Here is a 72089-nt window from a genome sequence, read left to right on the forward strand (position 1 = left end):
AGAAGGATACCTTTTCGATGACAGGAAAGCAGAAACCCATTTTTCTTGTGTATGTTGGGAATGGAAAGAGCGAGCGAAAGCTCTAGTACTTAAGAAGAACGTGTTGAAGTATTGATCTTCAGATTGCCAGTGAGTTGTGTCTGTGCTGTTTATGAAGGCAAGAGAAATGATTGTTGAAGGGGGTTAAAAGATGAGGTCATGCATATGAAATCACGTGATGCTGTTTTAGAGTGCTAAGTGCATACCCCACCTTCTCAAACAATGGCCAATAATAGATCATAATCATATCCTCCTACATGTTAGTTCACGCAACTCAATGGTAAGGTGTAATAGCCAACTAGTATATATCTGTTAGATAAATTTGAAATAACATAAACACATCTATGCAAACTATGTCTAATGTTGCATCATGTTTCCCATAGTTTGAGAGTTCTACATTATGTTGCCCTTGAAAGGTGAAGTTCATATTATTGGCTCCGTATCATGTACCTAATTTTGGCTCACTCTTGTACTTTACAATACTTTGTTTGAGAAATCGATAGATAAGATTCTGAATCTTGATCATCATTTATTAATTTCATTATCGGCACCTAAGACATGTGAGATGTTTACAGTGTGTGTACCAACTAACGGAAGAGATATACAGTACATTGCAAGAGCAAGAACTAGGTTTCCCTTGGGCATTAATAAAGATTTCTGTCAATAACATGTGATTTCTTGTGATCCCTTGTACTTGGTACGGTTGACCCATCTTATCAAATATTTTTTCTCAAGGAAATTGCTTAAAGGAAGCCCTTAGTAACTATATGCAATATGTGTTCTCAAACAACACAAATCATTTTGCATCTCCTCTTACAAATATATTGTGTTTTGTGTGGAGCAACAAGGAAGAATTCAGTTATGATCATCCAAATAGAGGTCTCACAATTCCATGCAGTGAGGATGCATTTCTAAACTTGAGTTCTCAATTAAGTGGTGAATAAATTGTGCTAATAGAGACATAAATTAGTTGAGGCAAATTTTGTACCGGAGACACTTTCTTTTGTTATTAAGATTCTCTATTATGTTTCTTCCTTGTATTATTTTTAGAGAGGAGGAAAGGAGTTAGTAGAATGAGAAAACTATGACAAGTTTTTGAAACACTTTTAGCTTATGTTAAACCCAATAAGAATTCAAGTATATGCAGTAGATCTTATTCAAATTTCAGTTATTCTATAGCACTAGCAGGCTACCAGCTTTCGATGGGAACCAATTAAACTAATTGTGTTGGAGATCTTAATGAAACTTGTATAGTTGGTATTGCTAGCTTATTTTTGTTCATGGAAATTATAATTAGAATCCGGGTCTCTAATCTTATTTTGTGAGTCAAATTTTCTCCCATTGCTTCTAGTGTAAACTGTATTATTTTAGATGTGAAAGATGACATTTATCTTCTTATACGAATTCTCAATATCTACACCATAGATTTAGAACAAGTCATAAATTTGGAAAAGTCTGAATCTTTTGGAATCCAAATTTCTATCTAAACTAGAGTGACTATTAGGGATATCCTAGAGTTTTTCACCTAAGAAAATTTGAGAAAGGAACACTCTACTATAGAAATTGAAGTTGAATATAGAGAGTATAAATTCTTTTTATAGCTATTTTTGATTATTTTATTGATATTTAAAATATAGGTCCTAGTTTTTTCAATCCTTTTTTTTCCATATAAAAAAAATCTTTACCATATAATTCACCTTTAGAAAAATACCTTGGCCTCCTAGTTAGATGGGGGATATTAAAGTGCAAATTTTATAGATTGGATTCAATATCCGTAGATTCGATCCGCAAGATTATCGGATCAGATCTGATTTTTACACTAATAGAATCGAGTTTTGAATTTTTGGTAAATATCCATAGATCTAAAAATACAAATAAAAATGTAAATAATTATAACCTAATCAGTTATAACCCTATTTTCGTTTCCCCTCCTAATCGGCGCTCCCCCTCACTGCCTTACTCCTTCTCTTCACGGTCATCGACCATTACTGCCCATCATCTGTGTTGTGTTGTTGGCGTCGTTGGAATCGTCGGTTACCTCACTGCCTCTCCTCAGTTGCCAGAATCGAAGCCCACTTCACTTCCTTTGCTCACTTCCGTGATTCATCATCGCGTGTGTTCCTCGTTGGCACCATGTCGATTCTTATCTTCTTCGTTTCCTGTGTTCCTTGATGGCACAACCTTGGTTCCCTGCTTTCCGATCTCGTCTCTGATTGCGTTCTACTTCCAATCGGGTTCTGCTTCGCTTTCTTTTCTTCAATCAAAACTTTTTTTTATTTTTTCCCTTCCCAAGCTATCTATACTACTTCAAAACCCTAAATATGTACTGCTTGTTTTTGTTAGAACCATATTTTTGGAGTCCATGTTGTGAGAATCGTGCAGAACCTTATCTTTTTTGGCACCTAAGCTCTTCCCCTACTCCCGAACTCCCTGTTTTTTTAGACCTCATCAGTGATTTTTACGGCATCGGGATTAAGGTTTCAAACACACAGCCTCCCTCTTCACTCTCGTCTCTCGCATTCCCTCTCTCTCGCATTCCCTCTCTCTCGCAGCAGTGCACCGCAGACGCAGCGGCGGCTTCTCCCTCTCACCGGCGAAGACAGCGGCGTCTCCCTCACGTCTCTCTCCCTCAAAACCGGGATCGAAGTCCAACCAAGAGCCCAGAAAGCACCGGAATCACCGGTGGTGATGACGACTCGGCTCTCCCTCTCATAGCTTTCGCTCTCGTAGTGCAACCGAGAGTCCAGAAAGCACCGGCGGCGACAAGGCAGCAAGGCGAAGGCGTCTCCCTCTTTCACAGCCCTCCCTCGCGTCCCTGGCTCTCTCTCCCTCACGTCTTTCTCTCCCTTATAGCTGTGAAGGTGGCAAGGCACGCTCGTGTCTCCTCTCTTAGGTCTGCGGCGGACGGCGGTGAGGTGCTCCTGTTCTATGCCGGAAAGGTCCTTGTCTGGTAAGCTATTTATTTATTTTTCTTAATTTTTCTTTTATTTTTCTATTTGTGAGGGATGATTGATGCTTTAATGATTCTGTTCTCTGTTTGGGGGAGAGACATTTGATAATTCTCTTTATTGATTTACTGATTGATATTATTGATTATTGATTTAAGTGATTATTGATTTAGATATTATGTTATTAATTCTAGGGATAGGTAATGAATGTTAAATAAGGAAGCTTGGGCTGTTTGAGTTGATTTTTTATTGTCTTAGCAAGCTGTACATCACTAAAGAAATTGGTCTCAAATCATGTTTTGGCAGGTAATTAATTTTGTTAATTTTTAAATGCAAGACAAACAACAAGCTACAATAGCATAGACCAGGTTATGATGTGCCAAAACCAAAATGCTATGAAAAATAAAGGATTGCAACAAAAGTACAATAATACGTAGGAGTTCTAATTAGAAAAGTGAGGAGAAAAAATAAATATGAATTTAACATCACATTTTTTAAGTTAATTTCAAATTTAAACTAACAAGTTTCACAAAAGGCATCATGAGCTAAACTCCGTTCCCTTAGTCATCCTTCTTAAAAACATTCTTTTCTAGTGGACTCACAAAAGGTATAGAACTATCAGATAAAGCCGCTGACTTAATAGATATACAGAAACGTAACTTCATCTGTGATGATCCTAAGCCTTTTTAGATCCTCATTTATTAAAAACTAGAGTGCTTCCTCGTTCAACTTTGTTTGCTACGCTGGTTGTGATTTCTCAATAAGCGGTTATTGTTCCTCTTAAATTTGGTATCTGTGGTACCGCTGCTCTTTATTTTTCCTTTTTCTTTCCAGTTGCTTGGTTCTTTCTTTCTCTGCTATAACTTCGAATAATGGGAATGGAGTAATGGGATTGAGGCTCTACTGTGGGTGAATTTTGGAGGCTTGGTTCAACAAAATTTCGACGGTGAATGCGAGGGTAATTATTGGTGCTTTTGCAAAATCTGCTTGATTAGGGTTTTAAAGAATATATGAATCAACAATGGTGGGAGAAGAAACTTCATTAAAGATTTAGTTGGTTCGGTAATGCAGATGATTCTCCCTTTTTTAGTTGGTTCTCTTTAAAAAGATTCCCCATTACCCCTCCCCCCCAAAACCCAAAAAATCTTTTGCATTTTGGTGCTTAACGTCGGAGTTCATTATAAAGATGGCTTTTTTTGTGCAAGAAAAGAAGGGTTTTCTTTTTTATTATTTTGTTACTTTTTGATTATCTTGGGAATGAATTGGTTTTGGAAAAGTTGGTTTTTTTATTTCCCCAACTATTTTTCTGTGATTGAATTACGGACAATTGAGATTTGCAATTTGATAGTTCTGGGATGCACAGTTTTCTCTCCTATTTTTATGGTTTGGACGTGAGTCTGGACTTTGAATTTATTTCAATTTTACGTTGCACAATGTATGTTTGAGCCTTTTGGGAAAAGAATTTGTCACAGAATGATATATGATTGACTTTTACAGCGTAGCAAAGTTAGTTGCATAATTGTTTCAGTTCTTTTGCGTTGAATTTCTTTACTATGTGGATCAAATAACATGTTGTCCCTTGAAAAAGTTGTGTAATGATTTATTGATGGTAAAATTGTGTGATAATGTCCATGGTGCTTATGATCCTAGAAAACTGAAACGTATGGAAGGGTAATATAGTTGGTTTTTTCTGTCCAATGTTATTGAAATGTAACGATATATGCAGCCTTATGAATTGTGATGAAGGATTTTAGTCCTTATGACCCGTTAAAATCATTATGATGAAGGATTTTAGTCCTTATGATGCGATTGGATATGATGATATATGTGGCCCTACAAAATTGAATTGTGGCAAAGTATCTTAGTCCCTGTGACTCGAGAAAATCGGATACAATGATGTGTGGTCCTATGAAATTGAATTGTGATGAAGGATCATAGTCCCTATGACCCAGAAAAATCGGATACAATGATGCGTGATCTTATGAAATTGAATTGTGGCGAAGGATCTTAGTCGCTATGACCCGACCCAAAATTATCGGATACAATGATGTGTGGCACTATGAAATTGAATTGTGGCGAAGTATCTTAGTCCCTATGACCCGAAGATATTGGATATGATGATATGCTTGACCCTTATGCTGCAAAATGATGTTATTTGGCATTTTTTAACACATGAATATTGAAGTTTGATGGTAAAGTTGACCCTTTTTTGGCTCCAGATGTGGTGAAGGATCTTTTGGCTTCAAAATAGTGTTTTCTTTCTCTGATGTTTTTTGTTCATGCTTTGAAAATTTAGCATAAAGTGAACAGTACCATCTGGTTTTTCTTACTGCAAGTAACTTTGCATAAGCTGCCCACGCGTTGAAAGATGTTTTAGATAATTTTTTTTCTCGGAAATGTTATAGATAAACAGAAAATAATTGAGTGACTGAATTCATTGTTAATTAGTGTTTTACAAAATTTTGTGTGCAAATCATTGCTCTTATGGAATATATTCATGTCCAAAAAAAGAAAAAGGTTTGCTTTCGATTATTGGTGTTATTTTTTTTATTATCTTGTGGAGGAGTTGGTTTTTCTTTATTTTCACAAATATTTTTGTTATTAAGGACAATTGAGTTTTGCCATTTGATAGTTTTGGGGATGGACTATTTTCTCTGTTATTTTTATGATTTGGATGTGACTTTAGAGTTTGAATTTATTTCAATTCTACCTTGCACAACGTATGTTTGAGCCTTTTGGGAAAAGAATTTGTAGCAAAATGATATATGACTGACTTTTACAGCATGACAAACTTAGTTGCAGAATTGTTTCAATAGTTTTGTGATGATTTTTTTACTATGTGGATCAAATAACATGTCCCTTGAAAAAGTTATGTAATGATTTGTTGATGGTAAAAGTGTGCAATAATGTTGATGATGCTTGTGATCCTAGAAAACTGAAATGTGTGGAAGAGTAGTGTAGTTGGATTTTTCTCTCCAATCATATTAAAATGTAATAACATATGTGGCCCTATGGATTGTGATGAAGGATCTTAGTCCCTATGACCCGATAAAGTTGGAATGATGATATATGTGGCCCTGTGAGATCTGATTGTGAAGAAGGATCGTAGTACATATATGGTGATATGTGTGGCCTTATGAAGTTGAATTGTGATGAAGGATTTTAGTCCCTATGATCCGATTAAATCGGACACAATGATGTGTGACCCTACGAAATGAAATTGTGATGAAGGGTCCCTATGACCCAAAAAAATCGGATATGATGATAAGCTTGACCCTTGTGCTGTTGCGAAATGATGTTATTCAGCTTTTTGGCCCATTAACATTGAATTTTGATGGTATAATTGACCTTATGATATTGAAATATTTTTTAGGATCTTTTGGCCCCAATGTGGTTGAAATGCAGTGAGGGATCTCTTGGCTCCAAAATAGAGTATTCTTTCTCTGATGTGTCCTTGTTCATGTTTTGAAATTTATATTTATTAGAACATGGAACAGTGAAATCTGGCTTTTCTCACTACAAGTAACTTTGCATATATAAGCTGCTCAAGAATTGAAAGATGTTATATATATAAACAGAAAATAATTGAGTGATTGAATTCATTATCAATTTGTGATGGACTTTTACAACATGACAACTTAGTTGTAGAGTCATTTCAATTCTTTTGTGATGATTTTTTTATTCACTTACTAGTGGATCAAATTGAAATTTTGTCCTTTGAAAAAAGTTGTGCAATGATTTGTTTTGATAGTAAAATTGTGGGATCATGTTCATTATTCTTGTGAGCCTAGAAAAATGAAATATGTGGCAGAGTAATATGTTTGAGCTACATGATTTTGCAAAATCAAATTGTGGTGATGTATGATATAGCTGGAATTTTCTATCCAACAATATTGAGATGTAATAATATATGTGGCCCTAAGAAATTGAAATTTGATGAAGGATATTAGTCCCAATGAGTGGATAAAATCGGATATGATGGTATGCCTGACACTTACGTTGTGGAATGATGTCATCTGGTATTGTTTACTCTAAAATATTGAAGTTTGATGGTATAGTTGACGATATAAAGTTGAAATGGTGAAGGATCTCCTGGTTCCACAGTAGAGTTTTCTTTCTCTGATGTGCTATGTTCATGCTTGAAATTTATTAGCACGGTCAAATATAGTTTTTCTCATGCAAGTAAATTTGCATGTATAGGCTGCTACTTTCTTCGAGAATTGAAAGATGTTATAGATATGAGTGAATTCATTGTCAATTTGTGTTGCACAAAAGAAAAAAAAAGAACACATACTCTTTGAATTTGTCATTCTAATTCTCTATACTAATCTATTTCAACATGTATGCTAATCTATGTTAATCAATCTCATTTTGAGATTCTTCATCAATCTCAACTCAAGGGGAATTGTAAGACCTCCCGTGGGATGATCATATCCAAACTCTTCCTCAACTTCACTCAACTCTTGGAATGGAGGTTGGTTCAAATATGAAACGGGGATCACATAATGCTTTTGATTATCTCTGGCATACAATGCAAGATAACCCATTGGGCTCCTGCGGATTCTGAAATTGCTTGCTTAGAAAAGGAACGCTTTTGATTATCTCTGGCATACAATGTAAGATAACTCATTGGGCTCTTGTGGATTCTGAAATTGCTTGCTTAGAAGGATGCCTTTTCGATGACAGGAAAATGGAAACCCGTTTTTCTTGTGTATGATGCGAATGGAAAGAGCAATCGAAAGCTCTAGTGCTTAAGAAGAACGTGTTCAAGTATTGATCTTCAGATTGCCAGTGAGTTGTGTTGTGTTGTTTATGAAGGCAAGAGAAATGATCGTTGAAGGGGGTTAAAAGATGGGGTCATGCATATGAAATCACGTGATGCTGTTTTAGAGTGCTAAGTGCATACCCACCTTCCCAAACAATGGCCAATAATAGATCATAATCATAGCCTCCTACATGTTAGTTCACGCAACTCAATGGTAAGGTGTAACAGCCAACTAGTATATATCTATGAGATAAATTTGAAATAACGTAAACACATCTATGCAAACTAAGTCTAATGTTGCACATGTTTCCCATTGTTTGAGAAGTTCCACATTATGTTGCCCCTGAAAAGTGAAGATCATATTATTGGCTCTGTATCATGTACCTTATTTTGGCTCACTCTTGTACTTTAAAATACTTTGTTTAAGACACCTGAGATGTTTACAGTGTGTCTACCAGCTAATGGAAGAGATATACAGTACATTGCAAGAGCAAGAACTAGGTTTCACTTGGGGATTAATAAAGATTTCTGTCATAACACGTGATTTCTTGTGATCCCTTGTACTTGGTACGGTTGACCCCATTTATCAAATATTATTTCTCAAGGAAATTGCTGAAAGGTAGCCCTTAGTAACTATATGCAATATATGTTCTCAAACAACACAAATCATTTTGCATCTCCTCATACAAATATATTGTGTTTTGTGTTGATATTATAGTCAAACTCAGATGCTGTAGTTCCAAAGAGTAAAGGGAAATACACTTAGGGCCTTAGGCTTTTCCATTTTGGTTGGGTGGAAGCAGGTTTAATTGTGAATTGAAAATAAACCCGTGGTGTACCGAACAAATACAAATGTCTTTTCCAATTCAAGCCTAGTACACTATACGAGGATAATCGAGACCTGCATATATATCTATCTTTATTATTATGGCAACGATCCTCACGAGGTGCTAAATGCATGTGTTATTACTTATTAGTACACACATACAGTTTGTGTAACAAGAAAGAATTCAGTTATGATAATCCAAATGGAGGTCTCACAATTCTATGTAGTGAGGATGCATTTCTAAACTTAAGCTCTCAATTAAGTGGTGAATAAATTTAATATGAAGATGCAAATTTTGCACTGGAGACACTTTCTTTTGTTATTAGGATTCTCTATTATGCTTCTTCCTTGTATTATTTTTAGAGAGGAGGAAAAGAGTTAGTAGAATGAGAAAACTATGATAAGTTTTTGAAACACTTTCAATATGAATTCAAGTATATGCGGTAGATCCTATTCAAATTTCAGTTATTCTATATCACTAGCAGGCTACCAGCTTTCGATGGGAACCAATTAAACTAATTGTGTTGGAGATGTTAATCAAACTTGTATAGTTGTTATTGCTAGCTTATTTTTGTTCATGAAAATTATAATTAGAGCCCGGGTCTCTAATCTTATTTCGGGAGTCAAATTAGCTCCCATTGCTTCTAGTGTAATACATTCTTTATTTGTTGATAACTATTATTTTTTTAGACGTGAAAGATAAGATTTACCTTCTTATATGAATTCTCAATATCTACATCATAGATTTAGAACAAGTCATAAACTTAGAAAACTTTGATATTTCTTTTGGAATCCAAATTTCTATCCGAACAAGGACGGCTGGAGTAGTTAGAACAAGAACTAGAGGAACAGTGAGAAGCGGAGAGAAACTTGAGGAGAGAGGTCGAGCAACAAAAAGAGCTTGAAGAAAAGCTCTTGAAATTAGAGTCCAATCTTCGAGGTTAGAGCTCTCGAAGTGACCGAGAAGATTCTCCCTTGGGGGGAGAAGATCCGTTCAGTGAAGACATAATGAGGGAAAAAGTTCCAAGGAATTTCAAAAGCCCTGATATGGACCTATACGACGGGAGCATCGATCCAAAGCATCATCTGAGTAATTTTAAAAGTCGGATGTACCTAGCCGACATCTCTGATGCTATTCGCTGCAAAGCCTTTCCAACAACTCTGACAAAAGCAGCGATGAAGTGGTTCAATAGCCTCCCACCAAGGTCGGTCACCAATTTCGACGACCTATCGCGTAAGTTTCTTATGCGATTCTCAATCCAAAAAAGATAAAGTGAAGCACGCGTCGAGTCTCTTGGGAATAAAACAGGAGGTCGGAGAACCTTTGAGGGACTACATGGAAAAGTTCAACAAGGCGTGCCTAGAAATTCAAGACCTGCCTATAGTGGCAGTGATCATGAGCCTAGTAAATGGACTTCGAGAAGGCCCTTTTTCCCAGTCCATCTCGAAAAGGCACCCGACTTCTTTGAGTGATGTACAACAAAGAGCTGAAAAATACATCAACATGGAAGAAAACGCCAGGCTACGAGAGTCAAGCTGGCGACGTGGGCATTCTCACTCATCAAAGAAAAAGGAGAGAGAGCCCAAGAAAAAAGAAGAAGTCGGGCCTAAAAGGCCCATGAGATATCACTCTTATACTTCTCTACAAATTTTCCTAGTCGATGTCTACAGAAAAATTTGTCACACTGAAAGGCTACCTCCCCCTAGGCCCATCAAGAACAAGAAGGGGGAAAGTCGTAGCGAATACTGTGAGTACCATAAGCTATATGGGCACTCAACAAATGATTGTTACGACCTGAAAAATATGATAGAAAAGTTGTCCAGGGAGGGTCGGCTTGACAGATATCTCATGGAAAGGTCAGACCATCATGGCAAGAGGAAGCGAGATGAGGAGGATCGAAGAAATCTACCACCACAGGCCCCGGAAAGGCACATACATATGATCTCAGGGGGGTTTGCTGGAGGAGGTCTCACAAAGTTATCTCGCAAGAGGCACTTGAAGGAAGTCTACCAGGTCGGGGGCAAATTGCCCGATCTCCCAACCATCTCTTTTACCAAAGAAGATGAGCAGGGCATTGTTCCCGGACATGATGATCCGGTAGTGACTACCATGATTCTCGCTAATGTCCATCTACACAGAACTGTGGTGGATCAGGAGAGCTCGACTGACATCCTCTTCAAACCCGCATTTGACAAGCTGGGATTGGATGAAAATGAGTTAAGAGCATACGCTGATACCCTATATGGGCTAGGGGATACACCCATAAAACCACTGGGATTCATACCCTTACATACAACTTTTGGAAAGGGGATGAAATCCAAGACTCTAAGCATCGACTTCATAGTCATTGATGTGGGCTCAACCTATAACACTTTAATAGGCAGAACAACCCTAAATCAGCTTGGAGCAATGGTATCTATCCCCTATCTTTGCATGAAGTTCCCAACATCAGAGGAAATTGCAACCATCAAGGGAGATCAAAAACTGGCAAAAAAGTGCTACAACAAAAGCCTAAACCTGAGAGGAAAAGGCAAGGAGGTTCACACCATTGAGCTCGGTGGAATTTGAGCTAAAGAAGAGTTATGACCACAGCCAGGGAGAAAGACTGAAGAAGTACAAGTTGGGAAGGAGGAAGGAAAGAGTACCAACATAGGAGCCAACTTGAAAGAAGACTCGAAGTAGAAGCTTATAAGGCTCCTACAAAAAAATTCCGACTTCTTCGCTTGAAAAGCCTCCGACATGCCTGGAATAGATTCTGAGCTTATGTCGCACAAACTGTCGGTATACCCTGGATCATGACCTATTCAGCAGAGAAGACGGAAACTCGGACCTGAACGGGCTCAAGTAGTGGAAGAACAAATACAAGCCCTCTTAGAAGCCGGTTTCATCAGAGAGGTCAAATTTTTGGCTTGGCTGGCAAATGTGGTGCTAGTCAAGAAACAGAATGGTAAGTGAAGAATGTGCATCGACTACACCGACCTGAACAAAGCGTGTCCAAAAGACCCATATCCACTTCCAAATATTGATACCTATTCCGAGGGTTACCTGAAACTATAGGGTGATCTCGGACGAGATCTTCTGTCCTGGTCGGAGCTGTTGTGCCCGACTTATTGAACTTGATAGTGGTGCTGATCCTTCATCCCCAGAGGGTGGGGGGTACCTGCAAGGAACTCCGATGCTTAAGTTAGCAAGGGTATTCAGCAGGTATTGAGTAGAATTAGAGTATAAGTTATACCTGAGTGCTCCAGTGTATTTATAATGGCGTAGAGTGACCTTCTTAGATAAGATAAGTTAGTTATCTTATCTTATCTTTATCTTATCTTCAAGTGGGGTCATCTTATCTTCAAGGGAACCGCCATTCTCTCTGTAGGCTTGGGCTGCCTTAGGATTTGGGGCGTGGTCCTCCATTTGGGCCCTTTTTGGGCTTTTCTGGTGATTTGGTCGAGCTCCTTGAGAAGAGGTCGGATTGTCCTGACCTGAAGAGGTCGGTCGCTTTGTCTGTAGAACATCTCAGGTCGGATAACTCGACGCGGGGTATGAACAGTGCCCCTGCTTGAGCTCGGTCTTTATTGGGAGGTCGAGTCTTAGTTTTTTAGGTCTTCGAACCTTCTCGAGTGAAACCGAACTCGAGCATTTTGTCGACTTTATCCTTGTGGAGTTCCTTTTTGAATGCGGAACGTTTTATTTCCTCTGAGAGCACGCACTTTTGTATTAGCGTCCTAGCCTCGGGAATGCACAAGGGTTTAAATGCCCTCATTAATTGGTTTTCAATGCCCCGTTTCTTTTCTTTTATTTTGAACTTTACACACAGAAACGGTTTTTCCTCTTCTCTGTAACTTCTCCTTTTCTTTCTCACTTTTCTGTTTTAGCCTTTGTTCCGCCTTTTTGCGTCTTCTCCTTGCGACGTCGCTTGGTGATCGTAGGTGCCCTCTTTGTTTTCGACGACAGCTTTGTCTTCAACCTTGCCTCCGTACGCTTCTCCTTTTTTCAGGTTGGTTCATCTTCTCTTTTGCTTATGTTGTTTTGTTTTCCTGGTACAGTAGGGTTTTTACTTGAATAATTTTTTTTGGAAAGTTTTGAACCTTTTTGCATTTCTATGCTTTTGGTCACTGTGATTTCTGGTTTCTTCTTTTTCAGCGTTTCCTGAATGGTTGAAGCTTCTAGGGTTTCGCATGTTTGTTGCCCGTTTCTATATAGGTAGCTTGTTTGATTTTGAAGAAAGATTGTGCCTTTGATAGTTTTTTCATTTGGCATGTTCTTGCTGTTGGGTAGACTGAAATCGTAATTTTGAGATGCGGCTTATTTTGATGACTTTATTTAGTTTGTGGCCTTTCCGAGTGTCGTTTTTGTTGAAATAGAGACTTTATCCTCTTGTTGGGACATGTAGAGATGTAGGTTTGTAGGTTTTCATGAGTCCTTATTCTGCCTCCAAAGGATGCCCCTAGAACTATTTTGGACTAGGTCCTGGGGTTTTCTTTTGTTGCTTTGCCTGGCTTCTTGACACCTATATGCTTTAGTTTTTGAGTTGTCTCCATTTATGCCCGAGTTATTTGATTGGTGTTCCGAGATGTTTTTGAGTAATCCAATCTTCTTTTCTTCTTGTAGGACTAGTTAATCATGTCTTCTCGCAAAAATATTGTTGAAACATCTTCCCAGGTCCCTGAGGGTATGGCCGATTGGGTGGATTCTATGGTCCTCTTGTGCGTCTCGTTGGTTGACTCAGAGTTTTGTCAGCAACTTAGGCAGTTTCATAGGATTTGTGGCAACGGTAGTGATGAGAAGAATTATGAGCTCGTATCTCCAACTTCTGACCAAAGGGTTTGCTTTTCTACCCGGATTGCTGGAGAGCGCCCATTTTTCTATGCCTATGACTTCTTTTTTAGTCAAATGAATATTAATCTTCCTTTTACCCCTTTGAGACCAACCTATTATGGTCCTATAATGTAGCTCCTTCCCAACTTCACCCCAATTCCTGGGGTTTTATGAAAATCTTTCAGCTGCTGTGTCGTGAGTTTGGTATCCCTACTTCACAATCTCTCTTCTTTTACCTTTTCGTTTTAACAAAGTCTGGTGTAGTGAAGAAGAAAGCTGCTTGGGTTTCTTTCCGAGCTTTCCAGGGAAAAAAGGTTTTTTCCGTGTTTGATGAGTCTTTTTGCGATTTCAAAAATTACTTTTTTAGGGTCCGAGCTATTGAAGGAGCTCGGCCCTTTTTTCTGGATGAGAATGATGAGCCCACCTTTCCTTTAGAATGGCAAAAGAATGTAGTGGTATTGAAATATTCATGGGAGATGTTAGATGAGGCTAAACAAGCTTTTGTGACTGTGCTGAAAGAAAACTGGGGGCAGCCTCCTCATCTCGACACAAAAAATTTTTTAGCTAACCCCTATCTCCTCCGAGCTCAGCTGGGTAGTGGTCAATTTTTCTATTGATTTTGCTTATCGTTTTGTCGAGTTTGTCTCTTGTGAGATTTCTGTCTGACTCGTAATTTGGTTTCCTGCAGTGACTTTTGTTTGCAGAGATGATTAAGAACAACGAATCCATGAAGGCTTTTAAAAGGGCAAGGAAGGCTATTGCAGCTCAGAATGCCTCAGCCAAGGCGGCCGGGGAGGGATCTTCTCAGGTTTCCTCTAAGCCTTTGGTTACAAGTTCTCTTGGGCCGAGGAAAGTTATCTCCACTCCTCGATTTCGTTTAATTGATCCTTTACAAGCTTCTGCTGGTACCTCCTCTCCTTCTGCCGCTCCTCCTCCCAAGAGACCTCGAACTGTCGAGCCTTTTAATCTTGGTGCTCCTGACTTTGATGTTGTTGGGTTTGTAGATCAACAGATTACTCCCTATGGTGTCATGCCTACTGAGGATGTATCCATTCTTCGTCATTTAGACTTCATTACTCGGAGTGGTGTTACACTGGCACACATGGGAGCGACTTTATGCCGGACTGCTCAAGATCTTCCTATCCATGCTACCAAGGCCTTTATGGAGGAGGCGAAATTGGAGTTTGACCGAATTAAGGGTTTGAAGGAGGAACTCGAGGTGAAAGTGGCGAAGCTGGAAAAGGAGTTGAAGGGGGAAAAGGCTTGGGCTATTGGTCTGGCGGCTGCTGTGCAACTGGCCGAGGATACGGCGTTAAAACATAAGGATAGCTATGTTACTACTTATAGAGAGATGATGGAGCTCAATGGTAGCTTGGAATATGTTCGGGCCGATTATACCGAACTTCAAAGTCATCTTGTAGGCAGTGTTACTGCTGCTTATGAGAATCTGAAGGAGCAAGTTCGAGTTCTTGCGCCAGATCTCGACTTTTTCCTTTTTAGTCTGGACAACATTGTTAGGGTTGGTAAGATTGTCCCTGACGATCCTAATGATGATGATGATGATCGTCCTTTATTGCCCGCTACCAAGACCTCTGTTGCGCCGACTTCTCCGACTTTCACTGCTGAGATCCATCACCCAGAGGGGGAATCGGATTGCCAAATCTTGAACCGGGATAATGGGACGGTGGACGCGGTGCTTCTTCAGACTCGCTCTCCTTCACCCCGAGTTGATGCTGCTGAGAAGCCTTCGGATGTTAACTGAATTTTCTTCTTGCTCGTTGTAGATAGCCCGGCTTGTGGGCCTTTAAAACTCTTTATTTTGTAAATGATATTTTGATGACTGTTGATACCCTTTTAGTTGCTTTGTTTAGCAACTTAAAAAAAAGAGTAGTTTCCAAATTTTTTGGGGTTGCTTCTGGTGGCCTCTGAAGTTTGCCTTTTATCTTAACTAGCAGTTTTTATATCGGGCCTGCTTGCACTCGGCTTAGTACCTTTTCTAGGTCTTGGGAGCGGTTTAGAACTTTTTCTTTTGGCTGATCTCTCTGGATTGGCTTGTTTTCTTTGATGCTATTTTCAGCAATTTGTTTTGTCCTTTGGTTCGCTGTGGTTGCTGATTTTGTTATGTTGATTTGTCCAAAGAGTTGTTAGCGACCCTCTTTTAGGGGTTACTTTTGCAAAGTTATGTTTCGGGCTGGCTTCGTCTAGTCGGGCCACGTCGAGTTACTTTGTAATCCTCTTTTTGGACTTTTGTTCAGGTCTCTTTCAGGGATTACCTTTGTAGCTTTATCTTTCGGGCCAACTTTGTTATGTCGGGCCCTGTCGAGTTACTTTGTAATCCTCTTTCTTGGACCCTGTTCGGGTCTCTTTCAGGGATTATCTTTGTAATTTTATCTTTTTGGACTGACTTTGTCATGTCGGACCCTGTCGAGTTACTTGGTAATCCTCTTTCTTGGACCTTGTTCAGGTCTCTTTCAGGGATTACCTTTGTAGCTTTATGTTTTGGGCCGACTTTATTATGTCGGGCTCTGTCGAGTTACTTGTTAATCCTCTTTCTTGGACCTTGTTCAGGTCTCTTTCTTGGACCTTGTTCATGTCTCTTTCAGGGATTATCTTTGTAACTTTATCTTTTGGGCCGACTTTGTCATGTCGGGCCACATCGAGTTACTTGGTAATCCTCTTTTTTGGACCTTGTTCAGGTCTCTTTCAGGGATTACCTTTGTAACTTATTTGTAGGAGTCCGACTTTCATCATGTCAGACTCTTCTAAGTTATAGTAATCCTCTTTTATAGGGCTGGCCAGGCCTCTTTCTAGGGCTTTACTTATAACTTTGGTTATTGTAGCCGGTCTGACTTCTTTATGTTGGCCAGTCTTTAAGTTATTTTATAGCAATCCATTTTATTAGGACCTCGTCAGGTCCTTTCTATGGATCACTTTCTATAACTTCTTGCATTATTCTATTTTCATCTTTGCCGATTTTGTAGAGTTTGGTTTTTAACCCTTATTTGGTCGACCTTTTAATGAATTTGGTTTTCATCTTTGGTCTTTATCGTGATCGCGCAGTGAATTTGATTTTCACTTTCTGACGATCTGTAGCTTTATAATCGGACGATGAATGTTTCAGAATAATGCGGCTTGAGCGTTTGTAGAAAATCTAAACAACTTTTATTAAAAGAAAATGCAAATATATACATGCGGGGGGTTAATTTTCTAAGTCGGATGATTCGTAGGTCTTGGCTTGACGCTTCGTTAAAAAACCTTTTCAGGAAAAAGAGTGCGCCTTGTCCAAGGTCCTTTATCATCCTTAACTATAGTACCTTCTTAGGTTGCAGGCGTGCATGACCTAGGAAGCTCTCGCCCGTCGAGTTCGAAAAGCCTGTAGTAGCCCTTTCCCAACACTTCTATGACTCGGTAGGGTCCTTTCCAATTTGCTGCTAGCTTTTCTTCTCCAGGTCGAGTTGTTCCAATATCATTTCGGATTAGGATAAGGTCGTTCTCGGTGAAAACTCATTGTACTACCTTTTGATTGTATCTTGCAGCCATTCGTCGTTTTAATGCTTCCTCCCTGATCCATGCTCTTTTCCGGACATCCGGGAGTAGGTCGAGTTCTTCCTTTTGAATTTGGGAGTTGGCTTCTTCACTATAGTGGACCACTCTTGGCGACCTTTTTTCGATCTCCACTGGGATCATTGCCTCCATTCCGTATGCTAATCAAAAGGGTGATTCCTTTGTGGTGGAGTGTGGCGTTGTTCGATATGCCCATAGGACTTGTGGGAGCTCCTCAGCCCAGGCTCCCTTTGCGTTTTGTAACCTCCGTTTCAGCCCGGCCAGTATGACTTTTTTGGCAGCTTCTACTTGTCCATTGGCTTGTGGATGTTCTACGGAAGTGAATTGCTGTTTTATGTTCAAGTCGGCCGCTAGCTTTCTGAAGCCTGCATCTGTGAACTGGGTACCATTGTCTGTGGTGATGGAGTATGGAACCCCGAACCTCATGACGATGTTCCTATATAGGAATTTTCGACTTCTTTGAGCAGTAGCATTAGCTAGGGGTTCTGCCTCGATCCATTTTGTGAAATAGTCTATCCCCACTATGAGGAATTTGACTTGTCCTGATCCCTACGGGAAGGGTCCGAGAAGGTCGAGTCCCCATTTTGCGAATGGCCAAGGTGAAGTTATGCTGATGAGCTCCTCTGGTGGGGCAATGTGAAAGTTGGCATGTTTCTGACATGATGGACATGTCTTTACGAACTCTGTGGCTTCCTTTTGTAGAGTTGGCCAGTAAAACCCTGCGCGAAGTACTTTTTTGGTGAGTGCATGTGCTCCTAGGTGATTGCCACAAATGTCACTGTGTACTTCTTCTAAGACTTCCTTTGTGTTAGAAGTCGGTATGCATTTTAACAATGGTGTTGAAATCCCTCTTTTGTATAGAGTATTGTTTATGATAGTGTAGTATTGTGCCTCCCGTTTCAACCTTTTTGCTTCCTTTTCTTCTGTGGGAAGTGCTTCTATTTTGAGGTAGTTAATTATGGGAGTCATCCATCCTTGATCTTGACCTGTTATGGCCAGGACTTTTTCTTCTTCCGAGATTGATGGATTTTGTAGAATTTCTTGGATGAGGCTTCTATTGTTGCCTCCTGGTTTGGTGCTGGCTAGTTTTAAGAGTGCGTCAGCTTAGGCGTTCTGTCCTCGGGGTATATGACGGATCTCATATTTTCTGAGTTGTCCGAGCTATTCCCTGGTTCTGTCCAAGTACTTTTCATAGCGGGGTCTTTGGTTTGATAGCTTTCTGCTATTTGCGAAGTGACTACCTGTGAGTCACTGAAGATGATAAGCTTTTGAGCTCCAACCTCCTTAGCCAGCTTCAAACCAGCTAGCAGTGCCTCGTATTCCGCTTGGTTGTTTGAGGCATGGAACCCAAATTTGAGGGAGAGTTTGATTTGGGTTCCTTGGTCGCTTTCAATTATCACACCTGCGCCGCTTCCAGCTTTGTTTGAGGACCCGTCCACGTAGAGATTCCATTCTGTGGGGGGTTTTTGGTGTATCTGTAAATTCTGCAATGAAGTCGGCCAGGTATTGTGATTTGATGGCTGTTCGAGCTTCGTATTGAAGATCGAATTCGGACAACTCAACTGTCCATTGCAAGATTCTGCTTGCCAGGTCTATTTTCTGTAAGATCTCTTTTATGGGCTGGTTGGTCTGGACCCTGATAGTGTTGGCTTGGAAGTATGGGCGAAGTCGCTGAGATGTTAGTATGAGAGCGTAGCCAAACTTCTCTGGTAGTTTAGCTCGGCTCCCTGTAGCGCTTTATTGATGAAGTATACGGGTTGCTGCCCGTTGTCGTCTTCTCAGACCAGTGCGGAGACTACTGCCCGACTTCCTACTGCGAGGTACAATATGAGTGGTTCTCCTTCCCGTGGCCGAGTTAGGATAGGTGGCTGTCCCAGGAACCTTTTGAAATCTTGGAAGGCTTGCTCCCACTCCGTTGTCCATTCAAACTTCTTTCCATTCCTTAGAGTGGCATAGAAGGGGAGAGATCTTATTGCCGATCCGGCTAGAAATCTGGACAAGGCTGCCAACCTTCCGTTGAGTTGTTGTACCTCTTTAACACAAGTTGGACTCTTCATGTCGAGTATGGCCCAGCATTTATCCGGGTTTGCCTTGACTCCTCTCTACGTGAGCATAAAACCCAGGAATTTGCCAGCTTCTACTGCGAAGGTGCATTTTGCGGGATTGAGTCGCATGCCATGCCGTCTTATAGTGTCGAACACTTGGGTTAGGTTAGACAATAGCGTCTCTTCCTTTTGTGTCTTTATTAGCATGTCGTCTACGTAGACTTCCATGATTTTTTCGATGTGATCTGAAAAGACCTTATTCATTAATCTCTGATAAGTAGATCCCGCATTTTTAAGACCAAAAGACATGACGATGTAGCAGTAGTTTACTTTTGGGGTTAAGAAGGAAGTTTTTTCTTGGTCGGGTGGATACATTGGGATTTGATTGTATCCTGAATATGCGTCCATAAACGAGAGGTATTTATATCCGGAGGAGGCATCGACCAGTGCGTTGATACTTGGGAGTGGATAAGGATCTTTTGGGTAGGCTTTGTGGAGGTCGGTGTAGTTAGTGCACATTCGCCACTTTTCGTTTGATTTTTTCACCAAGACGACGTTAGCAAGCCATAGTGGGTATTTGACTTCTCTTATGAATCCTGCCTCCAATAGAGCTTGTACCTGCTCTTCCACAGCTTGAGAGCGTTCTGGTGCGAGCTTTCTACGCCTCTACTGTACTGGCCGAGATCCTGGGTAGACTGCTAGCTTGTGGCACATTAACTTAGGATCTCTGCCTGGCATGTCTGCGGCCTTCCACGCAAAGAGGTCGACGTTATCTCGTAAGAACTGTATGAGTGACTCTTTTATGTCTCCTTTTAGGATTGTACCGATATTGGTCGTTTGGTCCGAGGTGTCCTCGATCTGAACTTTCTCTATTTCACCTTCAGGTTGTGGGCGGAGTTCTTCCCGCCTCTGAACTCCACCGAGTTTGATTGTGTAGAATTCTTCTCCTTTGCCTTTGAGGTTTAGACTTTCATGGTAACATCGGCGTGCCGTCTTCTGGTCTGCCTTTATTGTGGCTATCCTTTCTGTAGTTGGGAATTTCATGCATAGATGCGGGGTCGAGACTATCGCGCCGAGCTGATTCAATGTTGTCTGACCTATTAAGGTGTTGTAGGTTGAAGTTACGTCGACCACGATGTAATCTATCTTGAGTGTTCCTGACTGGTTTCCTTTTCTGAAGGTCGTGTGTAGCGAGATGTATCTAAGCGGTTAAACCGGGGTGTCTCCTAGTCCGAACAGACTGTTTGGATATGCTCTCAGTTCTTTTTCTTTCAAGCCGAGTTTGTCAAAGGCAGTTTTGAACAGATTGTCGGCGGAGCTCCCTTGGTCTATGAGTGTGCGTTGGAGATTTGCGTTTGCCAGTATAATAGTGATGACTATGGGATCGTCGTGTCCTGAGATGATACCAGATGCGTCTTCTTTGGTGAAAGTAATCACTGGGATGTCGGGTGCTTCCTCTTTTCCTCCAACATGGTATACGTCTTTAAGATGTCTTTTGCGAGATGATTTAGAGATTTCTCCCCCTGCAAATCCGCCGTGTATCATGTGAACATGTCTTTCTGGTGTTCGAGATGATCGCTCATTTTTTCCGACATCTTCTGCTCTTCTTCTTTTCCTTTGTTCATCGTCCCGAGTGGCTATATACCGATCTAGCTTTCCCTCTCTTACTAGTTTTTCTATGACATTTTTTAAATCGAAACACTCATTGGTGGAATATCCGCGGATTTGATGATATTCACAATATTCAGCTCGATTTCCTCCCCCTTTTTTGCCCTTGAGCGGTCGAGCTGGAGGTATTTTTTCATTGTTGCAAACCTCTTTGTAGACATCCACAAGAGACACCCGAAGGGGGGTATAATTGTGTTATTTTTTATTTTTTCTTCATGTCGATCTTCCTTCTTTTTGGACTCTTTGTCCTTATCCCGAGAGGTGAATCCAGATTTCGAGGTCTCTCCTAGTCGAGAGTTTTCCTCCATGTTGATGTACTTCTCCGCTCGTTCTTGTACTTCATCTAGAGATATGGGATGTTTTTTCGATATAGATTGACTAAAAGGTCCCTCTCGCAAGCCATTGATGAGGCCCATAATGGCAGCCTCTGTTGGTAGGTTCTGTATGTTGAGACATGTTTTATTGAACCTTTCCATGTAGTTGCAGAGAGTTTCTCATTCTCCTTGCCTGATTCCTAGTAGACTTGGAGCGTGCTTAGCTTTGTCTTTTTGGAAGGAGAATCTGGCCAAAAAATTTTTGGCCAAGTTGTCGAAACTCGAGATGGATTTAGGAGGTAGATTGTCGAACCACTTAATTGCTGTCTTCGTCAAAGTAGTTGGAAAGGCTTTACAACGAACTGCATCTGAGGCATCGGTAAGGTACATTCTACTTCTGAAATTGCTGAGATGATGGCCGAGATCTGTAGTGCCGTCATATAAGGTCATATCTGGGAGTTTAAACTCTTTTGCGATTTTGGTCTTCATGATCTCCTTGGTGAATGGATCTTGTTCCTTGCGGGAGCTATCCTCAGGAGAGGATCAGTTGGCTTTGGTCTTGATATCGGCTTCAAGTTTTAAGAGCTTCAAGTTTTAAGAGTTTGTAGGTCTTTTTCGGCCTCTCGTTGAGGTAGGTCTTCTTCTTCAAGTTGTTTTAAATGGTCTTGAAGTGCATCCATGGCTCCCGCGTTTGGAGAGTCCTTTTTGTTATTAAGTTGGGAAGTATCCTTTGGCGTGGTGTCCGTGTTTTTGTGCGGTGTTCTATCCTCTATATCCGAAGTGTGGTCATTGTCATGGTCGTCCGCCATGATGATGGGATGACTTCCAGGATCCCCGACAACGGCGCCAATGTTCCGAGGGTTACCTGAAACCGTAGGTCAATCTCGGACGAGATCTTCTGTATTGGTCGGAGCTGTTGTGTCCGACTTGTTGAACTTGGTGGTGGTGCTAATCCTTCATCCCCGGAGGGTGGGGTGTACCTGCAAGGGACTCCGATGCTTAAGTTAGCAAGGGTATTAAGCAGATATTGAGTAGAATCAGAGTATGAGTTATACCTGGGTGCTCCAGTGTATTTATAATGGCGTAGAGTGACCTTATAAGTTAGTTATCTTATCTTATCGTTATCTTATCTTCAAGTGAGGTCATCTTATCTTCAAGGAAACCGCCCTTCTCTCTTTAGGCTTGGGCTGCCTTGGTAATTGGGGCGTGGTCCTCCATTTGGGCCCTTTTTGGGCTTTCCTGGTGATTTGGCCGAGCTCCTTAAGAAGAGGTCAGATTGTCCTGACCTGAAGAGGTCGGTCGCTTTGTCTATAGAACATTTTGGATCGGATAACTCGACCCAGGGTATGAACAATACCCTAGTAGATTCTAGCTCGGGATATCAATACTTGTCGTTTATGGATGCATACTCGGGATATAACCAAATTTCGATGTACAAGCCGGATCAAGAAAAAACATCTTTCCCCACTCCTTGAGCGAATTATTGCTATGTGGTTATGCCTTTTGGGTTAAAAAATACAGGAGCCACATATCAAAAGCTGATGAATAAGGTGTTTGCACCTCACCTTGGAAATCTAATGGAAGTATATGTAAACGACATGTTAGTAAAAACCAAAGATGAGGCCGACCTTTTGACTGACCTCTCGCAAGTCTTCAACACCATTAGGACGCACGGGATGATATTAAATCCCGCAAAGTGCACCTTCGCGGTGGAGGCTGAAAAATTTTTAGGGTTTATGCTAACACAAAGGGGGATTGAAGTCAACCCCGACAAGTGTAGATCAGTCCTAGAAATGAAAAGCCCGACTTGCTTAAGGGAGGTCCAGCAGCTAAATGGCTGACTTGCAGCCCTTTCCAGGTTCTTGGCAGGATCAGTATTAAGATCCCTACCACTTTTCTCCCTACTAAGAAAAGGATGCCAATTCGAGTGGACTCTTGAATGCAAAGAAGCCTTCCAGGAGTTCAAAAGGTTTTTGAGCCAACCTCCCATTCTGACCGACCTAAAGTCAGGGAAGAACTCATCCTGTATTTGTCCGTAGCTGACAAAGCTGTAGCATCAGCTCTAATACGGGAAGACTAGGTCAGGCAACATCTAGTATATTTCACCAGCAAGGTTCTACAAGGCCCCGAGTTAAGGTATCAAAAACTTAAAAAGTTTGCGTACGCCTTAATAGTAGCGTCTCGAAGGCTATGACCTTATTTTCAAACTCACACAATAAGAGTTCGAACGAACCAGCCCATGAAGCATATTCTTCAAAAAATAGACATTGTGGGCAGAATGTTTCAATGGGCTATATAGCTATCCGAGTTCGATCTCAAGTATGAAACTTAGACAGCAATTAAACCCCAATGCCTCACTGATTTTGTAGCAGAATATGGAGGAGATCAAGAAGAAGCCTCCACAGCTTCAAAACTATATGTGGATGGCTTTTTCAACAAAATCAAAAGTGGTACGGGCATAATATTGGCAAATCAAGAGGGAACCGAAATAGAGATCTCCCTCAAATTTGAATTTCCGGCTTCCAATAATCAGGCAAAATATGAAGCCTTGATCGTCGGGTTGAAGCTAGCAGAGGAAGTCGGTGCGACCAAAGTAGACGTGTTCAGCGACTCTCAGGTGGTGACCTCTCAAATCAATGAGGAGTATCAGGCTAAAGACCCCAATATAAAGAGGTACTTGGACAAAATCTTGGAACATCTTAAGCGGTTCTCAAATACCGAGGTCAAACACATAACTCGGGACCTCAACAGCAGAGCAAACGCCCTCTCTAAGTTAGCAAGTACCAAGCTAAGAGGAAATAATAGGAGCCTGATTCAAGAAATTCTCCAGGAATCCGCTGTCATGAAAATAGAGGCTAAACAAGATGTCCTTGAAGTATCCGAATTAGACCTCGAATGGATGAACTCACTAATCGAATACATAAAATTTGGCATTCTATCCAAGGAGGAAAAAGAGGCCGAGAAAATCCGGAGGGAAGCACAGAGCTACACCTTGGTAAAGAATATCCTCTACAAAAGAGAAATATCCATACCATTGTTGAAGTGTGTCCCGACCTCAAGGACGACGGAGGTCTTAGAGGAAATACACAATGGTATCTGTGGAAATCACCTCGAAGCAAGGTCTTTGGCTAGGAAAGTTGTCCGAGCCGGGTTCTATTGACCGACCTTGCAGAAAGATGCCACCGAGTTTGTAAAAAAGTGTCAGCCATGCCAAATGCATGCAAACTTTCACCTTGCTCCCCCCGAGGAAATCATCAGCATAACTTCTCCATGACCTTTTGCAAAATGGAGATTGGACCTACTCGGACCATTCCCCCAAGCACCTGAACAAGTGAAGTACTTAATAGTGGGAGTGGACTACTTGATGAAGTGGATCAGAGCCATTGGCCACTATCATAGACTAGAGGAGTCGAAAGTTTCTCTACAAGAATATCATTACAAGGTTTGGAGTTTCCCACTCCATCACCACTGATAATGGTACCTAGTTCACCGACTCCACGTTTAGAAACCTGGTAGCCAGCATGAAGATCAAACATTAGTTCACCTCGGTTGAACACCCACAAGCAAATGGGCAAGCTAAGGCAGCCAACAAAGTTATACTGGCCGGGTTAAAGAAAAGGTTGCAAGATGCAAAGGGAGCCTGGGTTGAAGAACTCGCTCAAGTGTTATGTGTCTATCGGACTACGCCTCAGTCTGCAACAGGAGAAACACCCTTCCGACTTGCTTATGGCATAGAAACCATGATACCAGTTGAAATCAACGAGTAAAGTCCAAGGGTGGGGTTCTATGATGAAGTCGACAACATTCAGGCACATAAAGAAGAACTAGAATTACTCCCTGAAGTCCGAGAACAAGCCCATATAAGGGAAGCAGCGCTGAAGCAAAAGATGACAAACAGATACAACAAGAAAGTCATTCGAAGAACCTTCACCTTAGACGATTTGGTCCTGATTAGAAATGGCATCGGTGTTAACAAGTCGGGTGAAGGAAAGCTCGCTGCTAATTGGAAAAAGGGCCATATAAGATAAGCGAGGTCCTAGGAAAGGGATATTACAAAGTATCCGATTTGAGTGGTGCCGAGCTCCCAAGGTCGTGGCATATTTGTAACATGAAGAGGTACTATAGCTAGAAGCGAACTCCACTCCCTGATGTACTCTTTTTCCCGACTTCACGGTTTTTTTCCAAAAAAGGGTTTTCCTAAAAGGGGTTTTTAACGAGGCATCAAAGTGGAGGCTAAGGGTTAATAACTCTTAAAATCCTTTAGTAGCTAAGAGCAAAAGCTACCTACATCAAAAAATAAATATTTATTTTATTTCTCTATAATTCCATTACTATTACCATTATTCTACGAAACGCACCAACTTAAACTCGAAAAAAACGTGAAAATCTCATGCCCGACCTAAGTGGTCAGCAGGATAAAACGACGAGGTACAAGTCGGTGTAAAGAGGTTACAAAAGACGATCATGATAACTCGAGAAAATTTCGACCTACTAATCGAAAACCCGAGAAGAATTGAAATGCATCACAAAAATAACCTAAGTCATGAGAACAATTCAAAATAAGCAAAACTTGAATTTGTGAGGAATACAAAAGAGATAAGAAAATCTATCAAAGGACAAAAAGCAAAGGCTGTTTAGAGTCCTCGGAAAATCTTACAGTAACTTAGACAAAAACAGCTTGCTTAGTAAAAAAGATTTTTTCACAAAAACCTTATAAACATCACAGCAAAGCATGCACACACAAAATATTTCTCAAAAGCCCTTATCCAAAAAATGGCGAATTAAAAACGCAATTTTTTGTTAACGTCCGTGAAAAGGTCGAAAAAAGAGTCAAGTACAACCACCACAAACACATAAAAGATAAATTGTTTAAAGAGGGGCCCACAAGCCAGGCCCTAAGTAGCTCAAATCAATTGGAAGGAGGATTAGAATCACCAAGAGGAAGGGAGTTCGGATCTGCAGCAGGGGAGGTAGGAGCGGTCTCTTCGACAGCAGAGGTCGGAGTTTCTGAAGACGTCGGCAGGAATCCCTCCTGCTGCTCCTCATGAGGAGGAGACTCAACAACCCTTTGTCCCCCGAGTCTTTAGTTTGGAGTCTGTCTCAGGACGAGGAGGGGAAACAATAGCTCCATCAACAATAATCTTGTCAGGATGGAGAGGAGAAAGGTCAAAGCCAGGAGCAATAACTCCGACTTGTTCCTTAAACCCCCTCCAAGCCTCCTCCGAGCTTTCAACAATTGAATCCTCTAACTCTGATAAACTTCCCGACCTTTCTCCAGCTCCCATTGAAGATTAATATTTTCAGAAAAGACCCTAACATAGTTCTGCTCCGTCTTCTCCTTTAGGCCTTCTGCCATGGCACACTGACCCATTAGCTTCTTCTCCCTCTCCTGAAGCCGGGCCAGCTCATCCTTCATCCAGGCAACCTCCTCTTGGAGCCGCTTCTCTTCCCCTTGATATAAGACAATCCTCCTCTCAAGTTCCTCTACAGTCCTTTGGGAAGAACCCAAGAAACTTAAAGGAGTTTTGTCCAAAATATCAAGGAGAGCAGTGCAGACTCCAGCAGTTCGAACGCCCTCCCAAACCATAATTTGAAGATAATTTCGAAGGGAAGCATCATCCATAGCGATTTCGCTATGAGGAAAAATGTGCTTCCGAGCGAATTTGGGACAATCGAAGTTGGCCTCCCTAGAAGGAGAAGAGCCAGTCTCTGAGGTCTTACGTTTATTTTTTTCAAGTTCGGAGGGAGGTCGGACTGGGGGGGATAGGAGGAGGAAGAGGAGAAGCAGAGGCAGAGGTTACCAAAATAGGGCGAGAGGAGGTCCCCGAATCATGAATAGGAGGAGGAGAAACGCCAACAGCCCCAATCTTAGCCGCATTGGTTCGGGCACAAGCTCTTCTCTTGGCATCCTGGACTTTCTGGTAGGAAGCACTGGATCCACTCTTCACCATTTCTGAAAAGAAGAAACAAGCAATTAGTCTACAAGTCGGAAAACATCACAAGTCGGAACCTTCAGAAACGACTACAAAATCTACCTAGTTGGGTCCGCACAAAACTCGGAGACCCCAGAAGAAACTTCTTGGTATCCAGATTAGGGGCTTTTCCCCAAGCTTCTGGGAAAAACCCCACTATGGCCTCCTCAATCTCGTCCAAATCATCCAGGCCATACTTCTCGATAGGGGAGGCCTCCATCCAATAAAGAGGAAATCAGGGATAATTGCTCTCATCAAGAAAAAAGGGATAGTGACCCTCTACAGCTTGGACTTTGAAGAAAAAGTTTTTAAAGTCATGGAAGGATTCGTCAAAAATAGAAAAGACTTTCCGACCCTGAATGGCCCGGAAAGACACCTATTGTTGCTTATTATTTTGAGCACTAAATGGCTTTGGTCAGATGAAAAAGATCTTTAAAGAAGTCGAAAATTCTAGCTCTCGGCTGACAAGTTGGTAAATTTTCATAAAATCCCAAGAGTTGAGGTGGAGCTGGGTAGGAGCAACTCGGCAATGAGACAATACCCTCATTTCAAAATCAGAAAAAGGCAGAAAAACTCCCAGACGGGTGAAAAGGCAATCATACATAAAGAAAAAGTGAGGGTCAGAATGAGCAACCCTCCCGAAACAAACCTGGTCTTCAAGACCCGGGACTACCAACTTGTATTTTTGCTCATCAACCTCATCGCCACAAATTCTATGGTGGGTGCGAAGGTCGGTGATATAATCAGTGTCTACTAAAGGATTTTCTTCCAATACGGTATCGTCTACCCATCTCGAAAGGGACTCAGGGATGTGGGAAGACATTTTTCCAACAAAAAAGAAGTAGGTATAAAAGTGATAAGACCTACAAAAAAAAGATAATAAAAAACGGGGCTCCTAAAGACAAAGTAGCCTTTCTCTAAAAAAGCAAAATAAGGAATAGAATTGCCAAACCGACTAATAGACTTACAAAGGTACTAACACCTCGAACAGGGAATCGTAAAAGCATGAAAAAACTCCTCCAACATGCAAAGCAAAGCATAACTGATAGAAGAAGATATAGAAGGGACTAACCTTTGTAGACTTAAAGAGGAGCAGGCACAGCAGCAACGAAGCACTCCGAAAAGGAAGGCTAAAGAATTTTTCTTTTGAATGAGAGAGAACAAAGAGTGTAGGCAAGAAGCTTCAGAAGACGAAAGAAAAACAGAGAAAAGAGAGGGAAAAAGTATTTATAACACGCTAGGGACACAATGGTAAATTGATGCGATCATTAAAGAAATGCGCCGTTACCAATGTAACTTCCCCCGCATGTAAATACAAAACCCCAAATGACGCGACGTTTGATTAGACAAGGCGGTTAAAGAAACCTAAAATCACGTCGGCTCTAAACCAAAAAACACGTCGGTTCTCAAACAAATCCGAGCTCAATTAATACTCGAATCCAACTCATAAGCAAAGAGATCGGACTCGAGTAGGGGCACTGTTCATGTCCTAACCCAACACTATGGTCCAGGCCCAAATAAACCAAAAAGGCCCAATCTAAAGATTGGTCTTCACCACTCACCCGATCTCTTCCAAAGAGGTCGGGTTCGACAGAGACTCCTCCCCAAAGAGGTCGGGATCGAGGTGAGCTGGCAGGTAACACTTATTCAAATAAGTAACTGCCCCTGAAATCTCTCAACCCACTTCTAGAAGTCATATCTCAACAACCCTAAGATAAAGAGATGGTTATCCACCTTCAAAAGTGGAACTACTCCAACGGTGGTTATTGGATCACCATTATAAATACACTGATACCTCTCAGGTATCTCTAAGTTTCGATACTCTCCAAACCTGCTAAACCCCTAGCTAACTTAGGCATCGGAGTGTCTTTGCAGGTACCACCCCCCATTCCTCAAAAACACACAACTCGGACGGCAGCTCCCGAACGTGAACAAGTCGGAGACTACCTTCTATTGACTCTTGGGCCAATCCTTCAAGCCCAAACCACCTATCTCAGGTTACCTACGTAACAATTATTTTATTGATATTTAAAATATGGGTCCTAATTTTTTTAATCTCTTTCATCCCATAAAAAAAAATTATAAACTTACATCATTACCATATAATTCACCTTTGGGAAAATACCTTGGCCTCCCAATTAAATGAGGAATATCAAAAGTGCAAATTTTTGAAATGAATGGAGAAAAATGTTATCGGGAAGATAGAAAATAAGGATGAATATAGAGTGAATTCAATCTGCAAACCCCGTAGTGTTTATTCAAATCCAATCTAAAAGTTGCAAAAAGAGATTGAATCTACAAGATTATTGGATCAGATCTGATCCGTACACTAATAGGATCGGGTTGTGAATTTTAGGTAGATACTCCTAGATCTGTAGATCTAAAAAAATAAATAAAAATGTAAATAATTATAATCTAATCAGTCATAACCCTATTTTTCTTTTCCCTCCCAATCGTTGCTTCCCCTCACTGCCTTACTCCCTTTCTTCACGGTCACCGACCATTACTGCCCATCATCTGTGTTGTGTTGTTGGCGTCGTTGGAATCGTCGATTATCTCACTACCTCTCCTCAGTTGCCAAAATCGAAGCCCACTTCACTTCCTTTGATCACTTCCCTGATTCTCTATCGTGTGTGTTCCTTGTTGGCACCATGTCAATTCTTATCTTCTCCGTTGCCTGTGTTCCTTAATGGCAAAACCTTGATTCCCTGCTTTTCGATTTCGTCTCTGATTGCGTTCTACTTCCAATCGGGTTCTGATTCGCTTTTCTTTCTTCAATCAAAACTTTTATTTTCCTAAGCTAGCTATACTACTTCAAAATCTTAAATATGTATGGCTTGTTTTTGTTGATTTTTGTTAGAACCATATTTTTGGAGTCCATGCTATGAGAATCGTGCAGAACCTTATCTTTTTCGGCACCTAAGCTCTTCCCTTATTCCCGAATTCCCTCTTTTTTAGACTTCATCAGTGAGTTCTAAGGATGAAAACAGCTTAGGTTAGGTTAGAATTTACTCTTTACCGGTCATGTTTGTAATAGAGTATATTAACCTAAACTTGGCTGTAGTTTGATATAAGTTTTTTAATGAGTAGTGAATCTGACTTATTGTTAAATCTCACCTAATTTAAAGTCTGTCAATAGATCTTTTTTTTATGAAATAATTAAATTTAAGATATAATTTAAAATTATTTTATTTGACTGATTTTTTATATTTTAACATAAAAGATTAAAAATATTAAAAAATAAAAATACACATATATAATTAAAGAGATAAATAATTTAATGAATAAAAATATTTTAATATTATAAAAGATCCAAATTAAATTCTTCTAATTACATTTTTTAATACACAGCCTCCCTTTTCACTGTCGTCTCTCGCATTCCCTCTCTCTCTCGCAGCAGTGCACAGCAGACGTAGCGGCGGCGTCTTCCTCGCACCGGCGTCTCCCTAGCACCAGCGTTCCTGCCTCTCTCTCCCTCAAAACTCGGATCGAAGTCCAACCAAGAGCCCAGAAAGCACCGGAATCACCGGCGGCGACGACAACTCGGCTCTCCCTCTCTCATAGCTTTCTGTAAGGAGGAAAGAAATTAGAACAGGAAAGAACTAATGGATCAGAGAGAAATTAGGAAGAATCATGAGGGAGAGAGATAATTCCATGAAGGAAATTCCAGAAAAAGAACTATATTCATTACTCAATTCATCCTTTCCATTACATTTCTACTTTTTCTATTTATAGTAATTCGAATACTAATAAAACTATTCTAATTGGGCCTTGGTCTATATTTTACTCATTACATTACATCTCCCTTAACGACAACCTTGCCCTCAAGGTTGTTGATTAAAAATTATAAATCCTAGTTACAATTAATAAAACGAATACATAAGCTTAAAAATAATATTTTCTATTTTATTTCTATTCTATTCTACTGCTAAAAAATTAATAATACTCCCCCAGGATCCCATTGAAAAGTTTTTGGTCCAATCCAAACCAATAAATGATATTTAATGCATAAATCTGAATTTGGTCCCAAAAAGCTATAATCTTTAAAATTGAACTTGAATTTAATGGATCAGCCATTCTCTTCTTCTTTTGGGCTTCAGAAAATAAGGTTTGGCCCAATACAACCCCAAACACAATTGACCTAGTTACCTTCTCCTCCCCTGAAACATCTCCAGCGGCTCCTTGCTTCTCTGCCATGGACTTCACAGTTGCCGGGAGAACCACCGGCGCCGCCACTGCGTCCAACCCACCGCCACCCTTCGTGTTGCGTCGTTTGTCTCCTAACATCCAACAAGGAGTTGCGTTCAATTTCTCCTAAGGCCAAAGAGAGACCCTCCTAACAGCCAAGAACCAACTGCCACTCGCGGCCGTTCCGCCCGTGACCGCCGCTTGCGAGTTCAGATGCGGTGGCTTTGGTGGTGGCCTCCGTATCATCGCCGCTCTTGCCCGAAGATCTGCGTTCGCCACGGTTGCTCCATCAACAAGGGTCGCAAACGTTCTCTGCCTCCCCTTCACGGCAGCGTCGTCCTCCACGCTGCTTGCTATCACCTAGTCGTTCGTCACGTTTTTTCTCGCAGCTGCTCCGCCTACGCCCGCTTCGTCTGTGAACCAGCAACGCAGCTTTGGTGTCGGTTCCCGATCCAATAGATCCTCGTCCTCCACCTTCCCCTTCGCGACGGCGCCGCCCTCGGAGCCGCTTCTGGCCGTGAGTTGCCAATCGCCGTTGCCCCGAGTGGTACCATCAGCATCATCACTGTCAAACGCCATCGCGGTAGATAATTTTATATGTGCCTCTGAATTTTCTACTTGTTGAATTGCGTGTGTCGTAATATCATAAATTGGAATTGATGATGCTGGAACTGGACCTTGAAATTTTGATTGGATTTCTAGATCTGAGATTTGAAATTCTGCTTGCTCTGTAGATTCTGTTGAGTCTTCTTGTTGTTGCTGTGGCTGAACATGAAAATCAAAAGTAGTTGTTGTTGAGCAGTTTGTTGTTGAAATCCCTGATGAACCTGAACCTTGATTTGCAAATTGTTTTTCATAAAATTTTGCCAAAGATAAAGCACCGAAAAGAGATTTTGGATTTTCAGCGAAAACTTCTCTGTGAATCTGGATCTGTAGCCCATTGATGAAGCAATGCATCAAAATTTCATGATCACGCATATGAACACGATTTGCATAAGCTGTGAATTTGTCGTAATACTCACTCACAGTGGTAGTTTGGATGATGTTTGAGTCCGTCAAATCATTCCAAAAATTAGATAGAACGGTCAATGAAAGCACCATTGTAAGGAGGAAAGAAATTAGAACAGGAAAGAATTAATGGATCAGAGAGAAATTAGGAAGAATCATGAGGGAGAGAGATAATTCCATGAAGGGAATTCCAGAAATAGAACTATATTCATTACTCAATTCATCCTTTCCATTACATTTCTACTTTTTCTATTTACAGTAATTCAAATACTAATAAAACTATTCTAATTGGGCCTTGGCCTATATTTTACTCATTACACTTTCTCTCTCGTATCGAAACCCAGAGCCCAGAAAACCCCGGCGGCGGCAAGGCGAAGGCGTCTCCCTCTTTCACAGCCCTCCCTCTCGTCCCTGGCTCTCTCTCCCTCACGTCTCTCTCTCCCTCACAGCTGCCAAGGCGGCAAGGCGCGCTCGTCTCTCCTCTCTCAGGTCTGTGGCGGACAGCGGTGAGGTGCTCCTGTTCTCTGCCGAAAAGGTCCTTGTCTGGTAAGCTATTTGTTTATTTTTCTTAATTTTTCTTTTATTTTTCTGTTTGTGAGAGGGATGATTGATACTTTGATGATTCTGTTCTCTGTTTGGGGGAGAGACATTTGATGATTCTCTTATTATTATTTGATTGTATGTTATTGATTTACTGATTAATCTTATTGATTACTGATTTAAGTGATTATTGATTTAGATATTATATTATTAATTCTAGCGATAGTTAATGAATGTTAAATAAGGAAGTTTGGGTTGTTTGAGTTGATATTTTATTGTCTCAGCAAGCTGTACATCACTAAAGAAATTGGTCTCAAATCTTGTTTTGGCAAGCAATTAATTTTGTTAATTTTTAAATGCAAGACAAACAACAAGCTACAATAGCATAGGCCAAGTTATGATGTGCTAGAACCAAAATGCTATGAAAAATAAAGAATTGCAACAAAAGTACAATAATACGTAGGAGTTCTAATTAGAAAAGTGAGGAGAAAAAAATAAATATGAATTTAACATCTCATTTTTGAAGTTTAAACATTTCTGAAATTTAAACTAACAAGTTTCACAAAAGGCATCATGAGCTAAACTCCCTTCCCTTAGTCATCCTTCTTAAAAACATTCTTTTCTAGTGGACTCGCAGAAGGTGCTGACTTAATAGATATACAGAAATGTAACTTCATCTGTGATGATCCTAAGCCTTTTGTAGATCCTCATTCATTAAAAACTAGAGTGCTCTCCCACGTGATAACACAAAAACTCTTCAAATAAAGTCAAATATCTGCACGTTAGCACTCAGCAGAAGATGTGAAGGAAGCATATTCCTTTGCATTACCAGTGATGAGTTATAAAAATCAAGAGAACAAAACTCAAGCTTCTTGGACTAAGAAAGGTGACTTTGCCGCCTCAACATTATCATTGGCTTTGGAAGCAATGAAAAACTGTGGTTAACTTGCTACACAACCTCAGGTCAAATCCAGTAAAAGCTCCATCATGAAAATAGTGTAGAAATCTCCTCTTCTATTCACCTGCTATTATATCCTCTTCTTGCTTTATCCTTGTTGGGTTTATTGATAGTATGGTGCTCTAGGAGAAAATTACAATATTATCTAATTTGGTGGACATGAATCATACCATACAAGCAAAGATGAAACCATATTGTGCAATTGTGTGTTGACATCAAAATTGTATCATGTTTTGAGGTATTGTCTGTCAAACATTTGATGCACCACAAAGACCACCACTTTGCGTGATAGAGTTAGAGACAATGATTTTACTTGAACCATCAGTATCTTCATTCATGATAATCAATTTCAACTATATTGACTCCAGCTTCCTTTAACATATTTCCTCCCTTAGTTTAAATTGTAGCAGCATTAGGTTGCTTCATTTCTTGCATTCTTATTAGATCTGAGATTCTTCCAGCAGCAACATAAATGCCAGAAACCAGGAGTGAATCTATAGGATGCTCTGTATAAATGTTGCTTAGCACATCTTTCACACATTCTCCTCTCTTTTCTTATTGGAACTCTTATTTGTTATTGTACTTTTGTTGTAATTTTTATTTTTCATAACATTTTGGTTCTGGCACATAACCTTGTCTATCCTATTGTAGCTTGTTTGTCTTGCATTTAAAAATTAACAAGATTAATTGCTTGCCAATACAAGATTTGAGACAAATTTCTTAGGTAGCGTTTGTTTTCAAAGACAGGACACAGAGACATAGACAGTACATGTTTAAAATGTGTTTGAAAGCAGAGACATGGACACAGAACACATTGTCTCCGAGACAATTTTTTAGATTTGTGTGTCCACTCTTTTACGAAGGACAATGATGGACACGGGATTTGGAAGAGTGGATTCCGATTTTTTTTATAAATTTTGTTTCCCTTTTTATCCATAGATATTTTTATTATTCCACTATTATCCCTTCTTATTTTTTCTATAATTAGTCTTGAAACTTTTGAAAAATAAATATTATTAAAAGTAAAATTGATCTTTTAAAATGCTAAAAAATACTTTATAAAATATAATTGATTTTATATAATTTAAAGAAAAATCAGTCTTTAGATTAAAAAAAATTGGTTTTCTAAATAAAAATAGATTTTTATGTGCAAAAACTAATTTTTTTTTCATGTAAAAACGGATTCTTTTTTAAAACTAATTTTTTATTTAAAATTAATTTGGCATATTAACCTAAACAAAATTTTTTATTAATCAAACTCAAATCTATTTTTTTATTAATCTTAACCATATGTATTTCTACATATTAATAATAAATTTAAAAATAAAATAAATATATTTATATTTTTTATTTTAATATAAATACTATTATATATTTTTTATTAAAATTTTTGGTCTCTTCAAACGTTTTTTTCAAGTTTCGTCTGTACTCTTACATACTCTCATTTTCTATTAAATTAGTTTGTACTTGATGTAGAAAATTTGGAATCATATGGTTATTTTAGTCATTTCATATAATATTTTATTCTTGTCCATGTGTATCCAAACATAATACTGAACATTACATTAGTGTCTTGTACATCGTATCCAAACACAATACACAAACAATAATTTTTAGTGTCTCCGTTCTATTGTCTCTGTCCCAGTGTCATGTTCTGTCCTGTCTCTGAAAACAAACACAGCCTTAGGGATGTATAGCTTGCCATATTATTTTTCAATGATGTTTGGAAGACAATAAAAGATAAGCCCAAACTTGTCTTATTTAGCATTCATAAATAAGGTAAGTTTGGGTTGTCTTTTTATCATCTCCCTAGCATTACTGTTTTGATCTACTTATAAGTAGTAAAGTTTATGGATGAATTAAAAAATTCGAATGAATGAAAATTTAATAAATAATTAAATTTGATTGTGTGTTGCACTAGAAAAGTTGAGAGCAACCAAGACCCACAAGGGCTACTAGAATTGTAGGCTGAACGTTTTGGTTCTTCCGGATTCACCCAACTCCTTCCCTCATTATTGGGTTGATTTGGTGAGCAACTTCATTTATTGATTGTGGCTAATGAAAGAGGGTGTTCCAGCATTGCATTTGCATCACAAGGTAGCTCTTCTCTTGGAATCATCATGCAAAACCCAATCCCACATTTCTCAAATTCACGCCTTTATGCTCAAAACCGCACTCATCAACCTTCCCTTCCCGCTCAGCAAGCTCCTCGCAGCATCAATCTCACACGTCCACTACGCTGCCTCCATTTTCAATTCTGCTCCAAACCCCAATCTTTTCATGTTCAACACTATGCTTAGAGGATATTCCATCAGCAACTCCCCTGCCAAGGCCTTGCCCCTTTTCAACCAACTTAGGAACTGCCCAATTCTCATTGACCGCTTCTCTTTCATCACTGTCATCAAGGCTTGTACTAGGCTTTCCAACCTTGTCTTTGGGCGAGGCCTTCATGGCCTTGCACTCAGGTCTGGAACTCTGCTTTTTCTTGATTTCAGGAATACCCTTTTGCATTTCTACTGTGTTTCCAGGAGACTTGGAGATGCTCACAACCTGTTTGATGAATTTCCCCGACGAAATGACTTGGTCTCATGGAACACTTTGATGGCTGGCCACCTTCTTGCTTCTAAGCCTGAGCTGACCTTTCATTTGTTTCGGAAGATGCGTTGTTGCGGGGTTGAAGCGAGTGTTGCAACTGCATTGAGTCTTTTGTCGGCAGCTACTGATATGCGGAGTTTTCTTGGAGGGAAGTGTCTTCATGGTTACTATATCCGACTTGGACTTAGTTCTAATTTGAATGTTCTTACTGCATTGATTGATCTCTATGCAAGAATGGGTCGTATCTTTTTGGCACATCGAGTTTTTGATGGTGTTGCTCAAAAGGACGTTATCCTGTGGAACTGCTTGATTGGCAAGTATGCAAGAAATGGGCTGCTTGGAGAAGCAGTAAAATTGCTGCAGCAAATGAGTCTTGAAGGGTGTAAACCTAATTCTTCTACTTTAGTTGGGTTGCTTTCGGGTTGCCCTGCTTCCGGATCTATGCAAGTAGTACGATACGTTACTAATTTTATGGTAGAGGAGAAACTAGAGCTGGATGCAGTTCTTGGAACAGCACTTGTTAATGCATATGCCAAATGTGGCTTTCTAGACGAGGCTACGGACATATTTGAGAGGATGAAGGGTAAAGATATGAAAGCATGGACAGCCATGATTTCAGGTCATGGAATTCACGGCCAGCCGACTAATGCTGTTAATCTTTTCAACAGGATGGAGAATGAAGGGTTTAGACCAAATGAGGTTACATTCTTGGCAGTTCTCAGTGCTTGTAGCCATGGAGGGCTTGTAATTGAGGGGATGGAAATTTTTAAGAGCATGGTTTGCAAATATGGCTTTTCACCACAAGTTGAACATTATGGATCTCTCATTGATCTTCTAGGTCGAGCAGGGATGCTACATGAAGCGCACAAACTAATTGAAAGTTTGCCTATTAAGGGCGATGCAACTGCATGGCGTACATTGCTTTCTGCTTGCCGAGTCTATGGTGATGTTAAATTGGGGAATGTGTGAAAGATGTGCTAAGCAGCATTTATACAGAGCATCCTACAGATTCACTCCTGATTTCTGGCATTTACGTTGCTGCTGGAAGAATCTCAGATCTAATAAGATTGCAAGAAATGAAGCAAACTAATGCTGTTACAGTTGAAACTGATGGAGGAAATATGTTGAAGGAAGCTGGAGTCAGTATAGTTGAAATTGATAATCAGGGATGAGGATATTGATGGTTCAAGTAAAATCATTGTCTCTAACTCTATCACGCATAGTGGTGGTCTCAATACCTCGGGACATGATACAATTTTGATGTCAACATTCAATTGCGCAATATGGCATCTCTGCATGTATGGCATGATTCATGTCCACCAAATTAGATAATATTGTGATTTGCTCCTAGAGCACCATACCGTCAATAAACCCAACAAGGGTAAAGCAAGAAGAGGATGTAATAGCAGGTGAATGGAGGAGGATATTCCTACACTATTTAATTCTGCAATGACTTGTGACTTTATTAACATAGAAATGATCTCTCCAATATGTTTAGTTTGCATTTCAATCTTTCACAATTTAATTGGGAATTCTATATCATTTGGGGTTACTTCTAATATTTTTCTTGTTCATACTTCACATTCTCAAAGTTAATCAGCTGCTATTTTGGATTGGTAAATTGCTTCTGGTCTTAATCTTCCGTTACCAATCATTCTTTCAAGCATTTCATTAGTGCGTGAGTATATTATTTTTCTACCACTAGTGGTTACCCTAATGATGACAAGTTATGATAGTATTGTATATTTATATGGCAATATAACATGCTGGCTCTTATTATATCTATTTATATTGCTTGCTGAAAATTGAATTTACCATAATTTGATACTCACCAGTAATCTAGGTAACAGGGCAATCATGTTCTGCAGAAGTCAAATTTATACTAGAATTGCATCCTTTGAAGCATTATGAATCCCCCCCCCCCCCCCCCACAAAAACTTTTTTTTATTTTTGTTATTGTTATCATGAAATAAAAGACAGCACTGTTTGTTTGGAAACACTAATTGCATTTGCATGTTAAAGGAGTTTAAAATCGAGGTTTAATCAAATAGTATTTACTTTTTGCATATTGAAGATTGATTGCTAAACTGCTATATAATGAAGTTGCACTAACATCACAAATATTGGCAGAGAATGTATGAGTTGAGACTGCCAATAAATTTGTTTAAATGAAATTCAGTCTTTTGCTCTTATTAATTATGTTTCTTTCCTATATATTGACGTGTACGAAAATGCATGCTTACTCCATTTTAATTATAAATATACTCATCTTAGTGCTTTAGTCTTGTCAAAAACCAATAGATGAAACTGAATTTTATTGACTTTACTTTCTTTTTCTCTAACTCCAACCATTTACTATAGTAAGTTTCGAACTTTTGATGCAAATAAGTATTTTTAGTTCATCTCGACATGTTGCTTCCTTATTTTGCTTCATTGGCAGGGATTCTTATATGGTCTTCTTATTATTATTAAATCTCAAAAATGCATAATAATGCAAACTTGCACAGCTTCACTGGGAACATCATCTTCCGGTGGTATTGCTTCATCTGATGATGCCTCTGAGAGGATCAAATCAGGCTTCATTCACTTCAAGAAAGAGAAATGAGTTAGTAACTTACCGCTGTTTCTTTATTCAAATTCTTTCCTTTCATTTCTTATACCTTAAGCTTTCTCATTTTCTCAATTTTTCCATAGCGAGAACCTTGCTTTGTATGTAAACTTGCCAAAGGACAATCCCCCAAGATACTTTTATTTCTTTTTTTAATAATTTCATTTTTTTCTCTTAATTAATTTTTTTCTATTTTTGATTTTTTGCTAATGACGATTTTGATTTTTGAATTTTATTGTTTTTTAAAGACAAGCTGAGGCGGATGCTAAGAGGATTGGTGTTGGTGTTACTAGCAAGGCACAGCATCTTTGATGCTTTGTCCAAAACGTAAGTTGCATTAGATGTTATTGAATTTCGGTCAGCTCTTTTTGGATCACATTGTAGCTTGGATTTTGAACCATTTTTGCATTTTATACTGTTATTTTATCACTGAAAAATAAGTTCCATTTCTTGGTTTGGTAGTTTATTAGTACTATCGCAGGATTCTAATGTTTAGTTTTCTATCAGGATTTTCAATCCTTCCTAGGTTTTTTTTTCCTGCATGACATGATTTTTGGGTGGAAAATGTGTTAATTGAATGCTGAAACTTTGCTACATACTGTCGTAGTCTTGTAGACGCTAGAATTATGCTTCATGTGGTTTTGGCCATGGCCCCATGCCAAGTTGATACTTTGTTGCTAGTTGGTTCTTCCACACTTTAATGGCACATCACGTGTTTATAGGCAATACATTAGACCTTTCTATATGAACCCACAACTTTCGCACCTGCCGCAGATGCCACGAACTTCTCACATGTGGTATGTTCCAAGAAAGAACATATTCAGCAAGTAAGACGATGTTTTGACTGTGGCTGAGAGATACATGGAAGAGCATGGACAGAAGCCTTTGAAAGACTCATAAGCAGGGTAACAAAAATTTGCTATGTTGTGCACACTACATGATTCACAACTTTCTCACCCTTTAGCTTAGGTAATGCAAAATTTATAAAATTTTTATATTTAGCATTAGTCAGAAAAAGGATTCAATCTTAAAGAAATAATACGCACATTGAAAAATTATAATCATAAGAGAAGATGGCTAAATAATACTGATATTACTTTATTCTAGAGTATATTATATTTACGTCATTGATTTTTCTAATGATATACAGATTTAGCACTATCTCTGTCAAAACTCAATGACTTCACAGGGAGGAAGACGCTTTACAGTGATCAAATAATGTACTATATGTTATTTGTAATATTGCATATGGAGGTTGATTGTCGTATTCAGTTTTGGTTATTCAAGCATTTTGGAACAATAGGCCACTAGAAATTATTGTAGTTAACGTATCATGTGCTAGAATACTTGGCTTAGTTGGCTGACTTGATTGTTTATTTAATTATTAAATATATTCTAATTTTAGTTTTATTTCAATTTTTCATTGTGAAATTGGATGAAAACAGCGGTAACTAGAATCTGGTTAATTTATATATATTTTTTCCATACAAATACAGGTTTATTGGAAAGGAAAAATATATAAAAAAAAATCTGTCACTGTTACTGAAAGAAAAATGATTTATTGTTATAGAAGGATCTTCTGTCGGTAATTTGGTAACCTTGCCAAATTTTGAAACCCTGTTTTCGGTGGAATTTTTGTCGGAAATAAGCTAAAATCTGTCGATAATTTTTCGACTAAAATAAAAAAATGTCGGTAAGAAATTACTGACATCTTTTACGGACAGATAAATTTTGTCAATAAATTCATCGGTAATATAAAGTCTGACTATAAAAATAAAGAAATTTGTTGGTAAATTTGTCTATTTAAACTTTTTTTAATAGTGTAAATTAGTGATAATTATTTGGTTGATTCAAAAAAATAATATAAAATATGTTTATTATTATAATTTTTAAATAAATTATTTATTAAAAATATATCTCTTGAATTTTCTATCCAAACATATTTTTTGTTATGTGGGTAACCTGAGATTAATGAATTGGGCTTGTAAGGTTGGCCTTGGTTCGTGTCTGGGAGCCGCCGTCCGACTTGTGTATGTGAACGAATGGGTGGTACCTGCAAAGATACTCCGATACCTAAGTCAGCAAGGGGTTAAGCAGGTTTAGAGAGTATTGGCACATAGAGATACCTGATGGGTGTCAGTGTATATATAGTGGTGATCGAATAACCACTGTTGGAGTAGTTCCACTTTTCTGGGTGGATAACCGTCCTTTTATCTTAGGGTAGTTAGGATATGTCTCCTGGAAGTGAGTTGAGAGATTTTAGGGGCAGTTACTTATTTGAATAAGTGTTATCTGCCAGCTATCCTTCGAGCCCGACTTCCTTGGGATGGAGTTTGTGTTGAATTCGTCCTCTTCTGAGGAGGTCGGTGGGTAGCGAATGCCAATCTTTGGATTGGGTCTTTTTGGTTTATTTAGACCTGGGCCATAGCGTTGGGCCAGGGTATGAACAGTGCCCCTACTCGAGTCCGATCTCTTTTGCTAATGAGTTGGATTCGAGTATTGAACTCGGGTCTGTAGCCGACGTGATTTTTTCTTAAAACTGATGTGATTTTAAATTTCCCAACCGTCGTGTCTAATCAAACGTCACGTCCGTTAGGGTTTCGCATTTACACGTGGGGGCAATTACATTGGTAACGGCGCGTTTCTTTAACGACCGCGTCTATTTACCCTTATGCCCCTGGCGTGTTATAAATACTTTTCCCTCTTTTTCTCTGTTTTCTTTCGCCTTCTGAAACTTCTTGCCTACAATCCTTATTCTTTCCAAAGAGAAACTCTTTAACCTTCTTATGTTGCTGCTGTACCTGCTCCTTTTTGCTTTCGCAGACAAAGGTGAGTCCTTTCCTTCTCCTCTTCTACTATTTATGTTGGTGCCTTGCTCTGTACATTAGAAGAGTTTTGCATGTTCTTTGTGATTTTTAGTTCCTTAACGAGTTGTTCATTGGTCTAGCGACTCTGTTCTTTATTTAGCTTTAGAGAGAGGCTGCTTTGGTCTTTTAGAAACCCTGTTTTTGATATTTTTCATTTTTCTTTGTAGGTCTTGTTGCTTTTTTCACCTACTTCTTTTTACCGGAAAAGATGTCTTCCCATACCCTTGAGTCCCTTTCGAGATGGGTAGACGATACCGTATTGGAGAAAAATTCTTTAGTAGACACTGACTATATTACCGTCCTTCGTACCCACCATAGAATTTGTAGCGATGAGGCTGACAAACCGAAATATGAGTTGGTAGCCACAGGTCCTAAAGACCGGGTTTGTTTTGGGAGGATCGCCGATTCTGATAGTCAATTTTTCTTTATGTATGACTGTTTGTTTACCCGTTTGGGGGTTCTTCTGCCTTTTTCCGACTTTGAGATGGGGTATTGTCTCATTGTTGAGTTGCTCCCACCCAGCTTCACCCCAACTCATGGGGTTTTATGAAAATTTATCAACTTGTCAGCTGGGAGCTAGACTTCTCGACCTCCACAAAGATCTTTTTTTACCTTTTTCATTTGACCAAGCCATTTAGTGGGCATAACAACAAGCAGCAATGGATATCTTTCCAGGCCATTCAAGGTTGGAAAATTTTTTCTATCTTTGTTGAATCTTTTCATGATTTTAAGAATTTTTTCTTCAAAACTCAAGCTGTAGAGAGTCATCATCCCTTTTTTCTTGATGAAAACTCCAACCACCGCTTTCCTCTGTATTGGTTGGAGGCCTCTTCTGTAGAGAAGTACGACCTATATGATTTAGATGAAGTTGAGGAGGCTGTAGTGGGTTTCTTCCGAAAAGCTTGGGGGAGAGCCCCCAATTTGGACACTAAGAAATTTTTTCTGGGTTCTCCGAGCTTTGTGTGAACCCAGTTAGGTAGCTTTTTCTTTTCGTAGTTGTTACTGAATGTTTCCCGACTTGTTTACATTCTCCGATTTGTTGATTACTTTTGGTTTTTACTTTTTAGAAATGGTGAAGAGTGGATCCAGCGCCGCTTATCAGAAGGTTCAGGAGGCCAAAAAGAAGGCACGTGCCTAAGCTGACGCTGCAAAGGTTGCTGGCCCTCCTCCTCCCCCTCGTGATGCTGGGACATCCTCTCGTCTTATCTTGGTAACTTCTGCCGCTGCTTCTCCTCTTCCTCCACCTATCCCCCCAGTCCGACCTCTCTCCGAACCTGAAAAAAAATGCAAGACCTCGGAGTCTGGCTCTTCTCCTTCTGGGGATGCCAACTTTGATGGTCCTAGGTTCGTTCGAAATCACATCTTTCCCCATACTTAAATTAGTATGGATGATGCTTCCCTTCGAAATCACCTTCAAATTATGGTTCGGGGGAGTGTTCGGACTGTTGGAGTCTGTACTGCTCTTCTTAATATTTTGGACAAAACTCCTCTTAGTTCTTTAGGCTCTTCCCAAAGGGTTGTAGAGGAGCTGAAGGAGAAAATTGTCCTCTATCAAGAGGAGGAAAATGGCTCCAACGGGAGGTTGCTTGGATAAAGGAGGAGCTGGCCCGACTTCAAGAGAGGGAGAAGAAGCTGATGGGCCAGTGTGCTATGGCGGAGGGTCTAAAGGAGAAGGCGGAGCAGAATTACGTCCGGCTCTTCTCTGAGAATATTGATCTTCATCGGGATCTGGAGAAAGGTCGGGAGGCCTATCAAGACTTGGAGGACTCCGTGGCGGAGAGCTCGGAGGACGCTTGGAGGGTATTTAAGGAACAGGTCGGAGTTATTACTCCTGACCTGGACCTTTCTCATCTCCCTCCTGATAAGATTGTTGTAAACGGAGCTATTGTTTCTCCTCCTCGTCCTGAGACGGACTCCAAGCTAAAGACCCGGGGACAAAAGCTTATTGAGTTTTCTCCTCGCGAGGAACAACAGGAGGGATCCCTTCCGACGTCTTCAGAAACTCCGACTCCCGTGGTTGAAGAGATTGCTCCGACCTTCCCTGCTGTAGATTCGAGCTCTTTTCCTTCTAGTGACTCCAATCCTCCTTCCAATTAATTGATTCTAGCTATTTGGGGCCCGGCTTGTGGGCCCCTCTTTGAACAATTTTATTTTTATATGTTTGTGGTGATTGTCTCTGACTCTCTTGGCCTTTTATGGCCGTTAACAAAAAAGTTGATCTTTTTAATTTCGCCCATTTTTTGGACAAGGGCTTTTAAGGAATATCTCGTGTGTGCATGCTTTGTTTGTAATCTTTCCATGAAAACCTTTTTGATCTTTTTTCGGAAAAACCTTTTATTGAGCAGGCTACTTTTTGTCTAAGTTACTTGCGATTTTTCTCAAAGACTTGGGACAGCTTCTGCCTTTGTTTTTTATGGATTTGCTTATCTCTGTTTGTATTCTTTTCTTGTTCAATTTTCGCCTATTGAACTGTTTCATAACTTAGGTTATTCTTGCGATGCATTTCGATATTCTCGGGATTTCCGACTAGTAGGTTGAAGAGTTCCCTAGTTATTATGATCGTCTTTTTGTAACCTCTTTACACCAACTTGTACCTCGTCGTTTTATCCTGCCGACCACTTAGGTAGGACATGGAATTTTCACTTTTTTTGAGCTTAAATCGGTGCGTTTCGTAGAAAGATAATGGAATTATAAAGAGGTGTATTGAAAAGATCTTTATTTATTGATGAAGGTACCTTTTGCTACTAGGGGAGCTCTTTAAGACTTGTTCTTCCCTAGCCTCCACTTTGATGCCTCATTAAAACCCCCTTCAGGAAAACTCTTTTGGAAAAAACTATGAAGTCGGGAAAAAGAGTACACCAGGGAATGGAGTTCGCTTTTAACTATAGTACCTTTTCATATTACAAGCATGCCACGACCTTGGTAGCTCGGTACCGCTCAAGTCGGTTACATTGTAGTATCCATTTCCTAAGACTTTGCTTATCTTGTATGGTCTTTTCCAATTAAGAGCAAGTTTTCCTTCCCCCGACTTATTGATGCTGATGTCATTTCTGATCAAGACTAAGTCGTCTGGGACGAAGCTTCTTCGAATGACTTTCTTATTGTATCTGTTGGTCATTCTTTGCTTCAACACTGCCTCCCTTATCTGGGCTTGTTCTCAGACTTCAGGGAGTAGCTCGAGTTCTTCTTTGTGTCCTTGAACGTTTCCTACCTCGTCGTAGAAGCTCACCCTTGGACTTTGCTCATTGATTTTCGCTGGTATCATGGCTTCTATGCCATAAGCAAGTCGAAAGTGTGTCTCTCCTGTGGCAGACGAAGGTGTAGTCCAATATGCCCATAGCACTTGAGGGAGTTCTTCGGCCCAGGCTCCCTTTGTGTCTTGCAACCTTTTCTTCAACCCAGCTAGTATAACTTTGTTGGCTATCTCAGCTTGCCCATTTGCTTGTGGGTGTTGAAATTATTCGGAATGAATTGTTCACTTATCTCTGCATGTTCTTTGGCTTTAATTTGTGTTTCTGGGCTGAAAACTGGGTTGAAATGTGGCCCAGAAACTCTGCTAGCGACTTTTGTAATTCTGCAGATCGTGCACGTCACTTGGCCGCGTCGTCCACGTGATCGTGTCACTCAGCGTTTCTCATACCACGCGTGCGCGTCGTCCATGCACTCGCTTCGTTTGTGCAGCTTCCAATCCGCGCGGCCGCGTCAGGCACGCGGGCGCGTCACTTTGATTTCTTTCATTCCGCGCGGTCGCGTGAGCCAAGCGACCGCGTGGCTTCTCGCTGGCCATCTCCTCAATTCATTGTGTTCCTTCTATTTTGCATGCTTCCTCTTCACTCCTTATGCCATTCCTGCCCTATGAAGCCTAAAACACTTAACACACAGATCACCGCATCGAATGGTACGAAAGAAGATAAAAATATACAACTAAAAGATCTTAGGAAGCAAGTTTTTAATCATAGAATATTTTTAGGAAGGAATTGTAAATACATGCAAATCATATGAATAAGTGGGTGAAGACTTGATAAAACCACACAATTAAATACAATATGAATCATAAAATAGCAGTTTATCAGGTGTTCCACTGAGGTGAACTGTTTTTTGATCTTCATACTGGCTACTAGGTTTCTGAAGGTGGAGTTGGTGAACTGAGTTCCATTGTCGATGGTGATAGAGTGGGGGACTCCATACCTTGTAATGATGTTCTTGTAGAGGAACTTTCGACTTCTCTGAACTGTGATGGTGGCTAATGGTTCTGCTTTGATCCACTTCGTGAAGTAGTCCACTCCTATTATTAGATACTTCACTTGTCCAGGCGCTTGGGGGAAGGGTCTAATCGATCGGTCCAATTCCCATTTTGAAAAAGGACATGGAGAAGTTATGCTAATAAGCTCCTCAGGGGGAGCAACGTGGAAGTTTGCATGCATTTGGCATGGTTGACACTTTTTTACGAACTCGGTGGCATCTTTTTGCAAGGTTAGCCAGTAGAACCCTGCTCGTATGACTTTCCTAGCCAGAGACCTTGCTCCAAGATAATTCTCACAGATTCTATTGTGCACCTCTTCTAGGACCTTTGTTGTCATTGAGGTCAGGACACACTTCAACAATGGAGTGGATATTCCTCTTTTATAGAAGATATTCTTCACCAAGGTGTATTTTTGTGCTTCCCTCCAAATTTTCTTGGTCTCTTTTTCCTCTTTGGGTAGGATGTCGAATTTCATGTATTCGATTAGTGGGTTCATCCATCCGAGGTCCAATCCGGATACTTCAAGGACATCCTATCGAGCCTCTGTTTTTGTGACAAAGGGCTCTTGGAGAGTTTCTTGGATCAGACTTCTATTATTCCCTTCTAACTTGGTACTTGGTAACTTAGAAAGGGCGTCTGCTCTACTATTGAGATCCCGAGTTATGTGTTTGACCTCAGTCTCTGAGAACTGCCTAAGGTATTCCAAAGTTTTATCTAAGTACCTTTTCATATTAGGGTCTTTAGCCTAGTACTCTCCATTTATTTGAGAGGTTACCACCTGAGAGTCGCTGAACACAAGTACTTTGGTCGCACCGACTTCTTCTGCTAGCTTCAACCCGGCAATCAAGGCTTCATATTCTGCCTGATTGTTAGAAGCTGGGAATTCAAAATTGAGGAAAATTTCTATTTGTGTTCCCTCTTTATTCACCAGTATTATGCTTGCACCGCTTCTGACCTTGTTGAAAGAGCCATCTACATATAGTTCCCATGCCGTAGAGGCTTCCTCTTAATCTCCTGCATACTCTGCTACGAAGTCGGTAAGGCATTGGGCTTTGATTGCATTCTGAGTTTCATATTTAAGGTTGAACTCGAATAGCTCTATAGCCCATTGAACCATTCTGCCCGTAATATTTGTTTTTTGAAGAATTTGCTTCATGGGGTGGTTCGTTTGAACTCTTATGGTGTGAGCTTGGAAATAAGGCCGTAGCCTTAGAGAGGCTACTATTAAGGCATACTCAAACTTCTCGAGTTTTTGGTACCTTAACTCGGGGCCTTGTAGAACTTTGCTGGTGAAGTACATAGGATGTTGCCCGACCTCGTCTTCCTATATTAGAGCTGAGGCTACAACGTTGTCAGCTACAGACAAATACAGGACGAGTTCTTCCCCGACCTTAGGTCGGGTCAGAATCGGAGGTTGGCTTAAAAACCTTTTGAACTCCTGGAATGCTTCTTCGCATTCCGGAGTCCATTCGAACTGGCATCCTTTTCTTAGTAGGGAGAAGAGTGGTAGGAATGTTAATGCTGATCCCGCCAAGAACCTAGAGAGGGCTGCAAGTCGGCCATTTGGCTGCTGGACCTCCCTTAAGCAAGTCGGGCTTTTCATTTCTAGGACTGCTCTACACTTGTCGGGGTTGGCTTCAATCCCCTTTTGTATTAGCATAAATCCTAAAAATTTTCCAACCTCCACCGCGAAGGTGCACTTTGCGCCTTTGCGGGATTCAATCTCATCCCGTGCATCCTAATGGTGTTGAAGACTTGCGAGAGGTCTGTCATGAGGTTGGCCTCATCCCTGATTTTTACTAGCATGTCGTCTATATATACTTCTATTAGACTCCCAAGGTGAGGTGCAAACACCTTATTCATCAGTCTTTGATACGTGGCTCCTGCATTTTTTAACCCAAAAGGCATAACCACATAGCAATAGTTTGCTCTAGGCGTGATAAAAGATGTTTTTTCTTGATCCGGCTTATGCATCAGAATTTGACTATATCCCGAGTATGCATCCATAAACGACAGGTATTGATATCCTGAGCTGGAATCTACCAGGGTATCAATATTGAGGAGTGGATATGGGTCTTTTGGACACGCCTTGTTCAGGTCGGTATAATCGACGCACATCCTCCACTTTCCGTTTTGCTTCTTGACTAGCACCACGTTTGCTAGCCAAGCCGGATATTTGACCTCTCTGATGAAATTGGCTTCTAGGAGGGCTCGTATTTGTTCTTCCACCACTTGAGCCCGTTCAGGTCCGAGCTTTCGTCTTCTTTGCTGAACAGGTGATGACCCAGGGTAGACTGACAGTTTATGTGACATGAGCTCGGGATCTATCCCTGGCATGTCTAGGGATGGCAACGGGTCCTGATGAGCGGATAATTTATACGCTTTTTGGCATTATTTTTAGTATGTTTTCAGTATATTTGAGTTAGTTTTTATTATATTTTTATTAGTTTTTAGTTAAAATTTACTTTTCTGGACTTTACTATGAGTTTGTGTGTTTTTTTGTGATTTTAGGTATTTTTTGGCTGAAATTGAGGGACCTGAGCAAAAATCTGATTCAGAGGCTGAAAAGGACTGCAGATGCTGTTGGATTCTGACATCCCTGCACTCGAAGTAGATTTTCTAGAGCTATAGAAGCCCAATTGGCGCGCTCTCAACTGCGTTGGAAAGTAGACATTCTGGGCTTTCCAGAAATATATAATAGTTCATACTTTATCTGAGATTTGATGGCCCAAACAGGGCGTTCCAAGTCAGCTCAAGAATGCCCAGCGTTAAACGCCGGAACTGGCACGAAAGTGGGAGTTAAACGCCTAAACTGGCACAAAAGCTGGCGTTTAACTCCAAGAAAAGTCTCTACACAAAAATGCTTCAATGCTCAATCCAAGCACACACCAAGTGGGCCCGGAAGTGGATTTTTATGTAATTTACTCATTTCTGTAAACCCTAGGCTACTAGTTCTCCATAAATAGGACCTTTTGCTATTGTATTTTCATCTTTGGACGTTTAGTTCTTAGACCATTGGGGGCTGGCCTCTCGGCCATGCCTAGACCTTGTTCTTATGTATTTTCAACGGTGGAGTTTCTACACACCATAGATTAAGGTGTGGAGCTCTGCTGTACCTCGAGTATTAATGCAATTACTATTGTTCCTCTATTCAATTCAGCTTATTCTTGTTCTAAGATATCAGTTGTTCCTCAACTTGATGAATGTGATGATCCGTGACACTCATCATCATTCTCACCTATGAACGTGGGCCTGACAACCACCTCCGTTCTACCTTAGATTGAGTGGATATCTCTTGGATTTCTTAATCAGAATCTTCGTGGTATAAGCTAGAATTGATGGCGGCATTCAAGAGAATCCGGAAGGTCTAAACCTTGTCTGTGGTATTCTGAGTAGGATTCAAGGATTGAATGACTGTGACGAGCTTCAAACTCGTGATTGTGGGGCGTTAGTGACAGACGCAAAAGAATCAATGGATTCTATTCCGACATGATCGAGAACCGACAACTAATTAGCCGTGCTGTGACAGAGCGCGTTGAACATTTTCACTGAGAGGACGGGATTGTAGCCACTGACAACGGTGATGCCCAACATACAGCTTGCCATGGAAAGGAGTAAGAAGGATTGGATGAAGACAGTAGGAAAGTAGATTGACGAAAGGGACAAAGCATCTCCATACGCTTATCTGAAATTCTCACCAATGAATTACATAAGTATCTCTATCTTTATTTTATGTTTTATTCATCTTTTAATCATTAATCCTCCATAACCATTTGAATCCGCCTGACTGAGATTTACAAGATGACCATAGCTTGCTTCATACCAATAATCTCCGTGGGATCGACCCTTACTCGCGTAAGGTTTATTACTTGGAAGACCCAGTGCACTTGCTGGTTAGTTGTGCGAAGTTGTGATAAAGAGTTGAGATTACAATTGTGCGTACCATGTTGATGGCGCCATTGATGATCACAATTTCGTGCACCAAGTTTTTGGCGCCGTTGCCGGGGATTGTTTGAGTTTGGACAATTGACGGTTCATTTTGTTGCTTAGATTAGGTATTTTTCTTCAGAATTTTTAAGAATGAATTCTAGAGTTTCAAGGTGAGTTTTTTATCATCACCAAACCTGATTGAGTCTCATCAATTTAGCTCTTGAATGCAATATCCTGCTGAAGCTTGGCTAGCCATGTCTAATTCCTTTAGACTAAAGCTTTAGACTAACATTGCATGATTCCTGGAATTCTTATTAAAAATTTTGGATCTCTTTATTTTCTTTTCCATATAATTTTCGAAAAATACAAAAAAATTTCAAAATCATAAAAAATCGAAAATATTTTATGTTTCTTGTTGAGTCTAGTGTCTTATTTTAAGTTGGGTGTCAATTGCATGTTTCTATTCTTCTTGCATTTTTTTGTGTCTTTTCAAGTCAATAATACAGAAAATTGAAGATTCAGAACATTCAGCAGAGGAATTACACAGAAAAAGCTGGGCGTTCAAAACACCCAGTGAGGAAGGAAAACTGGCGTTTAAACGCCAGCCAGGGTACCTGGCTGGGCGTTCAACGCCCAAAAGGGTAGAGTTTTGGGCGTTAAACGACAGAATGGATACCATTCTGGGCGTTTAATGCCAGGATGGCACAAGAGGGAAGATTTTGTTTTTAATTCAAATTTTTTTCAAGTTTTCATAATTTTTCAAAATCAAATCTTTTTCAAATCATATCTTTTCAATCATATCTTTTCAAAATCAATTTCTTTCCATTTTTAAAAATACTTGCTAACAATTAATGATTTGATTCAACATTTCAAGAATGTTGCCTTTTCTGTTGAGAAAGGTTTAATGTTTGAATCATATCTTTTCTTGTTAGCCAAGTCATTAATTTCAAAAATCGAATCTTTTTAAATTGTTTTTCAATCATATCTTTTTAAAACCATAACTTTTCAATCATATTTTTTTTAATCACATCTTTTTCAAAATAGTCTTCAATCATATCTTTTTGATTTCTAATTTCAAAATATTTTTCAAAAATCACTTTATTTCTTTTCCAACTTTAATTTTCGAAAATCACTCTTCAATTTTTCAAAATTTCTTTTAATTATTTCAAAATCTTTTTACTTTAATTTTCAAAAATTTCTTCCCTTCTTCTCACATCCTTCTATTTATGGACTAACACTCCTCCTCAATGCACAATTCGAACTCTATCTCTATTGATAAGTTCGAATTCTTCTACCTCCTCCTTCTATTCTTCTTTTCCTCTGACACCTCAAGGAATCTCTATACTGTGACATAGAGGATTTCATATTTTCTTGTTCTATTCTTTTTCATATGAGCAAGAACAAAGACAAAAGCATTCTTGTTGAGGCTGACCCTGAACCTGAAAGGACCTTGAAGCAAAAGCTAAGAGAAGTTAAAGTACAACTCTCTGTAGAGGACCTAACAGAAATCTTCAAACTAGAAGAAGATATGGCAGCCGAAAACAACAACAATGCCAACAATGCAAGGAAGGTGCTGGGTGACTTTACTGCACCTACTCCCGACTTCTATGGGAGAAGCATCTCTATCCCTGCCATTGGAGCAAACAACTTTGAGCTTAAGCCTCAATTAGTTTCTCTAATGCAACAGAATTGCAAGTTCCATGGACTTCCATTGGAAGATCCTCATCAGTTTTTAGCTGAATTCTTGCAAATCTGTGACACTGTCAAGACTAATGGGGTTGACCCTGAGGTCTACAGACTTATGCTATTCCCTTTTTCTATAAGAGACAGAGCTAGGATATGGTTGGATTCACAACCTAAAGAAAGCCTGAACTCTTGGAAAAAGCTAGTCAATGCCTTCTTGGCAAAGTTCTTTCCACCTCAAAAATTGAGTAAGCTTAGAGTGAAAGTCCAAACCTTCAGACAGAAGGATGGTGAATCCCTCTATGAAGCTTGGAAAAGATACAAACAATTGATCAGAAAGTGTCCTTCTGACATGCTTTCTGAATGGAGCATCATAGGTATCTTCTATGATGGCTTGTCTGAACAGTCCAAGATGTCATTGGACAGCTCTGCTGGAGGATCTCTTCATCTGAAGAAGACGCCTGCAGAAGCTCAAGAACTCATTGAAATGGTTACAAATAACCAATTCATGTACACTTCTGAAAGGAATCCTGTGAACAATGGGACGAATCAGAAGAAAGGAGTTCTTGAGATTGACACTCTGAATGCCATATTGGCTCAGAATAAAATATTGACTCAGCAAGTCAATATGATTTCTCAAAGTCTGTCTGGAATGCAAGCTGCACCAGGCAGTACTAAGGACGCTTCATCTGAGGAAGAAGCTTATGATCCTGAGAACCCATCAATGGAAGAGGTGAATTACATGGGAGAACCCTATGGAAACACTTATAATCTTTCATGGAGAAATCATCCAAATCTCTCATGGAAGGATCAACAGAGACCTCAACAAGGTTTCAACAATAATAATGGTGGAAGAAACAGGTTTAGCAATGGCAAGCCTTTTCCATCATCTTCTCAGCAACAGACAGAGAATTCTAAGCAGAGCCACTCTGACTTAGCAACCATGGTCTATGATCTAATCAAAACCACTCAAAGTTTCATGACTGAAACAAGGTCCTCCATTAGAAATTTGGAGGCACAAGTGGGTCAGCTGAGTAAGAAAGTCACTGAACTCCCTCCTAGTACTCTACTAAGCAATACAGAAAAAAATCCAAAAGGAGAGTGCAAGGCTATCAACATGGCCGAATTTGGAGAGGAGGAAGAGGCAGTGATCGCCACTGAGGAAGACCTCAATGGACGTCCACTGGCCTCCAATGAGTTTCTTAATGAGGAACCATGGGAATCTGAGGCTCATACTGAGACAATAGAGATCCCATTGGATCTACTTCTGCCATTCATGAGCTTTGATGAGTATTCTTCCTCTGAAGAGGATGAAGATGTCCCTGAAGAGCAAGTTGCTAAATACCTTGGAGCAATCATGAAGCTAAATGACAAGTTATTTGGTAATGAGACTTGGGAGGATGAACCTCCTTTGCTCACCAAAGAACTAGATGACTTAACTAGGTAGAAATTACCTCAAAAGAGGTAGGATCCTGGGAAGTTCTCAATACCTTGTACCATAGGCACCATGCCTTTGAGAAGGCTCTGTGTGACCTAGGGTCAAGCATAAACCTCATGCCTCTCTCTGTAATGGAGAAGCTAGGGATCTTTGAGGTGCAAGCTGCAAGAATCTCACTAGAGATGGCAGACAATTCAAGAAAACAAGCTTATGGACTTGTAGAGGATGTTCTGGTGAAAATTGAAGACCATTACATCCCTGCTGATTTCATAGTCCTAGAGACTGGAAAGTGCATGGATGAATCCACCATCCTTGGCAGACCCTTCCTAGCCACAGCAAAGGCTGTGATTGATGTTGACAGAGGAGAATTGATCATTCAAGTGAATGAAGAATCCTTTGTGTTTAAGACTCAAGGATATCCCTCTGTAACCATGAAGAGGAAGCATGAAGAGCTTCTCTCAAAACAGAGTCAAACAGAGCCCCCACAGTCAAACTCTAAGCTTGGTGTTGGGAGGCCACAACCAAACTTTAAGTTTGGTGTTGCACCCCCACATTCAAACTCTAAGTTTGGTGTTGGGAGGTTCCAACATTGCTCTGAACATCTGTAAGGCTCCATGAGAGCCCACTGTCAAGCTACTGACATAAAAGAAGCGCTTGTTAGGAGGAAACCCAATGTTATATTTATCTATTTTCCATTGTTATTCTATGTTTTCTGTAGGTTGATGATCATGTGAAGTCACAAAATCAATGGAAAAAGCAAAAACAAAATGAAAAACAGAAAGAAAAATAGCACACCCTGGAGGAAAACTTGCTGGCGTTTAAACGCCAGTAAGGGCAGCAAATGGGCGTTTAACGCCTAGTCTGGCACCATTCTGGGCGTTTAACGCCAGAAAGGGGCACCAGACTGGCGTTTAACGCCAGGAATGGGCAAAAAGTTGGCGTTAAACGCCAGAAATGGGCACCAGCCCGGCGTTTAACGCTAGGATTGGCATAATGAGCATTTTTGCTCGCCACTTGGTGCAGGGATGAATTATCCTTGACACCTCAGGATCTGTGGATCCCACAGGATCTCCACCTACCCCACCACTCTCTCTCTTCTTCTTCCATTCACCAATCACCTCAATACCTCTTCCCCAAAAACCCCTCACCTATCAAACCCCACCATTCTCTTCACCACTCACATCCATCCTTCATAAAACCCCACCTACCCCACCATCCAAATTCAAACTACTTTTCCTCCCATACCCACCCATCTCTCCACCCCTATATAAATCCATCTTCACTCCTTCATTTTCACACAACCTACACACTACTTCAACCCCTTGGCCGAAAAACAAAACCACCGCCATCTCCTCTATTTCTTCTTCTTCTACTCTCTTCTTTCTTCTTTTGCTCTAGGACGAGCAAACCTTCTAAGTTTGGTGTGGTAAAAGTATTGCTTTTTGTTTTTTCATAACCACTTATGGCATCTAAGGTCGGAGAAACCTCTAGAAAGAGGAAAGGGAAGGCAAAAGCTTCCACCTTCGAGTCATGGGAGATGGAGAGATTCATCTCAAGGGTGCATCAAGACCACTTCTATGAAGTTGTGGCCTTGAAGAAGGTGATCCTCGAGGTCCCTTTCAAACTCAAAAAGGGTCAACTTTGATCAAAGGTTGGACCAAGTCCTCATGGATACCACTAAGAAGAGGATGGAGCAAACAAGAGATCCCACTCATGGACATGAGGAAATTCCTCATCATGAAATCCCTGAGATGCCTCAAGGGATGCACTTTCCTTCACAAAACTATTGGGAGCAAATCAACACCTCCCTAGGAGAATTGAGTTCCAACATGAGACAACTAAGGGTGGAGCACCAAGAACATTCCATTCTCCTCCATGAAATTAGAGAAGATAAAAAAGAATCATGAGAGAGGAGCAACAAAGGCAAGGAAGAGACATTGAGGAGCTCAAGCACTCCATAAGATCTTCAAAAGGAAGAACAAACCGCCATCACTAAGGTGGACCCGTTCTTTAATCTCCTTGTTCTTTATTTTCCTGTTTTTCGAATTTTTATGCTTATTTTTATTTATGTCTCATGATCATCAGTGTCTTAGTGTCTATGCCTTAAAGTTATGAATGTCCTATGAATCCATCACCTTTCTTAAATGAAAAATGTTCTTAATTGAAAAAGAGAAGAATTGCATGAATTTTGAATTTTATAACAGATTAATTATATTGATGTGGTGGCAATACTTTTGTTTTCTGAATGTATGCTTGAACAGTGCATATGTCTTTTGAATTTGTTGTTCATGAATGTTAAAATTGTTGGCTCTTGAAAGAATGATGAAAAAGGAGACATGTTACTGAGGATCTGAAAAATCATAAAAATAATTCTTGAAGCAAGAAAAAGTAGTGAATACAAAAAAAAGAGAGAGATTATGTGCGAAAAAAAATAATAATAAAATAATAATAATAATAATAATAATAATAATAATAATAATAATAATAATAATAATAATAATAAAATCGTGATCCAAGGCAAAAAGAGTGTGCTTAAGAACCCTGGACACCTATAATTGGGGACTTTAGCAAAGCTGAGTCACAATCTGAAAAGGTTCACCCAGTTATGTGTCTGTGGCATGTATGTATCCGGTGGTAATACTGGAAGACAGAGTGCTTTGGGCCACGGCCAAGACTCATAAAGTAGCTGTGTTCAAGAATCATCATACTTAACTAGGAGAATCAATAACACTATCTGGATTCTGAGTTCCTATAGATGCCAATCATTCTGAATTTCAAAGGATAGAGTGAGATGCCAAAACTGTTCAGAGGCAAAAAGCTAAAAGCCCCGCTCATCTAATTAATACTGATGTTCATAGATGTTTTTGGAATTCATTGTATACTCTCTTCTTTTTATCTTAGTTGATTTTTAGTTGCTTGAGGACAAGCAACAATTTAAGTTTGGTGTTGTAATGAGCGGATAATTTATACGCTTTTTGGCATTATTTTTAGTATGTTTTTAGTATATTTTAGTTAGTTTTTATTATATTTTTATTAGTTTTTAGTTAAAATTCACTTTTCTGGACTTTACTATGAGTTTGTGTGTTTTTCTGTGATTTCAGGTATTTTCTGGCTGAAATTGAGGGACCTGAGCAAAAATCTGATTCAGAGGCTGAAAAGGACTGCAGATGTTGTTGGATTCTGATCTTCCTGCACTCGAAGTGGATTTTCTGGAGCTACAGAAGCTTAATTGGCGCGCTCTCAACTACGTTGGAAAGTAGACATCCTGGGCTTTCCAGCAATATATAATAGTACATACTTTGCCCGAGATTTGATGGCCCAAACAGGCATTCCAAGTCAGCTCAAGAATGCCCGGCGTTAAACGCCGGAACTGGCACAAAAGTGGGAGTTAAACGCCCAAACTGGCACAAAAGCTGGCGTTTAACTCCAAGAAAAGTCTCTACACGAAAATGCTTCAATGCTCAGCCCAAGCACACACCAAGTGGGCCCGGAAGTGGATTTTTATGTCATTTACTCATTTCTGTAAACCGTAGGCTACTAGTTCTCCATAAATAGGACCTTTTGCTATTGTATTTTCATCTTTGGACGTTTAGTTCTTAGACCATTGGGGGCTGGCCTCTTGGCCATGCCTAGACCTTGTTCTTATGTATTTTCAACGGTGGAGTTTCTACACACCATAGATTAAGGTGTGGAGCTCTGCTGTACCTCGAGTATTAATGCAATTACTATTGTTCCTCTATTCAATTCAGCTTATTCTTGTTCTAAGATATCACTTGTTTCTCAACTTGATGAATGTGATTATCCAAGACACTCATCATCATTCTCACCTATGAACGTGTGCCTGACAACCACCTCCGTTCTACCTTAGATTGAGTGGATATCTCTTGGATTTCTTAATCGGAATCTTCGTGGTATAAGCTAGAATTGATGGCGGCATTCAAGAGAATCTGGAAGGTCTAAACCTTGTCTATGGTATTCTGAGTAGGATTCAAGGATTGAATGACTATGACGAGCTTCAAACTCATGATTGTGGGGCGTTAGTGACAGACACAAAAGAATCAATGGATTCTATTTTGACATGATCGAGAACCGACAGCTGATTAGCCGTGCTGTGACAGAGCGCGTTGAACATTTTCACTGAGAGGACGGGATTGTAGCCACTAACAACGGTGATGCCCAACATACAGCTTTCCATGGAAAGGAGTAAGAAGGATTGGATGAAGACAGTAGGAAAGCAGAGAGACGGATGGGACAAAGCATCTCCATACCTTATCTGAAATTCTCACAAATGAATTACATAAGTATCTCTATCTTTATTTTATGTTTTATTCATCTTTTAATCATTAATCCTCCATAACCATTTGAATCCGCCTGACTGAGATTTACAAGATAACCATAGCTTGCTTCATACCAACAATCTCCGTGGGATCAACCCTTACTCGCGTAAGGTTTATTACTTGGACGACCCAGGGCACTTGCTGGTTAGTTGTGCGAAGTTGTGATAAAGAGTTGAGATTACAATTGTGCGTACCATGTTGATGGCGCCAGTGATGATCACAATTTCGTGCACCAGGTCCCCATGGGGCGGGACATGCCCCTCGCCCCCAACCCCGCCATCCAGAATCCGTCCCCGTCCCCGCCCCATCCCCGCAACGGGTAACGAGGACCCCATATCCGCCGAGGATCAGAGTCTTCGTGGGTCTCCACGAATTTAAAAAAATAAAAAAATTCAGGAAAAAAGAAAAATTAAAAAAAGAAAGATAAAGATAATCTACAAATTATCATTACAAGCATACTCTTTTATAGCCTTCACAAACTTAAACAGCAACAACTAATATTGTCTCAATTCAATCATCAAACATATTAATAAAATAACCAAAATAAATCTAAATATTAAACTTATTCATCACATTCCAAAAACATAAATCTTAAGCCTTTCTTTCATCATATAATGGCAGTGACAGTAGCTTTTGTGTTGTTTGAATCCGCATAAAAAAATCGAAGGTTACATAATTTTAAACATTCAATCCCAGTTTCTTCTAGCTACTACATTATTAAAAAACAAACAGAGGCCCATATATGAGGTACAATCACAAGATACTTCTATGAAATTCAAAGAAAATCACAGAAACCACAAGATAATTAATGAAAAATGCTTCAAGGTAAATGAAATCTAAGGTTGACTTACCGGAAAAAAGAACGGCAAACAAAAAAAGGATCTTGTTAGACGCTGAGATAGAGACCGGGCTGCCTCTGTTGAAGACAAAGACGATGACAGGGAATAATGCCCCTACCGTAGACGAAGATGGCAACGACGAAGAACGATTGTGCCTCTGCCGAAGAGAAGGAGACAAGGCTTGTGACGACGCAGACGTTTCAAGCTCCTCTCGGTGACCTTGAGAGGGAGAGGTGGAAGCTGTGAGAGGGGACAAGGCTCGCGACGACGCAGACGGCAGTGAGAGTGGAGGAGGGTGGCGAAGAGAAGGAGAGTGGAGGAGGGTGGTAAAGAGAAGAAGAGGATCTGAGAGGGACCAAGAAGGAGAGGCCGAGAGGGAGAGGATTTGAGTTCTGAGAAGGAGAGTGAGTAGTGGCGGCTGAGAGAAAAGAAAGGGTATGGCTTAGGGTTTCTTATAAATGATATATATATAGGGGTATTTTTGTTATTTCTTATATGTAGGTATTACACGGGTCTCCACAGGGCGGGGAGCAATGTTTATTTCACGGGTCCCCGTCCCCGCCCTCCACGGGTAAAAAACCTCCCCCAAATCCGTCCCCCGGTGGGTAATTCCCCGCGGATACCCGCCCTGCCAGGGAAAATTGCCATGCCTAGGCATGTCAGAGGCCTTCCAAGCAAAGAGGTCGGAATTTTCTTGTAAGAGCCTTATGAGTTTCTGCTTCAAGTCTTCTTTCAGGTTGGCTCCTATGTTGGTATTTTTTCCTTCCTCCTTTTCGACCTGCACCTCTTTAGTCTTTCCACTGGGTTGTGGTCGTAATTCTTCTTTAACTCTGACTCCTCCGAGCTTAATGGTGTGAACCTCCTTACCTTTTCCTCTTAGGCTTAGGCTTTCATTGTAGCATTTCCTTGCCAACTTCTGATCTCCCCTGATGGTTGTGATTCCCTCTGGCATTGGAAATTTCATACAGAGATGAGGGGTGGATACCACTGCTCCGAGCTTATTAAGGGTCGTTCTGCCTATTAGAGTATAGGCTGAACCCACATCGACGACTAAAAAGTCGATACTCAGAGTCTTGGATCTCATCCCCTTTTCAAAAGTTGTGTGAAGGGGTATGAATCCTAGTGGCTTTATTGGTGTATCCCCCAATCCGTATAAGGTATCAGGTTAAGCTCTCAATTCCTTTTCATCCAATCCCAGCTTATCAAATGCTGGTTTGAACAGGATGTCGGCCGAGCTCCCTTGATCCAGCAGGGTTCAGTGTAGATGGGCGTTGGCAAGGATCATAGTAATCACTACCGGATCATCATATCCGAGAAAGAGATGGTTGGAAGGTCGAGAACTTCGCCCCCGACTTAGTAGACTTCCTTCAGATGTCTTTTGCGAGATGACTTTGTGAGACCACCTCCAACAAACACCCCTGAGATCATATGTATATGTCTTTCCGGGGTCTGTGGTGGTTGGTGCGGATTTTACAACCACACTAACTAACCGGCAAGTGCACCGGGTCGTACCAAGTAATATCTTACGTAAGTAAGGGTCGATCCCACTAGGATTGATGGATTAAGCAACAATAGCATTTGATAAGATTAGTTAGACAAGAAGAAAAGAGTGTTTTGGTATTCAAAAAGCATTAAACAGTGAATTTCAGAAAGCAAGCAGCAATGAGTTGGGAATAAAATATTGAGAAAACAGTTAAGGCTTCAGAGTTATCTATTTTCCAGATTAATCTTTATTACTAACTAATTTTAATCATGTAAGATTTAATTTCATGGCAAACTATATGTGACTAGACCGTAATTCCTTAGACCTTCCTAGTCTCCTCTAAAATTCATTAACTGCCAATTCCTTGGTCAATTAATTCCAATTAGAGGGTGATGATCAATTTCCAGTTTATATGCCAAAAGAATCCTAATCATCCAAAAATAAGGGGGTTATATGTCACGTATCCCGTTAAATACAAACAATTAGAAATTCAGTATAATATGTTTTCAAGCTATTGTTCAAGTAAAGAGCTTTTTCAAGTTTTACAAGAACTCAATTAGAACATGGGTCATACTTCCGTTCCACCCATATTCATAAAATAAAGAACGAAAACAATTATTGAAATACAAATCTAAACATGGATTAAATTAGAAAGATCAAACGAATAAATTCATACAAATAGACAGAGCTCTTAACCTTAACAATGGAGGATTAGTTGCTCATGACTCAGTGAAAATAAGGATTCTGGTAAAATGTACTGTCCTCCTTTGATGACATCTAAATTTCTATTTATAACTAATCCTAATAGATTTAAAATCTAATTATCTAAAATTAAAAATAATGTCTTTTCCTAAAAGATAAGATTTGAATTTAAATTTGAATTAATTAACAAGTCTTCAGCTGATGGGTGGGGACCACTTGCTTTGTCCATTCTGCAGCTTCTAATATGTGTTTTTTGGGCTAGAAACTGGGTCAAAACAGCCCAGAAATTGCCCCCAGCATTTTTCTGTACGTGGCGCATGTCACGCGTACGTGTCAGTCACGCGTATGCGTCGATGGTCTTTTCTGCGGGTCACGCGGACGCGTCGGTCACGCGGACGCGTCGCTGAGCAAATCTTCAATTCACGCGTGCGCATCAGTCACGCGCACGCGTTGCCATGTATACTTCCAGATCACGCGCACGCGTCAGGCACGCGTGCGCATCGCTCCTCACAGCCATCTCCTTTGATTCTTTTGCTGTAGAAACTCCGTCAAATTCCGCCGAATGCTACCTTAAATAAATAAAATTGCCCAAAACTCAAAATAGCATCCATAGTGGCTAAAATATAATTAATTCTTAATTAAACTCAACAATTTAAGTGCAAATTCACTAGGAAAAGATAGACAAGATGCTCACGCATCACAACACCAAACTTAAACTGTTGCTTGTCCTCAAGCAACAAAAACTAATATAAGCTTAGGATGTGAATTTGCGTGAGAATGAGAATTTGATTAAGCTCATGTCTCTTTTTATAGTGGGGTTTATAACTGTAATCCTGGATAGGTTTGGCATCTCACTCTCCTTTGAATCAGGAGGATGTCATTGTCATTCGAAATTAAAATCTGGATAATATTATGAATTCTCTGATCTTTACATTTCAGTTTAATCCTTGAACACAACAAAATTGACTTTAATTTATTTTTTTCTTTGGTGCTTTGCACCTTGAGCCTAGCTGTGACTTTAAATGTTTTGTCTCAAGGATTACTTGACACAGAAACACCACAAGCACTTAACTGGGGGACTCTCTTTGAGTCCTGATTTTTCTTTCAGTTACTCCCAGACAGTGGTGCTCAAAGCCTTTAGCATACTCTGTGAAACGCACTTGGTCTCGACTCTAAGTGTTATGTCTCAAGGATTACTTGACACAATCACACCACAAGCATATGACTAGGGAAACAACTCTTTGAGCTTTTAATCATGTCTGACCTCCCTAGTCATTGATGCTCAGAGCCTTGGACCTTGCTTTTATTATTATTTATTATTATTATTATTTTTTTCTTTTGCTGTTTCTTTTGCTTCAAGGATTAAATTTTTGTTTATTTCAGAGAAGTCATAATAATTCTCTAAATTTTTGTTCCTTATACATCAACATCCCTTGATTCAAATTCAAATATGCACTGTTCATATAATGCATTCAGAATTACAATTAATACCACCACATTTAAGTAAATAAGACTACTCTTGAAATTACTCAATTTCTCATGCAATACATCACTTCTTTTTCTTTTCTTTTTAGATTCAAGTTCAGTGAGTGGTACATGAAACATCCTTTCAGCATTAAAGCAATTAAAAGAAAACTAAACTAGTCCTAGGATTCTAACTAATAAAGGATCATTGGTGCACGAATATTACACTCACACTATGTAATTTCGCACAACTAACCAGCAAGTGAACTGGGTCGTCCAAGTAATACCTTACGTGAGTAAGGGTCGATCCCACGGAGATTGCCGGCTTGAAGCAAGCTATGGTTATCTTATTATTCTTAGTCAGGATATTGGTGCACGAAATTGCAATCACACTTTTTGCAATCCGCACAACTAACCAGCAAGTGCATTGGGTCATCCAAGTAATACCTTATATGAGTAAGGGTCGATTCCACGGAGATTATTGGTTTGAAGCAAGCTATATTTATTTTATTATTCTTAGTCAGGATATCAATAAAAATTATCAGTTGAAATTATTAGAAAAATAAAAGAGCATGAAATAAATAATTGTTACTTTAATAATGGAGAATATGTTGGAGTTTTGGAGATGCTTTGTCCTCTGAATTTCTGCAATGTAATATTCAACTCAATTGTTTGTAAAGTTTCCTCCATGGCAAGCTGTATGTAGGGTATCACCATTGTCAGTGGCTACCTCCCATCCTCTCAGTGAAAACGGTCCAGATGCTCTGTCACAGCACGGCTAATCAGCTGTTGGTTCTCGATCATGCTGGAATAGGATCCATTGATCCTTTTACGTTTGTCATCACGCCCAGCAATCGCGAGTTTGAAGCTCGTCACAGCCATTCAATCCTTAAATCCTACTCGGAATACCACAGACAAGGTTTAGACTTTTCGGATCCTCAAGAGTGGCCGCCATCAATTCTAGCTTATACCACGAAGATTCTGATTAAGGAATCTAAGAGAAGCTCATTCAGTCTGATGTAGAATGGGGGTGTTTGTCAGGAACACGTTCATGGATTGAGGAAGGTGATGAGTGTCACGGATCATCACCTCCTTCACAATTAAGCGCGAATGAACATCTTAGATAGGAACACACACGTTTGAATGGAGAAATAGAAACAATTGCATTAATTCATCGAGACGCTGCAGAGCTCCTCACCCCCAACAATGGGGTTTAGAGACTCATGCTGCCAAAAGGTACAAATTTCAGATCTAAAAATGTCATGAGGTACAAAGTAATCCTCTAAAAGTTGTTTAAATAGTAAACTAGTAGCCTAGGTTTACAGAAAATAAGTAAACTAAGATAATTGGTGCAGAAATCCACTTCTGGGGCCCACTTGGTATGTACTGGGGCTGAGACTAAAGCTTCTCACGTGCTTGGGCTGTTTCTGGAGTTGAACGCCAGGTTGTAACGTGTTTTGGGCGCTGAACTCCAACTTGTAACCTGTTTCTGGCGCTGGACGCCAGACAACAGCATGAAACTGGCGTTGAACGCCAGTTTACATCGTCTATCTTCGCGCAAAGTATGGACTATTATATATTTCTGGAAAGCCCTGGATGTCTACTTTTCAGCCCAATTAAGAGCGCGCCAATTGGACTCCTGTAGCTCCAAAAAATTCATTCCGAGTTCAGGGAGGTCAGGATCCAACAGCATCAGCAGTCCTTTTTCAGCCTAAATCAGATTTTTGCTCAGCTCCCTCAATTTCAGCCAGAAAATACCTGAAATCACAGAAAAATACACAAACTCATAGTAAAGTCCAGAAATATGATTTTTGCTTAAAAATTAATAAAATTCTATTAAAAACTAATTAAAACATGCTAAAATCTACATGAAATTACCCCCAAAAAGCGTATAAAATATCCGCTCATCACAACACCAAACTTAAACTGTTGCTTGTCCTCAAGCAACTAGATAAATAAAATAGGATTAAAAGAAATTAAGAAGTAATAATATCTCAGAGTTTTAGGTGAAGCTCAGATTCTTATTAGATGAGCGGGGCTTGTAGCTTTTTGGCTTCCGAATAGTTTTGGCATCTCACTTTATCCTTTGAAATTCAGAATGATTGGCATATATAAGAACTCAGAATTCAGATAGTATCATTGATTCTCCTAGTGTAGCATGTTGATTCTTGAACACAGTTACTTTATGAGTCTTGACCGTGGCCCTAAGCACTTTGTTTTCCAGTATTACCACCAGATACATAAATGCCACAGACACATAATTGGGTGAACCTTTTCAGATTGTGACTTAGCTTTGCTAAAGTCCCCAATTAGAGGTGTCCAGGGTTCTTAAGCACACTCTTTAGCCTTGGATCACGACTTTAACCACTCAGTCTCAAGCTTTTCACTTGGACCTGCATGCCACAAGCACATGGTTAGGGACAGCTTGATTTAGCCGCTTAGGCCTGGAATTACTTCCTTGAGCCCTCCTATCCATTGATGCTCAATGCCTTGGATCCTTTTCACCCTTGCCTTTTGGTTTTAAGGGCCATTGGCTTTTTCTTTTTCTTAATCCAATGATTTTTTTTCACTGCTTTTTCTTGCTTCAAGAATCAAATTCATGATTTTTCAGATCATCAATAATATTTTTCGTGTTCCTCATTCTTTCAAGAGCCAACAATTTTAACATTCATAAAATTCAAGATAAAAAATATGCACTGTTTAAGCATTCATTCAGAAGACAAAAAGTATTGCCACCACATATAATTAATTATAATTTTTCTTATTAAGAACTCGAAAAAATAAAAATTACTTCTTTATTCTAAAAATCTACTATTTTATTCATGTTTAATGATGATGAGAAAAATAAATTATAACTTAATTGGAGATAAAACCAAAATAGACATGTTAATAACTACTCCTATATAACTTCTAAGGTAAAATCCTATAATCTACTATCACAGAGTTAAAGATAAAATTAGAACTCAACAACCTGTATTTTGGGAAGTGGATGTTCCTCTAGTCTGTGGAATGCTTGGTCCTTCAAGAATTAATTTCTGGCGCTTCAGCTCCCTCAAGTCACGTCCTTGCTCCTCTTGTTCCCTAAGCAATTTGCAAAGAATGCTACTTTGATTACTCTGTTCTTCTTTTATTTGGTTCATAGTCTCTTGCAACTTAGAAATAGATGCCTCAAGATGCTCCCAATATTCGAATTGAGGGAGTTCTGGGAGAATTTCTTGTGCTCTCCTTTTGATTGGGTCATCCTGCAACTGTTGTCTTTCCATTGATAATTTAGTGATTGGCTTCTCAACTGAGATGTACTCAGTTATCCCCATCCTCACTCCAGCATCTTTGCAGAGCATAGAAATTAAGCTTGGATAGGCCAACCTGGCATCTTTGAAGTTCTTGTTTGCTATTTTGTAGAGTTCACAGGAGATTAGTTGATGAACTTCTACTTCACTTCCCAACATGATGCAGTGAATCATCACTGCTCTTTTAACAGTGACTTCTGAACGGTTGCTTGTGGGCAATATAGAATGCCCAATGAACTCCAGCCAGCCTCTGGCAACTGGTTTGAGATCTTCTCTCTTGAGTTGATTTGGGATGCTAGTGGTGCTGGTGGTCCACCTGGCTCTAGGGATGCATATATCCTCTAGAATCTTGTCCAGGCCTTTGTTTACCCTCATCATTCTCCTATTAAAGGAGTTTGGGTCATCTTTTAGCTGGGGAAGCTTGAAGATTTCCCTGATTTTGTCAGGGTGAATGTGGACAATTTTTCCTCTGACCAAGGTTCGATAGTTATAGAGGGCAGTTACAGTTATTCTTTGCCTTTCTGTCTGCCACAGATTAGCGTAGAACTCCTGAACCATGTTCCTTCCCACTTTTGTTTTAGGATTAGCTAGGACTTCCCAGTTCCTATTTCGAATTTGCTCTTGGATCTCCGGATATTCATCTTCTTTCAGATCGAACTTGACTTCCGGGATCACTGATCTTAGACCCATTATTTTGTAGTAATGGTCTGAATGTTCTTTGGTTAAGAACATCCCTTGATTCCAAAGTGGTTTTGGAATACTCTCTTTCTTGCCTCTTGGAGTGGGTTATTTTCCTTTAGGGGCCATGATCTTAGTGATCACGGATAAACACACCAAACTTAGAGGTTTGCTTGTCCTCAAGCAAAAGAAAAGAAAGGAGAGGGATAGGAGGAGAGCAATTGTAGAATGGTGAATGATGTGAGGGGCGCCGAAGTTGATATATAAAGGGAGGGGGTGGGTTTTCGAAAATAAGAAAAATATATAAGATAAAAGATATGATTTATAAAAGATAAATATGATAAGAAAAAGATATAATTTAAAGATAAAAAGATATGAATGATATTTTAAAAAAAGATAAATCTGAATTTTTAATTTTGAAAAGATTTTAAAAGATAATTAAGTTTTGAAAAAGATTTTTGAAAAAAGATTTAGATCGGATTGGAAAAAGGTTTGTGTTATTGTGTTAAGATATAATTGAAAAAAGAATTTTAGAAATTAGAGATTTTAGAAATTAGGATTAACATTTTTGAAATGAAAGGATGACATTTTGAAACATGTTTATGCAAGAAATCATGAATTGAAACATAAAAATTTAGAAAATTTGTAAAGAAAAACGAATTTTACCTCCTCCCCACTATCCTGGCGTTAAACGCCCAAATACTGCATGTTTTGGGCGTTTAACGCCCAATTGCTGCTTCTCCTGGGCGTTCAACGCCCAGTTGTTGCTTCTTTCTGGCGTTGAATGCCAGGAAGTCCTTTGTCACTGGACGTTTTTCTAAACGCCCAGGATGCTGTAATTCTGGCGTTAAACGCCCAGAAGGGGCTTCTTTCTGGCGTTCAACGCCCAGATTGCTATCCTTACTGGCGTTGAACCCCCAGTGGATGCTTCTTTTGGGCGTTCAACGCCCAAAACATTTCTTACTGGCTTTTTCACGCCAGTAAGCTTCCAAATTCCCCTGTAACTTTGTGAATTCACGCAATTGCTATTTTACCTTTTGAAGATACTTTGACATATACCTGTAAAAATTTAACAAAAACAAATAAAATTAAATTTTGTGAATGGCTAGGTTGCCTCCCAGCAAGCGCTTCTTTATTGTCCTTAGTTGGACTATTACTGAGCTCTAATCAAGTCTCAGTTTTGAGCATTCTTGCTCAAAATTGCCTTCAAGATAATGTTTAACTCTCTGTCCGTTAACAATGAACTTTTTGTTAGAGTCATTATCCTGAAGCTCTATGTATCCATATGGTGATACACTTGTAATCACATATGGACCCTTCCACCGGGATTTTAATTTCCCCGGGAATAATTTGAGCCTAGAATTAAATAGCAGAACCTTCTGCCCTGGCTCAAAGACTCTGGATGACAGTTTCTTATGATGCCATCTTTTTGCTTTCTCTTTGTAAATTTTTGCATTCTCGAAAGCATTGAGTCTAAATTCCTCAAGCTCATTTAACTGGAGCAATCGTTTTTCTCCAGCTAACTTGGCATCAAGGTTTAGGAATCTGGTTGCCCAGTAGGCCTTGTGTTCCAGTTCCACTGGCAAGTGTCATGCCTTTCCATACACGAGCTGGTATGGAGAGGTCCCTATAGGTGTCTTGAATGTTGTTCTGTATGCTCACAGAGCATCATCCAAGCTTCTTGCCCAATCCTTTCTACGGTTAATTACAGTCTGTTCTAGGATTCTTTTAAGCTCTCTGTTAGAGACTTCAGCTTGCCTATTTGTCTGTGGATGATATGGAGTGGCTACCCTGTGGCTAACTCCATAACGAACCAAAGCATAGTAAAGCTGTTTATTACAGAAATGAGTGCCCTCATCACTGATTAATACTCTAGGGGTACCAAATCTGCTGAAGATGTGTTTCTGGAGGAATTTTAACACGGTCTTAGTGTCATTAGTGGGTGTTGCAATAGCTTCCACCCATTTGGATACATAATCCACTGCCACCAGAATATAAGTGTTTGAGTATGATGGTGGGAAAGGTCCCATGAAGTCAATACCCCATACATCAAACAACTCAATCTCTAAGATCCCTTGTTGAGGCATGGCATAACTGTGATGCAGATTACCAGATCTTTGGCAACTGTCACAATTAAGTACAAACACTCAGGAATCTTTATAGAGGGTAGGCCAGTAGAAGCCGCATTAGAGGACTCTTGTGGTTGTTCGCTCACTTCCAAAATGTCCTCCATACTATGATCCATGGCAGTGCCATAGGATCTTCTGCGCTTCTTCTTTAGGCACACATCTACGGATTACTCCGTCTGCACATCTCTTGAAGAGATACGGCTCATCCCAAAGATAATACTTTGCATCTGTGATCAGCTTCTTTGATTGCTGCCTGCTGTACTCTTTGGGTATGAATCTTACTGCCTTGTAGTTTGCAATGTCTGCAAACCATGGCACTTCCTGGATGGCGAAGAGTTGCTCATCCGGAAAGTTTTCAGAGATCTCAGTAAGAGGGAGGGACGCCCCTTCTACTGGTTCTATTCGGGACAGGTGATCTGCTACCTGATTCTCTGTCCCTTTTCTGTCTCTTATTTCTATATCAAACTCTTGCAGAAGCAACACCCATCTTATGAGTCTGGGTTTTGAATCCTGCTTTGTGAGTAGATATTTAAGAGCAGCATGGTCAGTATACACAATCACTTTTGATCCTACTAGATAGGATCTAAACTTGTCAATGGCGTAAACCACTGCAAGTAGCTCTTTTTCTGTGGTTGTGTAATTCTTCTGTGCGTCATTTAGAACACGACTGGCATAGTAAATGACGTGCAGGAGCTTGTCATGCTTTTGTCCCAACACTGCACCAATGGCATGGTCACTGGCATCACACATTAGTTCAAATAGCAATGTCCAGCTTGGTGCAGAGATGATTGGTGCTGTGACCAATTTAGCTTTCAGAGTCTCAAATTCCTGTAGACACTCCTTATCAAAGATAAATGGCGTGTCAGTAGCTAGCAGGTTGCTCAGAGGTTTGGCGATTTTTGAAAAATCCTTTATAAACCTCCTATAGAATCCTGCATGCCCCAGAAAGCTTCTGATTGCCTTAACATTGGCAGGTGGTGGTAATTTTTCAATTACCTCTACCTTAGCTTGATCCACCTCTATTCCCTTGTTTGAAATTTTGTGCCCAAGGACAATTCCTTCGGTTACCATAAAGTGACACTTCTCCCAGTTTAAAACCAGGTTAGTCTCTTGGCATCTCTTTAGAACAAGTGCTAGATGGTTAAGACAGGAGCTGAATGAGTCTCCAAATACTGAAAAGTCATCCATGAAGTCTTCCAGAAATTTTTCCACCATATCAGAGAAAATTGAGAGCATGCACCTCTGAAAGGTTGTAGGTGCATTGCACAGACCAAATGGCATCCTTCTGTATGCAAATACTCCAGATGGACATGTGAATGCTGTTTTCTCTTGATCCTGGGGATCTACTGCAATTTGATTATAACCTGAATATCCATCCAGGAAGCAGTAGTATTCATGACCTGCTAGTCTTTCTAGCATATGGTCTATGAATGGTAAAGGAAAATGATCATTTCTGGTGGCTGTATTGAGCTTTCTATAATCAATACACATACGCCACCCTGTAACTATTCTTGTAGGAACCAGTTCATTTTTTTCATTATGAACCACTGTCATGCCTCCCTTCTTAGGGACGACTTGGACAGGGCTTACCCAGGGGCTGTCAGAAATATGATAAATAATTCCAGCCTCTAGTAATTTAGTGACCTCCTTCTGCACCATTTCCTTCATGGCTGGATTCAGCCGCCTTTGTGGTTGGACCACTGGCTTGGCGTCACCCTCCAATAGGATCTTGTGCATGCATCTGGCTGGGCTAATGCCCTTAAGATCACTGATGGACCACCCAAGAGCTATCTTGTGTGTCCTCAGCACTTGAATTAGTGCTTCCTCTTCCTGTGGCTCTAAGGTAGAGCTTATGATTATAGGAAAGGTATCACCTTCTCCCAGAAATGCATATTTCATGGATGGTGGTAATGGTTTGAGCTCAGGTTTGGGAGGTTTCTCCTCTTCCTGAGGGATTTTCAGAGGTTCTATTATTCTCTCTGATTCCTCCAAATCAGGCTGAACATCTTTAAAGATGTCCTCTAGCTCTGATTCGAGACTCTCAGCCATATTGACCTCTCTCACCAGAGTGTCAATGATATCAACACTCATGCAGTCATTTGGGGTGTCTGGATGTTGCATTGCTTTGACAACATTCAACTTGAACTCCTCCTCATTGACTCTCAATGATACTTCCCCTTTTTGGACGTCAATGAGGGTTCGGCCAGTTGCTAGGAAAGGTCTTCCTAGAATGAGAGTTGCACTCTTGTGCTCCTCCATTTCCAGCACCACAAAGTCAGTAGGAAAGGCAAATGGCCCAACCTTGACAATCATATCTTCAATCACGCCTGATGGGTATTTAATGAAGCCATCAGCAAGTTGAAGATATATCTGGGTTGGTTTGACTTCTTCAGTCAAACCAAGCTTTGTGATAATAGATGCAGGTATTAGGTTGATACTTGCCCCAAGATCACATAGAGCTTGCTTGGTACAATTACCCTCTAATGTGCATGGTATCATAAAGCTCCCGGGATCTTTAAGCTTCTCAGGTAAGCTTTTCAGGATGACTGCACTGCATTCTTCAGTGAGGTAAACTTTTTCAGTTTCCCTCCAATCCTTCTTATGACTTAAGATCTCTTTCATGAACTTAGCATAAGAGGGTATTTGCTCAAGTGCCTCTGCAAACAGAATCTTTATTTCAAGAGTCCTGAGATAGTCTGCAAAGCGGGCAAATTGCTTATCCTGTTCCGCTTGGCAAAGTTTTTGAGGATAAGGCATTTTGGCTTTGTATTCCTCAACCTTAGTTGCTGCAGGTTTATTACCTACAGAAGTGGGTTGGGAAGCCTTTTTAGGAGAGTTATTATCAGCACTTGTATGTGTCTGATCCCCCACTGGCATTTGAATGCCAGGCGTGGAAGCTGGAGTGGCGTTAGACGCCAGCTCCTTGCCTGTTTCTGGCGTCTGAACGCCAGAATTGTGCTCCTTTTGGGCGTTCGACGCCAAATCCTTGCTTGTTTCTGGCGTTGAACGCCAGGAATGAGCATGGTTTGGGCGTTCAGTGCCAGTATTATTCCTCTCTGGGCTCTGATTGTCCTCAGAGGGATTTTGAGTAGCCATTTGTTCATTTCTTGGCTTCCTGCTGTTTTAAAGTGGGGTATTTAATGTTTTTTCACTTCTTAATTGAACTGCTTGGTGATCACTGAGCTAAAACTCATTAAGACCATGGCACCTAAGAGAACAGGAAGAGCAAGGATGTGAACTTAAGGGAGCTGAAGCGTCAGAAATTAATTCTTGAAGGCACCCCACAGACTAGAGGAACATCCACTTCCCAAAATACAGGTTGTTAAGTTCTAATTCCAGCTTTAACTCTGTGATAGTATTATTTTAGAAATTGACCTTAGAAGATATTTAGTAGTAATTAGGATGTCTATTTTGATTTTATTTCCAATTAAGCTATAATTTATTTTTCTCATCATCATTAGGCATGAATAAAGTAGTAGATTTTCTTTTAGAATAAAGAAGTAATTTATATTTTTCGTGTTCCTCATTCTTTCAGGAGCCAATATTCATCAAATTCAAAGTACATATTATGCACTGTTCAAGCATTCATTCAGAGAACAAAAAGTATTGCCACCTTCATTCAGAGAAAATCTACTACTTTATTCATGCCTAATGATGATGAGAAAAATAAATTATAGCTTAATTGGAAATAAAATCAAAATAGACATCCTAATTACTACTAAATATCTTCTAAGGTCAATTTCTAAAATAATACTATCACAGAGTTAAAGCTGGAATTAGAACTTAACAACCTGTATTTTGGGAAGTGGATGTTCCTCTAGTCTGTGGGGTGCCTTCAAGAATTAATTTCTGACGCTTCAGCTCCCTTAAGTTCACATCCTTGCTCTTCCTGTTCTCTTAGGTGCCATGGTCTTAATGAGTTTTAGCTCAGTGATCATGGCAAATCACACCAAACTTAAACTGTTGCTTGTCCTCAAGCAACTAGATGAATAAAATAGGTTCTAACAGAAATAAAGAAATAATAATATTCTCGAGTTTTAAATGAGGCTCAGATTCTTATTAGATGAGCGGGGCTTGTAGCTTTTTGTCTCTGAATAGTTTTGGCATCTCCCTGTATCTTTAAATTTTCAGAATGATTGGCATCCTTAGGAACTC

General features: G+C 39.9%; 1 protein-coding gene and 1 non-coding gene across 25 annotated transcripts; one reads left to right on the forward strand and one right to left on the reverse strand.

Annotated features, from left to right (window-relative positions):
• The first annotated feature begins 31005 nt into the window (after positions 1–31005).
• On the forward strand, positions 31006–40267 carry LOC112696888 (pentatricopeptide repeat-containing protein At1g26900, mitochondrial). Of its 24 annotated transcripts, none has more exons than XM_072197258.1 (7): positions 31006–31725; positions 32495–32696; positions 35570–37652; positions 38684–38848; positions 39100–39178; positions 39459–39820; positions 40002–40267. In XM_072197258.1, the coding sequence occupies exon 3, from the start codon at positions 35707–35709 to the stop codon at positions 37210–37212; it is 1506 nt and encodes a 501-aa protein (XP_072053359.1). In that variant the 5' UTR covers positions 31006–31725; positions 32495–32696; positions 35570–35706; the 3' UTR covers positions 37213–37652; positions 38684–38848; positions 39100–39178; positions 39459–39820; positions 40002–40267. The 24 variants fall into 24 exon arrangements, with proteins under 24 accessions (XP_072053359.1, XP_072053368.1, XP_072053353.1 ...); XM_072197267.1 differs by having other exon boundaries at positions 39459–39756; XM_072197252.1 differs by having other exon boundaries at positions 39574–39820.
• Positions 40268–51824: 11557 nt separating this feature from the next.
• LOC112700599 (small nucleolar RNA R71) lies at positions 51825–51932 on the reverse strand. Its single transcript, XR_003153503.1, has one exon. It is a non-coding gene; the product is annotated as a small nucleolar RNA R71 (small nucleolar RNA).
• Between the last annotated feature and the right edge of the window lie 20157 nt (positions 51933–72089).

The sequence above is a fragment of the Arachis hypogaea genome, chromosome 6, assembly GCF_003086295.3.
Source record: "Arachis hypogaea cultivar Tifrunner chromosome 6, arahy.Tifrunner.gnm2.J5K5, whole genome shotgun sequence".
Taxonomy (NCBI): Eukaryota; Viridiplantae; Streptophyta; class Magnoliopsida; order Fabales; family Fabaceae; genus Arachis; species Arachis hypogaea.

What these genes read in the sequence shown, in the direction of transcription:
- LOC112696888 (XM_072197254.1), top strand. Translation starts at nt 35,707, where the DNA reads ATGAAAGAGGGTGTTCCAGCATTGCATTTGCATCACAAGGTAGCTCTT.